Raw genomic sequence first — 63148 nt, forward strand, 5'->3', positions numbered from 1 at the left:
CCGGGGGCCCCAGTTCATCTCCAGATTCTGGAAAGAATTCTGCAAGCTCATCGGAGCTACCACCAGCCTCACCTCTGGGTATCACCCGGAATCGAACGGCCAAACAGAACGTTTAAACCAGGAGCTGGAGACATGCCTTCGATGCCTGGTGTCGCAGAACCCATCTTCCTGGAGCAAGAATCTGGTGTGGGTGGAATATGCCCACAATTCACTCCCTACCTCGGCCACCGGCATGTCACCATTCCAATGTGTCTTCGGCTACCAGCCCCCGGTCTTCTCTGCGGTGGAAAGGGAGATCACGGTCCCATCGGCCCATGCTATGGTCAGGCGCTGCCACCGCATCTGGGCAGCCGCCCGCAAGGTTCTCCTTCGCAGTGTGGACAGCATGAAGAGGGCTGCTGATCGGAGGCGCCGACCTGCCCCAGCATACGAGCCTGGCCAGAAGGTCTGGCTTTCTACGCGGGACTTGCCCCTCCATGTTGCCTCCAGGAAACTGGCTCCACGGTTCATCGGTCCATATCCAGTGTCCAAGGTCATCTGTCCCTCCTCGGTTCGTCTACGTCTGCCCCGGTCCCTGAGAGTCCACCCCACCTTCCACGTCAGCCGGGTGAAACCAGTCAAGGAGAGCTCCATGGTCCCTGCAGCGGTACCCCCTCCACCCCCCCGGATGGTCGACGGTGGTCCCGTCTACTCCGTCAAGGCCCTCCTGGCAGTGCGCAACAGGGGCCGGGGCAGGCAATTCCTGGTGGACTGGGAGGGCTATGGGCCGGAGGAACGATCGTGGGTCCCCGCGAGCTTCATTGTGGATCCTGACCTCATCAAGGACTTTTACAATCATCACCCTCAGTTGCCTGGTCCGTCAGGAGCCGTCCCTAGAGGGGGGGGTACTGTCATGTCCAAGAAATTGTGTTAAGTTATATGTTTTGTCCTGTGTCCATGTTGTCTAGTGGCTTCCTGTTTTATTTTGGAAATTAACTCTCCTCTCGTTTCAGGTCACTTGCCCTTCCTCGTGTGTCACCAGTCTGATTGTCTGCCCCGCCCTGATTGTTCCCACCTGTTCCCCATTACCTTGTGTGTGTATATATAGCCTGTGTTTCCCCTTGTCCTGTGCCAGTTCGTCTTGTCTTGTGAAACAGTAAGACCCACGCCAGCCATTTCCTTGTATCTTGTCCACGTCAGGTTTTGTATTTTTGGCACTTTGCTTCTTGTTATTTTGATACTTTGTAGCCTTCGTGTTTTTCCTCTCTTGAGTGATTTTTTGTTGTTGTTCCTCTCAGTGAGTGATCTTTGTTTTCTCGTGTAGTTTTTGATTTTCCTCAGCAAGAGTGATTTTTCTTTGTTACTTTTTCCTAAATAAAGGATAGTCTATTTTGTAAACTTTGTCTGAGTCGTGCATTTGGGTTCGGGTCCTCGTTCAGTTGTGACAAAGCCCTTCAAACCTGCTCTCCATCTTCTTGCTTCTTCCATGGCGCTCGATGTGATCTTCCCAGCGCACATTAAGATCAAACAGAAACATAGTCCAAGATCCCTGGTGCAGCATACTTACCATCCTGGTGGTACGTGCCTCATCAGCCCTGTTAGTTTGATTAAACTAAACTAAATATCATGACAATGAAAATGAAAATTTGAGCATTAGACTTGGCCAGAACTTGCCCTGCATTAGTGAAGCAAAACAGCTTTATATCATGTTGCCAGAGGGACATAAAGTACTGGGACACTAAGGAGCACACTGACCTTGGTATTTTTGTGGCCAAAGATGCATAACACAGAAGGTAAGAGGGTGGTATTAGCGGGGCTACATTAACAGTGGGTATGGTGGGGGCTGACATTAATCATGGCCAATAAAATGTAATGTTCTCATGGTCTTTAAAAGCAGTGCCCTCCTGACCGTGGTGGCCCATCAACGCATAACTAATGCTCTTGTGTGGAGGTACACAAACACAGCATGTTTCTGAGAGCCCGGTCGCTAAGGTTGCGATGATTATAAAACATAATGGAAAAATGACGCAGCATATAATAAAGTGTATTAGACTGCTTCTCTCTGCTGTTTCTCTTGCAGTTCCAGCATGCAGCACTCCAGTGAAGGTGGGTGGAGTTTTGGACCAAATCTCCATTAACATTGTATTGAAAACTTTTTATTCAAAATCATTAATAGTGCGCACCTTTACAGAACTCTTTAGCCTCATCTAACTCATTGTTTTTGGTTTTGTGGATCATAATTCAACGCTATTTTCATCAGAAGCTCCACTGTATTAGAAACTGAAGAGATGTTTGTCTGATTAGTTGGTGGAGCCCAATCCAGAGAGAAAACTAAGGCTAAATGTTTAAATACAGGACTTTGAGTACATTCATAATTGTACAGGTGTGGACAGAAACCGAAATGTTGCTCTGAGTCAGCTGGATGTGTAAACAGTCAAATACTTGTAAATACATAAGTCATAACAACCATGAACAACTGGCACTATGGCTGCCAGCTCACCATCCACACTGCAAAAAAGCCAACTTGTATTTTTTGGCCTAAAACAGTGATTTAAGTTGGTAAAACTTGGAAATATAAATTACTGACATTTAGGGCAATAATGTAAGTTAGCACAACAAAGGAAGCCAGTTGTCTGCTCAAAAACAAGTTGGTGAGTTGTTGTTACTTATATCTTTAAGTTGGGGTTCACAACAAGGGACAATAGTTCTGCTAACTCTTATTTCTTTGTTGTGAAATTTGGTCATTAGCGAAAGCTAGCGGCTAACTGATGCTAGCGGCGCTGCTTGTTACAGCTACAAGAGTAGCCATTAGCGTATCAATGCTAACTCAAAATTGTGGTCACATCATTAGCTGACATTTCATAGCGGCGTTACAATCGTGGCAGAGAAATTCAGAGTTGAGCAAACTCAAAAACAAAACTTAAAATATTTAGTTTAATTGTCCAACTTAAAATTTTATCGAAGTTTGTTGCCTTGAAATTTTGAGTTCACCCAACTTTTCTTTTTTTGCAGTGCATGTCTTTGCTCTGTCCTGCAGTGGACTGTCGTTGGCAGGAAGAGGCAGTGAAGAGAGCGAGTGAGAGCTATCATTGTGTTAATTGTTAATTGTGTTAATTCAGCCAGTGGGATTTCATGTCATCCACTGCATTGATTGCACCCTTTCACCACACGCACAAATGCCGTTGTGAGGAGGAGACCAAAAATTTTAATGAAGACCTTCATATAGCTAATGCAATAAATTAGGGTAGCTAAGTACATCTGACTTATTCTTAGATCGCATATTGACGAGCTTTAAAAAGAGTCGTGACTGTAAGGACTTGGACTTTTTAAAACATTGTTACTTAGATATATATTTTATTTATACAGTGTTGATAATGTTGTGTTTTGTTGTGTTTTGTGTTTTGTTTTAAGTATTTTTCTATTTTGATATAAATATCAATATTTTGTAGTGTGCAACTCGAGGAGGAGTGCTCCAACAAAATGTTGTTGTCTTGTACAATGACAATAAAAAATTCTATTCTATTCTATTCTATTGTAACATTAGCAAGCTTGGAGGATGCTTTTTTTGTCAAAAAATAGTGGGTTCATCAATATTGTCATAAAAAATGCAAAAATACACTCAACAGGGGTTTGAGCTCAGGAAAAAAGGACATGGTTAGGCATAGCAAAAGATTAAAATATTAAAAAGTTGTCTTTTGGTTTCTACAAACACTTCTCTCCTACGTAAATATACTGTGTTTATTTGACTTATTTACAAACAATAATGCCCACTGTAAGTGAAACTTGTCACTCTTTATACTCCCTATCAGGCTTCCACCTTTGCTTTTACACTTGATAGAGATTGGCACTAACGACAAACCAAAATATGTGTTGATTAAGCTGCTGTACAACATCTATAAAATGTGAAGAACATTATGTTACATCAACTGCTCTGAGCAACCACAGCATCAGTGTCACTACTCAGGTTAGGGCAAGTAGAAAAAAAAATAACCCAAGCAACAGAAAGCCTCATTTCTCTATATTGCATCCTTGTGGCCCGTGTTTCGAGTTAATGGTTTACAGTTAATCCTTAGCAAAGGAATAAAATGGCTAGATCCTGTTTCTAGTCCACAATCAACTCTAGATAAATGTATGGTTAGGCCATTTAGCAGATGGATGGATTGTTGTGTGCAGCAGCGTTGGATGACAGTGAACAGTGTCTGCACTTTTAGGGCAGACCATATTGATTATGTAATATACAACCAGCGGTGCTGCAATGACTTCTTCTTAATTCTCTGAGAGCTGTTTGCCATTATGCTGAGACAGACACTGTAATGGAGAGAAGGAGAGGGGGAGAGAGGGATGGGGATAAAGAAGAAGAGGAGGACAAAATGAGATTAATTCGACAGGGGAGGAGAAACCGGCTGCAAAACTGTGTGTGTGTGTGTGTGTGTGTGTGTGTGTGTGTGTGTGTGCATGCGTGTGTGTGTGTGTGTGTGTGTGTATACGTGTGTCTGTGTCTGTTTCTGTGTGTATCTGTGTTCACAATACCACATCTTCTCACTGTTGGCTCCCCTTTTAACAAAGCTTTTATCAGAGAGAAGCAGCTACACAGTGAAATCACTGGGTACTTATGTCCAGTGGGTAAAAGCCTCATTGTGTCCCTTTTTGGTAGATTCTGATGCACTTCAACGCCTACTGATCCACAGTTGTCATTGGCAACTTTCCAGATTTTAATGTGCGTGGCAGCCCCTCATTTAGTCAAGGTTATTAACTCAGTCATGGGCAGACGTCCTGTCCATGTTGCTGGACTGCAGGTAGTCACAGTGGAATTCTTATGACAACACAATGTTGCTCCCAACTCATCAAATACGACAACTTGGTTGTGGCCCCTCTGTATGAGATGCATTATACTTTCCATAAGCTCCAATGAAAACCTGTCTGCCTCTTAGGATAGAATAGAATAGAATAGAATTCTCATTCTCATTGCACAAAAATACAATGAAATTGGATGGCAGTCCTCTTGGTGCTTATAAATTAAAAATGAATAAATAAAGGCAAATAGAGTTCTAACATAATACAAAATAAAACATACTTGTCCAGCTATTCACAGACATTCACAGACAGTCCGCCTCTCTACCCTCCCATATTCCCACATACATTCACATACATTTTCTAGTGCATGTTGTGAATGAGAAAAGTGCATACAGTCCGACACTCAGAGGGGCTCAGTCTCTAAGTGACCGTGTGTGAGGGTGGCTGGAAGTGTTCAGTGTCCGTATTGCGGTGGGGTAAAAACTGTTTTTGAATCTGTTTGTGTGTGATTTGATGGACATGAAAGTTTTCCGGACGACAGCAGTACAAACATATGATGACCTGGGTGTGAAGGGTCTTTCACAAGGTTTGCAGATCTGGTGAGACAGCGGGAATTGAAAATATCCTGCAGGGAAGGCAGGGCACAGCCGGTGATTTTTTGGGCGGTATTGATGATCCTTTGTAAGGCCTTCTTGTCCGCTGCTGAGCAGCTGGTATACCAGGTGGAAATGCAGTAGGCCAGCACGCTTTCAATGGAGCGTGCTTCATTAGTTTCGAGCGATGAGTGTAATATAAACAGCATGAAGGTCTGTGAGGTAAACTAAAAGTCAATCAGTACATTTACATGCACAGTTTAATCAAGCTATGCTTAAAATTAGATTTTGGTGTCTAACTGGACTTCTGTCTTTGTCCCAGTTTACATGCAACTGAGAAAATCAAATAACTGACGGGAACGTGTCCTCCTCCTCAACACTAGGTGGAGATATGTGTCGTTTCAGCGGGTTAATAAGCCCCGCCCCCCCTTTCCGGTTGACCTATTACGTCATAATAAACAAGTGGAGAAAGGCGGGAAACCGGCATTTTCTAACAACAAAAACAACAAGATGGATGGTGATTTTGAGGGGCAGACGAGAAGGCCAGCTGATGTTGGAGTGCTACAGCAGTAGCCTGTTTTTGGTTCGACACTTTGTGCTGTCGCTATTGACCCGCTCCTGCGACCGGCTTTCTTGGATGTTTTTGTTCCGGGGTCATACGCCAGCGCGAGGGGTGGAGCATGTGGAGTATGTTGTCTTGTCATACATGCCGACATTATCTGGGTGTGAGAACTCCGATATTAGTTGGACTAACGCGTTTACATGCACTTCGGTTGTCCAGTTACAGTCGGATTAGGCAATGTAATAGCAGAAACTGACCCACCGTCCCTGACACGTCCAAAACAGAAAATAAAATGTCCCTTGTGCGTCTGTATCTGATGATTAGGAGCACTTACCTTTGGCATTGGCTTTTTTACAAGTTGGGAGTGAGAATGTGTTGCAATACGCTGTCTTTTCATAATAAATTTCCATGTTCCCACAAAATAACTTAGTTAGAGTTCATGCTTTGGGTGAATTACGTTGCTTACATAGTTACATACATTATATTCTGTATGCTTCCAAAGTAAAGTACATTACATAGCTAACTTATACGTAGTCGTACGAACAACATTGACTTTTGGTTTCACACAGGACACAATAAGTGATCTCCAGTCAGTTTTTCCTGACCCACCCAGACCTCTTCTGTATGTGGACTTTGTCGCTCTTTATATCATGTCACCTGATTTCCTACTTTGCTTGCTTGTTTTGGCCACAAGAGGAAAACAGAAATATTGATCATAATAAGCTGCATGTATAGCGATAAATATGGCCACATCGAGCATCACAGTTTAAAGCATAGGGCCGCTGATCAAGCTGACATATTTGACATCTTGGGAGAACATGCTGCAACTGACAGCCATGACATGAATTGGCATATCACCAGTCTTAACATAACTGCAAAGAGTTGTTGGTGCTTTTCATTTTATTATTTACTTCTCCACTTTTAGTTTGTATGAAAATGTAGAAACATAGTCAATGTTAATATGCAGTACAAATGTGTTAGTTTCACCTATTTTAATATGTGTGCATATGTGTGCGGATTCAATTAGATTCAGTGTTTATTCATGTGTGATGATATAATGTTAGTCTCCATAGCATTTCATTACAGTTTTTACAGTTTTTTTTGTTTGTTTGCTTTCTTAATACGACCTCACTACACTGTAAAAAATGTTTGTAGAAATAACAGCAAAACACTGTCAAATACATCAGAAATGGGGCGTAAAATTAAAAATTGTATATCACCGTATTAGACACTATTAATTACCGTAAATCAAAGAATAGCACAAAACTTTTACTTTTTCCGTCATAAACTGGAAGAAACACACAGTTTTGCTGTTAAAATACAACATGGAGAAACACCATGATGTGTGAATAAATGACACAATTACCCTAAAAATAACAGGATTATTCAGTCTAAATTAGTTTTTGCTGATATTTACATTTAAATTTAGAATAGACAATCCACTCACTGTATTTTTTACAGTGAAGTTCTGGCAACCACAGCTGCCGGTATTTTTCCGTAAATTAAACAGATTATGTTTTACAGTGTATATCAAATGACCTGTTGTGATAGATGGATGTGGCAGTGGAGGGTGTCACTCAGATATTATTTATATGGAATTATAGGGAGGAATTAATTTTATAACAATGAAAAATAGTGTGTGAGAACCAGAGAAGCAGCTCTGTTTTGAACAGACTGTGTGTGTGTGTGTGTGTGTGTGTGTGTGTGTGTGTGTGTGTGTGAGTTTTAATGTACCCTGAGGAGAGAAAAGAGGTGGGACAGGTCAGATTCAAGGCACTCAAATTGATTAAAATCTCTCTCTCTGCTGCAGTACCTCCTCTCCTCCATGTCGTATCTCCTTTCTTCCCCTCATCCACCCTTTCCTTCCCTCTACTCTCCTCTCGCGAATGCTGCATTACACCAATCTTGTTAACCAAAGGCAAAAGGAGAAGAGCCTGACTCCTTCAAGTTCACATATGAAGCTTGATTGAAACTGTATGCTGGAAAGTAACCACTCAGATGTTTTCATTGCAGCGCTCCTCCACCTCTCAGCTACTAAGCTTCCTAAACAACTGGCTTCAGTTTGCTAGTTTCAGTCTACAAGCTTTCTGTTGAGCGTTGACCAAACTAGCTATTCAGTTTTTGAGATTAATACGGGTCAGATGACTGTAATTTGAAACGTGTAACTCATAGTGATGAACTCATAGAGACTTAACCAACTGCAGTTCTCCTTACTGTACAATAACAAATAATAGTCTGGTTCATTACATACTTTCTATGCACTTTATGTGTTTTTTATGCACACTGTTCATTGCACCTTATTTGTTTCATAGCACCAACTTTTTATACTGTATATTCATATTTATTCTGCACTGGAATTCTATTCTACTCCTTTATACATACTCCTTCTTTCGACACTTTATTTTTTATTATATTTTATTGTATTTTTATATTTTATTGCTTGAAGTATGCCTAGGTTGTTCTTTTTATTTAATTGTGTTGTTATTGTCTCTGTGTGTAACGCTGCTGCTACACTGTAATTTCCCAGCTTGGGATAAATAAAGTCTGTCTGTCTATCTATCTATCTATCTATCTATCTATCTATCTATCTATCTATCTATCTATCTATCTATCTATCTATCTATCTATCTATCTATCTATCTATCTATCTATCTATCTATCTATCTATCTATCTATCTATCTATCTATCTATTACCTTTCAGCCTTAAATATACTTGCTTTTAACTACGTGTACACCATCACATGACATCAACGTTGAATACCTTGGGGTATTTGTATTGCATGACCTCAGAAATTAAGATGTGAGTTGCAATATGCGTATAATCGCTAAGACCAGTGTATTGTCTATTTGTTGCATAGGGAGGAACCTAGTCTCACAGGAATCTGTGAAATAGCCACAGATTCGCTGAAGTCAAAATCCGTGAAATAGCCACGGAATCACCCAAATTTCCGTGAAACTGACACGGATTTCGCTACAATGCAAGTTAATATTTTTTCCTACTGGTTTTTTTCCAAGTCACGTGACTTTTAAGGTCCCGGCAGTCAGAACAAAAAACATGGCGGACAGTTCTCTCATTTTTAGTGAAAAAATCTATATTTTGACTTAGTTTCTGCATAAAAATGGATTTTGATCACATTTCTAGCGAGAAATATATGTTTTATTTTCTAAATATTCACTCAGTGAATGTACATAATCACTTTGTATGTTGGAATAGCCACGGGATATGACTGTCAATAACTTGCATTGTAGCTAAATCCGTGTCAGTTTCTCAACATATTTTGTCCCACTCTAACCCTACCCCTAAACCTACCTTTGTTCATTTTGTTTCCTTTTTTGGTCATTTTGTGTCTTTTTTGGTCATTTTGTGTATTTTTTTGCTCATTTTGTTTCCTTTTTTGGTCATTTTGTGTCTTTTTTGGTCATTTCGTGTATTTTTTTGTTCATTTTGTTTCCTTTTTTGGTCATCTTGTGTCTTTTTTGGTCATTTTGTGTATTTTTTGGGTCGTTTTGTTTCCTTTTTTTTTGGTCATTTTGTGTCTTTTTAGTCATTTTGTGTCTTTTTGTGGTCATTTTGTTTGTTTTTTGGGTGATCTGAACTGTGCGTGTGAGATTCTGTTCAGTGAGCGGCGGTTGCGGACAACATGCATGTTAAATTGGGGGTCGCGACTCAAAAAGGTTGAGAACTACTGCTCTAAAGTATTATTTGGCCTGTCTGATTCATCATCTTAACATTCAGCAAAATATGTTTCACTAACCTTGGAGTTTTTTTTTTCAGATCTCAGCAATAACTAACTACAATGTCAACATTACCAAGAGGAACAAGAAGGAGAACAAGTGGACAAGCCAGAGGACCGACACACTGATAACCCTGAACTACCCTTTAAACTGCCCCTCCACCACCCAGCACCTCCACTCAGGCCCTATTAATGGCTCTCCAGAGGGGGACCACTGGAATAACTGGACTTTTATTGGGTCTTACTCCTTTAAAATTGATTTAATTTACACCAAAGACGTCATTGCAGCTCCTGTCCCTTTGTCTTTGTCTCCTGTCTCTGCTGTCTCCAGTTCACCTTCATATTGTGTTTGGGTGTGTTGGAGTCATTTCACGTTCACCTTTCCACTACTTACTCTCATGGAAAGTTGCCCAAAAATGTACTATTCTCAAATACTATGTCCCTGTTTTACACTGCAACAAAGCCGACTCGTATTTTTTGGCCTAAAACAGTGATTTAAGTTGGTACAACTTGGAAATAAAAATTTACTGACATTTAGGGCAATAATGTAAGTTAGCACAACAAAGGAAGCCAGTTGTCTGCTCAAAAACAAGTTTGTGAGTTGTTGTTACTTATATCTTTAAGTTGGGGTTCACAACAAGGGACAATAGTTCTGATAACTCTTATTTCTTTGTTGTGAAATTCGGTCATTAGCGAAAGCTAGCAGCTAACTGATGCCAGCAGCTAACTGATGCTAGCGGCTAACTGATGCCAGCAGCTAACTGATGCTAGCGGCTAACTGATGCTAGTGGCGCTGCTTGTTACAACTACAAGAGTAGCCATGAGCGTATCAATGCTAACTCAAAATTGTGGTCGCAACATTAGCTGACATTCATAGCGGCGTTACAATCGTGCCAGAGAAATTCGGAGTTGAGCAAACTCAAAAACAAAACTTAAAATATTTAGTTTAATTGTCCAACTTAAAATTTTGTCGAAGTTTGTTGCCTTGAAATTTTGAGTTCACCCAACTTTTCTTTTTTTGCAGTGTATTAGAATCAGTTAATAAATTGCTTAATCAAAATTACCAAAAAAAAAAGGCTTTTAAACGCCACTTTTTTGTCATTATATTTATTTATCTGCCTTCTCGTCATATTCAATCCTAAAATTATTATTTTTTTACAGTAAGATCAAATGTTATGTATCCAGAAGGAAATAGCTGTGCAGCAGTTGAAAAAAAGTGGAAATGGGAATAGTGGAAATATAAAGTATTATAAACTCACACTGTGGTCAATTTTTAGCAAAGAATAAACAAATTTAATTCAATTTAATTTAATTTAAATAAATTATTGGGTTTTTGGGTTTTTTGGTTGTTGTTTTTTTTCAATTTTTAAGTTATCTAATGGGAAAATGAAAGGAAACTAATGAAGGGGATAAAGGGGTTACCCTGTAGCACCTAATATTCATTTAAACTGTTGAATGTATTCAACGTTTTGGACATGTGATTAAGCAGTGGGGGTCCCTGAAAAATTTCAGGGTCAAGTCAAAATTTATTATAGCCCAAAGCATGCCTGAAAGGCCTGTAAATATGGTTAAAAAACTGGAGTAAGCAACATTAGCAAAACATATAGAAGTAAGATACACTGCATAAAACACATAACAAACTTAATATTTGACACATACCATACAAACAGTTAAACAGTAATGTGCAACATTACCAAAATATTCAATAAATGTACAAAATAGAGATCATATGAAAAAATAAACCAAAATATGTAACATACTGTACATAAGCATGCACACCTTTAGATTGATTTAATCTACATTATTGTGATATGAATGCTCATTTATGACTGTATGCAGAAGGACTTCTCATAGCTACGGTGATTCATCATTTTTAATAAACCTGTTTTATTGATTGTTTTTTATCATTGACTACTGACTCCTCTTCCTCAAGTGATCAATAATGGCTCCAGCTACATAAATAACAAAAACAAGCCTTTCCTTCCAACCTGGTCTCACAGGAATCCGTGAAATAGCCACGGATTTGCTTAACTCAAAATCCGTGGAGTAGCCACGGAATAACTCAAATTTCCGTGAAACTGACACGGATTTCGCTACAATGCAAGTTAATGACAGTCATATCCCGTGGCTATTCCAACATACAAAGTGATTATGTACATTCACTGAGTGAATATTTAGAAAATAAAACATATATTTCTCACTAGAAATGTTCATAATCCATTTTTATGCAGAAACTAAGTCAAAATATTGATTTTTTCACTAAAAATGAGAGAACTGTCTGCCATGTTTTTTGTTCTGACCGCCGGGACCTTGAAAGTCACGTGACTTGGACACAAACCAATAGGAAAAAGCATCCATTGAATAGCCACGGGATATGACTGTCATTAACTTGCATTGTAGCGAAATCCGTCAGTTTCACGGAAATTTGAGTGATTCCGTGGCAATTCCACGGATTTTGAGTTAAGCAAATCCGTGGCTATTTCACGGATTCCTGTGAGACCATGTTCTTTCCTTCGTATGTCACAGGACACATTTTGGCCCCTGCAACACATTGCATTCATGACAATCATCATAATTTCTGTCATCAACTGTGGCTTAAATAACTCCTACTGCTTCTTTTTACCTGTTATTGAAGTCCCGGATACATCAGAAAGCCAAACGCTGTCATGTCTGAATTAATTGGTATGAACTCATAACACACAGATTTAGATTTGGATTTAGATTTTGCTATTTCATTGTTATAAACAAATCAAAAGCATCCTGAAATAACTACAACATGATGCTGATGTGCAGAAAGTCTCACTTTATGCTTTATCTGGTCTGTCTGCAAGACAGCAAGCAAACAACTTTTAAAATGTTTGCTTTCTGAATGGAGTTTGGATCAATCAGAGATATGCTGTGCAGGAGATTCTCAATGCCTGACAGAGGCTTACTCTTTTTAGTTTGGCGTTTCATTATTTGATTAGAAGATTGCCTCTTTTCCTGTGACCTTTTTTCACCCCTGTAATCTATTCTACTCCTTAATACATACTCCTTCTTTAGACACTTTATTTTTTATTGTATTTTTATTGTATTTTTATTTTTTATTGCTTCAAGTATGCCTAGGTTGTTCTTTTTATTTAATTGTGTTGTCATTGTCTCTTTGTGTAATGCTGCTGCTACACTGTAATTTCCCAGCTTGGGATAAATAAAGTCTATCTATCTATCTATCTATCTATCTATCTATCTATCTATCTATCTATCTATCTATCTATCTATCTATCTATCTATCTATCTATCTATCTATCTATCTATCTATCTATCTATCTATCTATCTATCTATCTATCTATCTATCTATCTATCTATCTATCTATCTATCTATATTGTCTTTTTATCATTTGAAGTAAATATTAATTATGTGAGTTTTTCACAATGTAAAAAACAAAGACAATATCAAGACAATATCAAAAAAAGACAATATCAAAAAATATTATTTATTGTTGGTAATTGAAACACACCAACAGGGACAACCACATATACACAAAACATTCCCACAATTCTTAGCATGACATTGAAGCCTGTGGGAGGGTTTGCAGAACAGTTGTTGTCTCCAGTGCCAATAAAAGCCAACAGTTGTCCATTTACAAGCCGGGAGTAGGCAGTGTGTGTGTGTGTGTGTGTGTGTGTGTGTGTGTGTGTGTGTTTCCAAGGACAGCCAACCATTTTTAATTATTACAGTGAACAACCCCTCAAATATAACCTGTTTGGCCCTGCTTCAGTGGTAATATGTTATCTGAGGTAAACTTATGCACACCCAGAAATCATCCAGTAATCCAGTCCAGTAAACTCTAACAAACCAAAGCGTTATTTCTAGTGACAGGGTTCAGGGCCATGGTTGGAGTTAGGCTATAAAAACAGGTCGGCTATAAACAGAATTTGTGGGAAATAGTTGTGGGCTGTGAGCACGCGGAGAGACGTTTACGCTCAATATGTTGTTGTTGTTTTTTTGCAGTATTTTCCAGAACACCAGGGCATGTGCAAACAATGAATTCTATCAAGTAGAAGAAAATAATCTGAAAATGGAAGTAAAGACCAAATATTGCATTTGTGTACTTATTTGCTTATTAATGTTACCGTAAGAATAAATTACAGATTGCTTCTCGATATTTAAAGAACTAGGACAGCCATCCTCAAAAAGCAATCTTTAATGTTTTTACACACCCTCTTGTAAAATAATTTCCTTGGCTATGTTTTTCCACATCTTAAATGCCATTAGACTGAATGTATTCTCTATATGAAGAATCATACAGGTGTTTATACAGGCATATGCATGTTAAAATAGAAAGTGCAGGACGCGCCTTGTCACAAAACTTCAGATTTGCATGAACTTGGACTACATCATAGCCTGTATATAAATAATGGACGTAGTGACCGTGACGTCACCCATTGGTTTGTGGCCCATTGGAAGCATCGAGTTCAGCGTTACACTCATCGCCATCTTGTTTCCGATACGGGGAGCAGACCATATTTGGACTGTGGAGGAGCGAGAGGGATCTGATCACTGACTACAGCCTCTCTACACCTCAACCTGACTGAGAGAAGCCGCTGCTAATTCATGTTAGCATTAACTGGAGCATTAACTGGGTTGTTAGTTTTGGCTAGCAAAAAACAAAAACAAAATGTTTGTTACTGACCTCAGAAAAATGAACATCGACTCCTTGGAGTGTCTGTTAGTCCAACCAAACGCTGAACAAGATATTTAATGAACAAAACGTTCAAATGAACTGTCTTTAAGTAAAAAAACAGTGTGAAAGGATCAAAGTTATGAGACCAAACCACTAAATGTATTTTTTTATATCTATATAACGTTATATATAACTTTATTGACACGTTGCCGTGGATACGCTTTGTTCTGCTTCTCTCCTGATAACGGCTGGCCTTGTCAGTGACCTGTCAATCAAAGGTAGCCACGCCCCAAATCATGCGATTCTTTATCTTCTATTTTCTTCTAACTGGGGCCATTATTAGAACTATTAACATCTAATTATCTTGAAGAAGATTTTTCACTAGCGATTGAGACCATAGTGTTGTCCTAAAAAAAAATTCTGAGGTAATAAATCAAGTGAGAAGTTTTCTCATTTTGCATTGAAATGAATGGACAGAATTTTTTTTTGCAGCCACATGTAGCACCCCCTACTGGAACTTTCGGTAGAATGCAGCTGAAGACACTTCCTGGTTTGCCTCCCTGCTCAGACCTGGAGGTTGCCGCCTGGACTACATTAACTTTTGGAGCCTTCGCGATTGACGTGAAAGTCAAGATATCCCTTTTTGCAAGCTCACCATTGCACCTTAAACCATAAACATAGCTCCCTCTCTACTACACTGCTACCCTATGGTCGAATAAAGCCATCGGATTCCATCGGTTTCATCTGTGATTCATGCTCACAAATTCATGTTTGGCTAATGTTTTTATGCTTATATTTAATGGTTGGTTTTTTTTGGCAACCACTGAGGTCAGCCCTATACACGGGTCTGTATGTGACTTGCTGGCTGACTGACTGAGTGAGTGATCACACCTCAGGGGGCGGGGCTGTATGCGCCTGTTTTCAAACACGTTGTCATGGACAGTGCTCATAAGATCGTTGATTTTACTGCACTCATTTAATTTCAAAGGTAATTATTAGTGCCCAAGCAAAGTGGTGCAAAAGCACCACTGTTCCTCTAAGATTAATTATGTAATTAAGCATATTATTACTTATTTGTATTAAAGGGACAAAAGCATACTAACTACTAATATTCAAAATATTCACATCATACACTTTTCCTCCCATTAACTATTCCTGTAACATATTGCCCACAAAATCACCAAATCACATTGACCTAACGCGGTCAGACGGGTACTAGGTTTTGACCTTGTCTTGTTAATATTTCCATAGCTTATTATTATTGATGGCCTACATGTACATTCAAAGTTTAGGATACACAGACATTATTTTTAGGCAATGATACAGCTAAGCAGGGGGAAGAAAAGGTTGTTTACATATGAATCTTTTTAGCCAACATGCATATTATTATAAGATTTGGGTGCAGCGCCTAAATGAACAGAAAATGCGGGCAGTTTGCTGGTGCTACTGATATCTAACATACAGCTTATAAGAAAGAATAACAATATTATGAAGCTGTCAGGTAATCTGTCTCTATGATGGTGAATTATCATGTGTGGCTCAATTTTATTTTTCAGTCATGAAATGTGTAAACAGATTTTTTTTTCTTTCTTCCCAGTTTTATCATTACCATGAGTGGAATGAATAATAATGAAATTAAATTAAAATATATTGTTATTTTATATATTTTGTCAACAAAAGTCCTCACCATTAAGGAACTGCATTGGCGGTACATACTGCTAACAGTCCACAATGCCACAGACAATTTTAGTTTTAGTTTTGGTTGTGTGGTTTTGTTTTATTTATTTATAAGTATTTTTCACATTCCAATTTCATTGTCTGAATATTTTTAAGAATTAAAAGTGAATTGCTTTTTTGAAATGGTGTGCTTGCATTTTCATGTTATAATCATTATATCAGTGGCATTAATTGGTCTTAAAATTACAATAATATTGTTTATTGCAATTATTTCTGTATCGAAAAGATGTATCGTGACCTAATTGAGGATAAAAACAATATTTTACATTTTTTTTTTCATAAAAAAGATTTATAGTTTGACCTTTTAGGCTGTTTATTTCCCTGTCTTGCATTGTTTTATCAGTTCCTTGGCTGACTTTAATTCCACTCTTTCTGTTGTATTTGCTGAATTAAATTCCTTTTACCACTGAGCAGTGGCGGTTCTACACAGGGGCCTCCAGGGGCCACTGCCCCTGTGTAGAAGCCCTTGGCCCCTGCTGTGGCCCCTGTGTCAAATTAATAATAAAATGATCAATTTATAACGATGAACAACGGAACAATTCTTACCTATTTTCTGTTCAAACAATATCTTATTGTACACAAAATGAACCCAGAATGTATACATTGTATAATAGTTTATTGTGCAATAAAAGCTTTCAAAATAAAAGAAAGTGACTGTGCACAAAAATGACAAATGTCATTGTCGTACAAAAATAATTGTTATTGTTGGTAAGTCTCATTGTTTCAATCAATGTATTTGTATCTTTCCAAACATATTTAAATTACATTTTTAAATAACCTAAAATAAAGGGTTTGAATGCTTAAATATCATTTTGGGGTTTTTTTTATGTGCCCCTCTGATTAAACACTGGCCCCTCCTTGGCCCCCACAGTAAAACTGGTCTAGAACCGCCACTGCCACTGAGTGTTGGTAGCCAGTAGTATTTGTAATTAATCCCTTATAACAAGCAGTGGCGGTTCTACACAGGGGCCTCCAGGGGCCACTGCCCCTGTGAAGAAGCCCTTGGCCCCTGCTGTGGCCCCTGTGTCAAATTAATAGTAAAATGATCAATTTATAACGATGAACAACGGAACAATTCTTACCTATATTTGGTTCAAACAATACCTCATTGTACACAAAAGGAACCCAGCATGTGTACACTGTACACTAGTTTAATTGTGCAATAAAAGCTTGTGTATTAAGAAAAAAAGTCAAAAAACCATTCTCACTGGACTGCACTTTCAAAATAAAATAAAAAGTAATTGTGCACAAAACTGAGAAATTTCATTGTTGTACAAAAATAATTGTTGTTGTTGTTGGTAAGTCTTATTGTTTCAATCAGTGTATTTTTATCTTCCAAACATACTTAAATTGTATTTTTAAATAAGCTAAAATAAAGGTTTTGAATGCTTAAATATCATTTTGGGGTTTTTTTTATGTGCCCCTCTGATCAAACACTGGCCCCTCCTTGGCCCCCCACGGTAAAACTGGTCTAGAACCGCCACTGCCACTGAGCGTTGGTAGCCAGTAGTATTTATAATTAATCCCTTAAAACAAGTAAACTGGGGGACATAATGCAGTGCTTTTCTTTTTCTTCTTGTTGTCCACCATCAGTGGATTAGAGTAGAGGCTCTGTTTGACAGGAGAATCAAACATACCTGTGTTCTCGCGAGAAGTGCGTCAAGTACTCTGTTTACTAGCACTATTTATTAGCAGCAGTCTCCCCCTACCGCCACTGCTTTACGGTCCGGCCGAGCGGATGTTCAGTAAACACGCTGCTGCTGCTGCTGGGAGGAGGCATTACCGACATTTCGTCTTTGACAGCCGGCCGGAGACACCTCTCCGTCAGGGAACATTTCATACGCCCACAACCCGCAGTCCGAGAACAGCAGAGCGAGAAAAGGAAGAAATAAGTCGCAGGGGAAGCCAGGTAAGACACAAACACTGGTGCCGAACCTTTTATTATATTGCAACTATCGCTTTCTATTTGCTTTCATGCATCCTGCACACAGCGAAAGCTGCAGGTACAGCAAAACCTGCAGTTTTTTAAAAGATTTTATCTGGTGCATGACCGATGTGATGCCCTTTAATCTTTGCTACATCAATGGTTTCTCCGGCTCCACAGAACCAGCACCAGGTCACACTGTGTACGTGTGTACGGGTCCCTTATATGGGCAGGACGCCACGCCAAATCCCATTTAATAAACTGGTAATTTAAGGTTTCCTTGCATGTCAGCAAATCTAAACAGCTCGTGGAGTATAGCTGGATATCAGCTCTGAATCTACAGAAGTAGTGTGTGTTATCGGCATATAGACAGTCTCTAAAAAATAATTAATTCGAGTAAAATTGTAATATAACTTGATTGATGTTGCCCACAAGCTTGTAGGAACAGCAGGTGAACATCCTGTAAAAAATGCATTTAGTTACACACATATAGGTGCAGGCATATAGCCGACAAAGGGACATTAAAATTGATTAATTAATTTAATTGTGCAACTTAATGTTTCCTCTGAGGCTGGTAATTGAACACGGCAGGATATATGTGTTACTGCTGGAGGAGGCTGTTCGGGGGAATCGATGTGTGACGCGCCTCAATGGCGAGACGCATGTGGCTGCTTTGTGTTGTTGGTGGCTTCTTTGGTTACACACGTCCACTTTGTCTGTCTCCGTGTCTTTCACACACACAAACACACACAGTGTGCATAGGATTTGGTTTGCAGAAGGCTCAGGTTGAACCTTTCTTATACATTTCTAAATGGTTTATACTCAGTCACTCAACATCATAACCCAGTATTTTGCATAAGGCTATAAATGCACATTACATATTTGAATTGATACTATTTTTATTACCTGGTTGAACCGTTCTTATACATTTCTAAATGGTTTATACTCAGTCACTCAACATCATAACCCAGTATTTTGCATAAGGCTATAAATGCACATTACATATTTGAATTGATACTATTTTTATTACCTTATAGAGGCATTTGTATGCAGTAGGATCCAATTATCTCATTACTGAATCTGTGTTCTCTCAGATTGCATATTCTGTTTAATCTGTCAGACACTCCAACAGCTCTGTCTGCGGTGGCAGATCAGATCTCCACCTGTGTTGCATATTGCATAACAGGCAGGGCTTTCAGGGATGCTGCATGTTGGCTGAAGCCAGTGGATTGATAAGCTGAAGAGAAGCTGTTAGGGTTTCTGTTGTGTGGTTAAAACAAAGTGGTCCTCCTCTCCTCCCTCTCTGCTGCTGCAGTTGGCTGTGGTCTGAATTTATTGCTTCTGTAAGTCATAACAGTTAATGCAGTCTTGGCAGCTGGCAGTGCACATTCCTCATCTGCATTCTCAGCGGAGTGACTGCCAACGTGTAATCAATGCTGCAGGTTTTACTCATTTATTAAAAGTTGTATTTCTGCACAAGGGTTAATATCTGTAAGTGAATTCTGACTCTGCAGTTTTTTGCTCTCTGGGGAGTAGTTCCACTCCATGGTCCTCTGTTACACTGCTTTGCTAGTTTGACAAGCTTAGAAGATTAAAGGATGAGGCTGGTGTTATTCTATATTTTACTTGTTGTCAACAAATCCCATAAAAAGCCCAAAACCTGTCTGTGACACTCCACACCCAAGCCCATTGGTTCCTACTGAAGATTTTCATTTTTAAAAAGTCTCTGTCATTTCCTAAAACAGATGGACACTTAATATTTAGCAAATAATGCTTGAACGGGAGAAAAGCAGTGGATTTATCTAGGGCTGGGCGATATGGCCCTAAAAAAATATCACGATATTGCAGGCTATTTTTGCGATAACGATATTCTTGACGATATTAGGAAATACTTAAAAAGATAGAAAACATGATTTTTTTTGTAGTCTGTGTAAATAACTAAAAATCTAAAATGTAGTTTGAATTGCAAATTTCAACAGTTGCCAATTACAAAAAAATGTACTCTTGAGTATGAGCAAATAATAAAAATAATCATTTAGGGGTTCCGGGGGCATATTTTAATGACATTTTGTAAAGGAGAATAAAGGTTATTGAATGTTTTATTTAAGGCTCTTATTTTGACAGTCTTCTTGTAAATTCTGTGGTGGATTCTCTTAACACACTGTGCTCTTATTTTGAAAGCTGCATGTGTTTAGCGACGGGGAGTAAGTAGCTTTTTGTGATTAAAACAACTTTAACCACTACATCAAGAAGTAGGAACGTTGCCAATATCATGATATGCATTTTTTTTAACCATAAAAAAAAATATACCGATATTATCGTGAACGATACGATATGGCACACCCCTAGATTTATCCACATTAGATGCCCTGAAGTGAATATTTCTGGAAGCCGGACAGTGTATGGGTCCATTTATTCTCAAAGTTAGATACGAATGGAACCTTCTGTCATTCATTTGGTCCATATTTCTGCAATATTTCTGGAAGCTTACAGGCGCAGATGAAACGGAGCAGTACCACTGGAAGTCGTGGGGGGATATTAGCGAAAGAAATCTCAGTTTACATGTCACTATGTCTATATATAATGGCCTCACATTCCACCACTGTCTACCATGCCGCCTTCGCTTTTTCCAACAAGGAGAACATTAATTCAACCTCATGCCACGTCGCCATGTTTGCTGTTGTCAGAAACCTGACTCAAAGCTGAGCTGCCCTCTAGTGGTTAATCGTTCAACACCCAGCCAATGTAAAGGTGGCTACATCATTTGAAATTATTATTTCTATTTTTTTTTTTAAGATATTTTTTGGGCCATTTTCAAGGCTTTATTGAGAGTGACAGAGTGAAAGGGGGAGACAGAGGGGAAGACATGCGGAAAAGGGCTCCGAGTTGGATTCGAACCCGCGCCGCCTGCTCACGACGACAATGCTACCTACCAGGTGTGCCACCGGGGCGCCCCAATATTTCTATTTATATAAGTAACTGGAGCATAAATTAGGCTAAAATGGTCCATGTGGCAATGTGTTTAGTGTCGAGACGGGTATTAGAACAGTCTCTTATCACATGGTGCATCATCATCGTAGGGCTGGGCGATATGGCCCTAAAAGAATATCACGATATTTCAGGCTATTTTTGCGATAACAATATTCTTGACGATATTACGAAATACTTAAAAAGATATAGAAATTATGATTTTTTTTTGTCTGTATAAATAAATAAAAATCTAAAATGTAGTGTGAAGTGCAAATCTCAACAGTTGCCAAATACAAAAAATTTACTCTTGACTCTAGAGTATGAGCAAATAATAAAAATAACCATTTAGGGGTTTCGGGGGCATATTTTAATGACATTTTGTAAAGGAGAATAAAGGTTCTTGTATGTTTTATTTAAGGCATCTTATTTTGACAGTCTTCTTGTAAGTTCTGTGGTGGATTCTGTTAACACACTGTGCTCTTATTTTGAAAGCTGCATGTGTTTAGCGACAGAGAGTAAGTAGCTTTTTGTGATTAAAACAACTTTAATTGTTAGCTTATATTAATCTTACGCCACTACATCAAGAAGTAGGAATGTTGCCAATATCATGATATGCATTTTTTTAAACCATAAAAAAAATATATCGATATTATCGTGAACGATACGATATGGCACACCCCTACATCATCGTCAATGGTTTTGTGTTTTATTGGGGGGTTTTGGTGGCAAAAGGTATGAAAGGTATTTTCCATTAAAGCTGCTTTTATTGTTGGATCATTAAGCCACTGCCATTGTTGCTGATGAGTCTTTTGGGTCTTTTCAGATCTACCACAATTTGCAGCAGAATGTGTCTTGTGTGTGTGTGTGTGTGTGTGTGTGTGAGGGAGGGGGGGGGGGACTGACTTCCCGACTCGGGGAATGGGATCATCTAAGGACCACATGAATACTCCATTAGCCTTGGTGGAGGTAAACAAATATATTTTGAAATGAATATCAAATGTTGGGCCTGTGGAGACACGTATTGTCACATATCGTCATTTATCTGATGACATATTGAATTTCACACAGTGTAACAGTGCCCTGAACAAGATATCAAAGTTAAAGGGATAGTTCAAGATTTTGGACTTTAAATTGTATGAAATACTTGCCAGTAGTGTAGTAGATACAAAGCTATCAGCTTACTTTCAGAGCTCCGGTGTCAGAGTTCTAGCCGGTTCTGACAGTAGAATAGATAGTTCCAGGAAGCTGGCAGAGTCACAAAACTACAAGGTTTTACTCAACAAAACTACATGTACACTAAAAGGTCAACCATTCCACCACAAAACAATCAAACTGAAGACCAGTAAATACAATGACAGCTGGTAGTCTTGAGACGTCAGTGTGTTGACATTACTGAGCATGATGGTTGGACCATCATTATAACAATAGTCTTGCAGTTCTGAGCTCATAGAATATAAAAAACTTGGTATTAGCATTTTATAGTTTCCACACTCCACTGTGCTGCTACTGCAGGGGCTGTGTGTGATGTGCTGCTTGACTTGTAACCTGCACAGCCTGTGGGTGGGTTAAGTGTCAGGACAGAAAGCAGTGAACAGTTTCATGTTGGAGTGGGCAGAAAAAACACTGTTTATAGTGTAGCTGTATGGGCTGACTCTCCACATTAACATTCTGCCATGCTCTGCAGCCAGATGGCCTTTAAATTATAAAAGGGTGTTAGATTTTTGCTGTCAACTACAACACACACATAACGATTTTGAACTTAAAGCAACGGACTCATAAAGCGGACTGTATACTGTACTAGTTTTTGCCAGTGAAAAGGCAGTATCTGTGGTTAGTTATGGGATATCTGTTGTAACCATGAACTCACGCACTGCCCTTTATTCTGACTCACTCCCATGTACACCGGCCTGCTGCCACCTACAGCACCAAATGTAGATTCATCCACTGCTCAAAATAGTCCCCAACAAATGCATTATTTAATCCTGTTTGAGCAATGTTTGTTAAAAACTACAATGCCCACCTGTTTTATGAAGTATCTTGCTTTTTTTCTCCAAAAATGAAAATATAATTTTATGACTTGTGAAGTTTTACGTCTGGGTCTAACCAATTTATGGAATTTGTTTGTCCGACAATAAAAAAAACATATAGAATGCCAGACATATGTTACAGCTACTGTTTACTTATGATGAATAAGATAATTTAGTGTGGTCTCGCTGAAAAGTGCAACACATTTGTTGAAATGGAATTGGTTTAATAAGTCACCTACTCAAATACTGTCATTGACTGAGGCTATGTTTACACGAGGACGGTCTGAACAGAAGACACAAAAGTGGCGTCGCGTCTTCAGTTTTTATTCCTCGTTTAGACGAGCATTTTCGGGAGGAAATCTGCTGCATACGGTGACGCAAAAGTGTGTGAAGTTCGATTGTATGCAGCCAGGCGGCATCACTTAAAGCCATAAGAGCATCTTTGGGCATGCAGAAGTTTTCACGCCACACATTTTCATCAGCTACTCCTTCCACAAAGTTCTCCACCATCACTAGATCTCCCAGGTCTCGTTCACAGCCGTCTGGCTCGCCTCCGACGAATTGCTGCATCCAAAATGTGATAGAGGTAATTCCAGATCCTTCTCTGTTCACTAATACTATCTGTACATATCCTGTACATTTGGTGGAAAGACTCCTGTAAGTTTATTAGAGCTGCCAGAGCAGCTTGAAGGTCCGACGCATGGAAATAATCCCACGTTTGTTTATTTTCCTGTACTGGAGCATGTATGTGACGTTAACACATACGTGACGTGAGCAGATCAGAGCAGAGTTTTGCGTCTTGTCAGTGTAGACGACACGCTACGGCGGAGCGGATTTAACTTTTCCACTTTGGAAGGTGGTTTCAGATTTTTGCGTCTTTAAGCCCCCAAAACGCCGTCACCGTCTAAACGAAAGGCACTTCCGATAAAATATTTTGTCGTTTTTACCCGCAAGCGTCCTCGTGTAAACGGGGCCTATATCTGGATTTACATATCCCCTCAAACTAGAGGGCAAGTTGTTTGTGCACCGTTAGCATCTGACTGATGTATGTGTATGTTGGTAAGTGGCATAATTTATAAATTGCCTAATCAATAATTTAAGTAGTTAGCTTAGCTGTCATCATTTTTGCTAATGAACCCCCTGAATAAATGAAAGATGATTATCCTGGACCTATCGGTATAGAAATGGTTGGTGGGTTAATTATTGTAGCTGGTGAGCTGCGGCAGTCAGTCACAATAATTCCTCTATTATCTCTGTAGTTTTCTGTTCATTTCCCCTGGCATTTAATGCACTATTACACCATTATTTAAGTTAATTGAAAACTCATTGAAGAGAGAAAATAAAGCTCTCCTTGCTTAGCAAGCTAACTGGCTTTTTAGCTTGGTTGCTAATGGTAAAATAACACAGTTTACTAAAACAGACATATTTGTATCATCGACCCCTTCTCATAACTGTTGGCAAACCTTTGCTGACAGTTACTAACATTGGGTTTTTACCAAAAAAATCATGAATAAAAAAGAAGTTACAATCGCTTCCTCCATTTTGTACACTGGCTTTCCTACATGATACGCGCTGGATTTATTTTCAGGCTGTTTCTTAAAGCTGCATCAATTCATTGTTTCCATGAGAAGGCAGAACAACTGTAAGACATGCTAACAAACACGCAGCCAAGATTTATTGTGGAGCTGTAATGTTGTTATAGCTAACAGTAAAAATAATTTCCTGGGTTCAGACCTTCGAATACGCCCACTTCATTGACTTGACTGTTTCGTCTGGCATCAGGACAAGAAACAACCAAACAACAATGCATCAATGTTGACTTACAATGACATTAGACTTGAGGCTTTAAAGCCAGAGTCCACAAACCAATGGGTGGAGGCAATGTCAGGTAATATACATAAAGCAATGGTGGACTATATGATGCTGTGATAATAAATTATACAGCTTAATATACAGTGACAAGAAAAAGTATGTGAACCTTTTGAAATGACCTTGTTTTCTGCATTAATTTGTCATAAAATGTGATCTGATCTGTAGTCCCAAGTATAGACAAACACAGATGCCACAAAAACAAATATAATATTTAATGTCTTTATGAACACCTTCCTTAAACATTTGTAGTGCTGGTGGAAAATGTAAGGGAACCCTTAGGTTTAATAACTTATTGAACCTCCTTTGGCAGCAATAACCTCAACAATCGCTTCTGAACAGACCTGAACAACGTTCAGGAAAAGTTTTGGACCATTCTTCTTGACAGAACTGCTTCAGTTCAGCCATATTCTGAGGATGTCTGATGTGAACGGCTCTCTTGAGGTCATTCCACAGCATCTCTATTAGATGCAGGTCTGAGCTCTGATCGACTCCAAAAGAAGGATTTTCTTTTCTTGAAGTCATTCTTTAGTAGATTTACTTCAATGTTTGGGGTCGTTGTCCTGCTGCATCACCCAACTTCTGTTGAGCTTCAGCTGCTGGACAGCCACCCAGATATTATCCTGTAGTATAACTTAATAAACCTGGGAATTCATTTTCCCCTTGATGATGGCAACCTTATTTGCATTGGTCCACAAAACAACAATTCATGATTGTAGGTCTTCAGAGATCTCTTGGCATGGTTCACATCAGCCAATGCGTAAACTGTAAAAGTGTTTTTTTAGGTCAATGTAGCTCTATACTTCACTCAGATCTTGAAAAAAATTGATTGGACTCCAAGTTTGTTAACTCCTGGCTCCAATTATCTATTGGTGGAGTCATTGGCTGGAGGGTTTACTGTTTCCACCAGCACTATGAATGTATAACGGATATTCAATAAAGACATGAAATATTATAATTGATTGTGTGCTATTAGGTTATTGTGTTTTTCTATACTTGGGACTTGGATGCAAATCACATTTATGACAAATTAATGCAAAAAAGTAGGCAATTTCAAAGGGTCCACTTACTTTTTTTGGCACTGGAAGTTGCAAAGTATAAGATGAAGGAAGCCAGGGTGGAGCACAGTGTGTTCTAGTCAACATGATCTCACAGAAATCCGTGAAATAGCCACGGATTTCGCTTAACTCAAAATCCGTGGAATAGCCACGGATTCGCTCAAATTTCCGTGAAACTGACACGGATTTCGCTACAATGCAAGTTAATGACATAGTCATATCCCGTGGCTATTCCAACATACAATGTGATTATGTACATTCACTGACTGAATATTTAGAAAATAAAACATATATTTCTCGCTAGAAATGTGATCAAAATCCATTTTTATGCAGAAACTAAGTCAAAATATTGATTTTTCACTAAAAATGAGAGAACTGTCCGCCATGTTTTTTGTTCTGACCGCTGGGACCTTGAAAGTCACGTGACTTGGAACAAACCAATAGCCACGGGATATGACATTCATTAACTTGCATTCTAGCGAAATCCGTGTCAGTTTCACGGAAATTTGAGCGAATCCGTGGCTATTCCACGGATTTTGAGTTAAGCAAAATCCGTGGCTATTTCACGGATTTCTGTGAGACCAGGTTGGTTCTAGTGTAATGGTAACGCATTAACCTGCCATGATCTCATGAGAAAAAGCAGAATATTCCTTTATTGTAATTTAACAGATCATGTGGAAACATGAGGGGATTGTCAGTTAATCTGAACATGTTGTCCCCTATCTGACTTGACATTCAGAAAGGTTGGATTATTCCTCATGAAAACAGGGTCCAGGTCCATTTATGGAGATAAAGTTCCAGTTCAGTTCACGATGGAAGGACCGGTCTCTGACAGTGTTCCCACAGAGGAACATTTATGCACCATAGTGCTTTCAGAACCCAAGAATAGAAGAATTGTATTGAAAAGTGTTGAATGTGAGTGAAGGGGCTTTCAGACCTGATGATGGCTCATTTCAGACTTTTAGACATTTAGAGGTTTGTTTTGTTTGCTCTCTGGTCTATTCTAGTCGATCCTTTTCTAAGCCCACCTTCCTATCACTGCATGTCTGTGTGCATGTGTGTGTGAGTGTTTATGCCCTGTAATCGTGCTGTTGTGTGAAACGTTAGATGACCAAACTGCAAAATGGAAAATTCCAACGATTCCCCTGCTGCCAGACTGTCTGTCCGTCACAGAGCTGAGATACTTCACTGTACTCTATACTACAGATTGTGTTGCGTCTTTGAACAGTTTTCAATTAAATATACGACAAAAATTATATGCAAATTATTGAATTTTTTCAATTCAAGTTTTAATACGTTTTTAGAATCTTTTAGAATTGAACTTAGAATAACCTCATGTGACTTTTAAAAAACAGTATACACTGTAAAAAATGTTTGTAGAAATTACAGTAAAACAGAAATAGGTCGTAAAATTAAACATTGTACATCACCGTAGTGATACTTTTAATAACTGTAAATCAAAGAATAGTATAAAACTTTAAATTCTACCGCCATAAACTGTAGAAAACACACAGTTTTGCTGTAAAAATGTAAAATTTTCATGCAAAGTTAATGGAGAAATACCACGATGAAACAATTATCCTAAAAGTAATGGGATTATTCAGTATAACTTACAGTTTTTGCTGATATTTACATTTACATACGCTCACTGTATTTTTTACGGTGATGTTCTGGCAACCACAGCTGCCGGTATTTTACCGTAAATTAAACAGATTTTTTTTTTTTACAGTGTACATTGCCTTATTTTGGAAGATTTGCAGATCATTTAAGCACATAAGCATGGACAGTATGAATAATAAAATCTTCTACCAAAGTATGTTATTTTATATCGCAATGTTGATACATTGTGATATAGCACGTTTTCTGAAAAGGTAGTGTAGAAACAGTTTAAAGAGAATATGGAATAAGGGTCATGTTTTTTGCTGATCAATAAATTAAGTACCTGACAAATCAAGGTACTTCATCATGCTAATGCTACGGCTGGGCAATAATTCAATTTATTGCGACTAAATCACATATTGAGATATCGTGAAACACAATTGTTCCATCGAAACTGAAAACAACGCAGACATACTAACTTTGAAAAAATCTCATGTTAAATATTTTGAGGGAATATTATTTGAATATTGCAGTTTTGTTTAAATATAACACTTCACATCGCCACTCTAGTTTGAACTAAAATTCTTAAATAATGAGAACATACTGAGTACTTTACATTAGACATTTAGTATGTGGTCGTTTCATATAGACTGATTTACCGGAAACAATGCTAAATCTCGATATAAAATTGTAATCGACGTATAAAATTATGTATATCAGGATAGACGATCTTTAAAAACCTAACTGATGCAACATTAATGAAAATGCTAAAACACTGCCTGCCATAAAACATAAAAACAATCTTTCTCATTGATTTGCAACACTGCCCAAAATAATACAACCATGTATTACAGAAATGTATACCTCTGTATAAAAAGTGCAGCAAAATGTCAAACAGGCAGTCATTTGTTTTGTCTCACAGTATAAACTGTCATTGTTAGAGCCAGTTTGTACATTGTGGAGAAGCTGATAAATAATTCAGATTTGTATTTCATAGTTCATAGTTCTGTATTGAGGTTGTAGGAATGCCTATTGGTTCGTAGGAATTGCACTCTTCTTATTGGCTGAGATGTGTGTAACGCCATAATTGCTTACTTTGCTTTAATTAGGATTATGGAGACGAGGAGAGCACACTAGTTTTTGACCGTGCTCATAATTATTATTATATTTTGGATTGCTGCAGTTTATTGTTTGTAATGCTCAAACGAAAGGTTTTCAATAAACCATAAGAAAGAAACTGTGGGATTTTTTCAGCTTAAGACACGCGTCAACTACATCCTCACGCTCCATAATTGAAGTGTGCGTTTCAAGTAAAACTAGACGGAGCCACACTAACAGTCATGTAGCTCAACCCAAATAGTACATCAGCCGTAGTATTGTTCATGTAGTTGAGAGAAAGAGAGTGCAAGTAAGGACTTGCTAGAGCGTGTGTGTGTGTGTGTCTGTGCGTGTGCATGCATGTGTGTGTGTGTGTGTGTGTGTGTGTGTGTGCTTGTGCGTGACAGTACCATTGCACATCGTGTGTTGTGCAGTCGTGGCTCACTACAGATCTCTACAGCAGGAGTCATGCATACGTAAGGTTAATAAACTTGTACCTCCTCTGCATTACTAAAGCTCATCCCATTTTCCTTCAGTTATCAAATACATCAACTCCTGACTGAGTATGACCTGTTCACAGGGCTGCTTAATTACGGCAGAAATCCTTATCAAGATTATTTGGTCTATATTATTGGTATTTTTTATTTTTTATTTTTATAACTTTCTTTTTATTGTTTCTCCCTTAAAGCAGTGTAGAACATTATACATACAAGTAAAATAGAACAAAACAAAAAAAAAACAAAAAAACATCAAAAAAAGAACATGTTGGATCATTATATTTCTACAGTTAGATCCTGTATTAATGTCACTGTGATAGTCCTTGCCCTGTCGTTTTTATGTATTCTGTCCATTTCTCCCATTTCCGGCAGCATTGATCCTCTTGAATCCTTATTTTATGAGTCATTTGTTCCATAATGTGTATTTCGTCCATTATTTTCATCCAATCTTCTTGTGTTGGTGGGTCTGTCTTGTACCACCTTCTCGTGATTGCCTTTTTGCAGGCTACTAGCATCATTTTCATTATGTACCTGTCGTCTTTTAATACAACATTACCCGTCATGATACCAAGATATAACAATGTACAAGACATAGGTGCAACATAACCCAAAACTCTGCCTATAGCTAAATGAACATCTTCCCAGAATTTCGCGATCTTAGGGCAGAGCCAAAACACATGCGAATGGCCCACATTTATATCTCCACAGCTTCTCCAACATGGCTGTGTTAATGAAGTATGTTTGTTCCTAATTTTGGGTGTTATAAAGAATTATTGGTATTTTTTATTTAACCTTTATTTAACCAGGGAATATCCCATTGAGATTAAGAACCTCTTTTTCAAGGGAGCCCTGGCCAAGAGGCAGCAAACACAGAATACAGTTACATATTTACATAACATACAGACCTTAAACACATCATGAGAAACAAGTGCATGTTGTGGAATTGGCCTCAATAATTCTTAGTTTGGATTTAAAAGTGCTCCAAGAAACAAATTCAGTTAATTTCCATTCTTTCTGGCGCATATTCCAGCATAAGGTGCAGAGTAAACAAATGCCCTTTTACCCAACTCCGTACCAGCAGAAGGGACAGAAAGCAACAATTGATCTTGTGAACGAAGGTATCACCCTCATTTTAAATTACTTTAGAAACATTGTGCATTTTTTTAAACTTGAAAAACAAATACATGAATAAATGTAAAACGAATTGAAAAATAAATAAGAAAGATCCAATATTAGTGTAATTCGATTATTTACTGAAAACTAGAGTCTGATTGGTACTGGATTTTTGGGTCTGATCTGGATACCGATTTTAGAGTAGAGTAAAAAATTCCAATATTGATATATAAAGTACATGTAACAAAAGCCTTACACTCCAGTAGCAGTAGCACACCTAACTCAATTCATTTTATGTGTTCGATCTGTGTGTTCTTACTTGGCTAGAACAAAAATGAATCAATTTGACACCCCTGGTCTATATTATAATAGCAATAACTTATGAAGGTGTCTGAACTGAAACATTCTTGCCAATAAATCTCCTATAATTGCAAGTGTAACAAAAGTTCTGCTTCTTGAGAGCTGCAACCCAACCTGTACCTGTCATCAAATACACTGACAGCTGGCTGTCCGGCAATATAAACTTTATTCCAAGTTCATACAGTAGCATGATTTGGTATGTCATTTCTGCTGCTTTCAGTCAAAACAATACCAAAAAGACAGAGTTTGATGACATTGTGAATTTCTGTGGGCTTGTGTTGTCCCACATAAGAGACTCATAAGAGATGTCAGAAAACTAATTTTGTGAGCATGAGGAGGTCAACTGTATAGGGCAGGGGTCTCAAACTCAAACTACCTGGGGGCCGCTGGAGGCAGTATCAACATGACCAAAAACAGACACAAAATAACAGAAAAAAAGACACAAAATTATTTTAAAAAAGACACAAAATGACAGAGAAAAACTAAATTACTTAAAGAAGAAACAAAATGACCAAAAAGACACAGAACTACCAAAAAAGACACAAAATTACCAAAAAAGACACAAAATTACTAAAAATAAAAGACACAAAATTACAAAAAAAAGACACAAAATTACAAAAAAAAGACACAAAATGACCAAAAAGACACAAAATTATCAAAAAAAGAAAAAAAATTACCAAAAAAAGTAATTAAAGGGACCTTCCACACACAACACAGTAAAGTGGCATTCATATAAAACTCACATTAAACTTTCATATCAAGGTGGGGGCCACAAAATATCGTCACGAGGGCCACAATTGGCCCGCGGGCCGCCAGTTTGAGACCCCTGGTATAGGGGATATGACAAAATGAAACACAACGTTACCTTGAATAAAATTGCGGATTTTTCCAAGTTTTAACAGTTTTCTTTTAAATTTTAATGCGTTATAAATGTTACAATTTAAGGCCATATAAAGTATGTTTTAGTTTAATATTGACTATGAGAGATTTAAATTTAGACTAAATTTTCATCAATTAATCTACCAGTTCTTTAGATTAGATTAGATTAGATTTTATTTGTCATTGCACAGAAATACAACGAAATTCAATGCACTCAGGTACTGGACTCATAAAAAAATATATATATATAAAAAATAAAAAAAAGCATAATAAATAGTAAATAACAAGATACATCTCATCTCAATAAATGGTTAATAGAAAAGATACATTCTCATTCTCTCAGCACTTAGTATATTCATGACGTTCATTCACTGTACCATCAACTTAGTGCCATTGTATGCATTAAAACAATACTGTAATTTTATAAATATGTAAAGTACAGAGCATTGTGTTTAATTGTTTGCTTCATTAAATGTAAGTCAAGAGTAGTTTAGGGAGCCTCAACCATCCTCCTGCATCATGCAGTCTATCAGCGTCTCAGTCACTGATCACCTGAGCCTTTAAATCACACATTTTGTTGTTGGAGTTTTGCTTTGGATCTTCTTTTATGTTTTCCATGCGAGTTTCTATATATAGCTATTATTTGACCACGTGCACTTCAGTGGAACCGTAATGAAGCTCCACCTGGCTGATCAAAGATCTTTCAACTAACACATAGTCTGTTTCCAGAAAAGGGCTGATTGATGAATATATATCTCAATAGTGACTTCTCTGTCTAGTGTTTTACCCTGAGAGACACATGACTTACACCAGCACCCAGTGAAACCAATCCTCCTGTGAACTTCATACACAAATTCCTCAGTCTAATTTGAGAAGTGACACACTTTCTCCCACCCAGGCCTAGGCCCCTCCACTCAGTGTCTCCTCTGCCCTCCTCTCTTATTTCCTTACCCACTGCAACTCCTCCCCTTCCCACTCCTTCGCAGTCCAGTCCCTCCTCTTTCCTCAGGGATCACCTTCAGGAGTTATCACAAGTAAAAGTAGGGCTGCTGCACTACACTGTAAAAAAATATTCTGTTAAATTTACGGTAAATTACCGGCAGCTGTGGTTGCCAGAACTTCACCGTAAAAAATACAGTGAGGGGGTTTTCTACTGTAAATTTAAATATCAGCAAAAACTAATTTAGACCGAATATTCTCGTTATTTTTAAGGTAATTGTGTGATTCATTCACACATCATGGCAAATCTCCATTAACTTTACATGAAAATGTTTACAGCAAAACTGTGCGTTACCTACAGTTCATGACAGTAAAAGCAAAAATTGTGCTATTCCTTGATTTACGGTAATTAAAAGTGCCTACTACGGTGATACACAATTTTTAATTTTACGCCCCATTCCTGATGCAATTTGACAGTGTTTTACTGTAATTTCTACAATTATTTTTTACAGTGTAGTTAATTTAAAGGAACAGCTCAACATTTTGGAACATACCCTTAATGGCCTTTTTCACTGTTAAGTTCTGAGTTGTAATCAGGACGTTGTTAGCCTAGCTTAGCATAAAGATTAGCAGCAGGGGAAAACTGCTAGCCAAGCTCTAACCAAAGTTCAAAACTACGCCTTCCAACACCTCAAAAGCATATTAATTAACATTTATCTCACAAACAGAAATACAAACATAACAGTTCAAAGTATTCCCATGATTGGGTAATGTGATTTCCTATGAAAAGAAAAGGTATTCTATAAAATATCAACAGTCACTGTTTTAAAACTCAATGTTCACATTGTGAAACTAAGGTTTGGGCACAAACTACTTGGTTAAGGTTCAGGAAAGAGGATGGGGTCAGAGTCGTAAAAGTCATCATAATTTATAACCAACTGGACACAAACATATCACAAACACTAGTTTCCTGTTTGAGAGCTAGATAGTTTTAGTTTGTTTTGTATAGTTGGGTAACTCTAATTAGGGGTGTGCCATATCGTATCGTTTATAATTATACCGGTATATTTTTTCTATGAGTAAAAAAAATGCATATCATGATATTTGCAACATTCCTACTTCTTGACTCAGTGCTTACCTGTCTGTATGAGTCTTGTGCCGTTCGTTAGCCGCGAGCTAACATTAGCTAACAATTAAAGTTGTGTTAATCACAAAAAACTACTATTACTTCCTGTCTCTAAACACATGCAGCTTTCAAAATAAGAGCACAGAATTTACATGAAGACGGTTATTTTTTATTATTTGCTAATACTCAAGAGTCAAGAGTAATTTTTGTTGTATTTGGCGACTGTTGAGATTTGCACTTTACACTACATTTTAGATTTTTGCTTGATTTATGATTTGTTTAACGTTTTTTATTAATTTATACAGACTAAAAAATCATATTTTTTATATATTTTTCACTATTTTGTAATATCGTCAAGAATATCGTTATCGCCAAAAAATACCCTGAAATATCGTGATATTCTTTTAGGGCCATATCGCCCACCCCTAACTCTAATACCCAGCCCTAATTTTACCTCCCCTATTGTGACTTCTGTGTCCAGAAGTCACAACAGAAGTAATTTTTTTAACCCAAGCCCTTTTTTCCTCACCTTAACCAAGTAGTTTTATTGCCTCTACCTAACTGTATTATCCTGCTTATTAAGCCACCATACATATAACTTGCAGAAAATTACAACCCGTCTCTGACCGGTCCAAAACTCACAGTAAAGGCGTACCTAGAGTGTCGTATTTTGAAGCATAGGGCTAGTGACCGCGACTGAGCTATAGCATACTGTACATACACATATAAGCAAGCAGGCTTCACTACTCCCACAATCCACTGGCTCATCACCAGTCTCCTCTCCTCCTTCAGCATCCTTATTCTCTACTTCACCAACCTCCTAACTCTCCCTCCTCTCTTGTTCCCGCCACGCAGCTGTCACTGCTATAAATAATTGCGATGTGCCCCCCCCCCCCTCAAAAAAACATAGTTCCTTCCCCCTTCCCGCTCTCTAACATGAGGTGCTCTCCTGATTTGCATCAATGTGGCGCCAGTGTCTGTGATGTCACCCATTGCCTTTTAAAATTTATCTCTGCCATTATGGTTGGTGCTCGCTTTAAACCACAAATTCCTGACTAGAGAGTGCTGAATGACGTGAACACCCACAGCAATGTTTATAGACGACTAACAGGGGACAGCCTGTGCAGTCAGGAAACCAGGTTGGCTGAGACAGCAGGTGAATTTCCATCCACCTGTTTTACGCAAATTTTCATTTTTTGCGAATTAAAAAACCTGAATGGGAATGCTGAAAATGTCATATTTCGTTTTTTTAACATTTGAGGTTTGACTGCTGCTCTGTTAATTATATCATCTTCTTGCACCCTCTTCTTCTGAGGTGGTAAAATGGATTTCCAATTGGAGAATTTGCACCACCAACTGCTTACCTCAATAGGAACAACTACTTATAATCTTTTTTATTATTATTATTATTTCAGATAAAATGTGTAATACATTTGGATGGAAACCAGTGACATTGCTTCTGAAACACCTTTATCCAAAAGCCAATCCCGTTATTGTTATTAAAGCAATGAAATATTTTATTTTATATATATATATATATATATATATATATATATATATATATATATACCGGTATATATAATAAAATCTTTCATTACTTTTATTTGTTTTATCTTACCTAGAAGTGCCTTAAGCCTGCAATCTTTCAAAATTCCAACAGGGGTCGCCAGTGGCAGTTGCAAAAGAACTCACTTGATTTATTACTTCAGAGAAAATGATCATGGCAACATTATGGTCTCAATCGCTAGTTTCAAATATTCTTCAATACAATATGATTTTAACTGTGTAAATAAAACAATGCAAAACAATGCTTAACCACGGCACTGTGTACATCTAATTAGCTGTGAACTTGTTAGTCGTTCCCTGTCTGTTTTCAGTTCATGAAACTTTATTTGAACAATTTGGTCATATAAAAATATCTTGTTCAGCGTTAGGTTGTGCTAACAGAAACTCGAAGGTGTCAGCTGTTAATTTTTTCCTGTTTTAGCATTAACATATTCTTAGTCCGTCCTCAAACCGATAGGTGACGTCCTGGTGACTACGTCCGTTATTTATACAGTCTATGATTAAGACGGATATCATTATAGAACACTTGAACTAATCAGGGTTGAGGATTCATATTCGACAAGTGAATTTGATTCTGGATTCAGATTTGGTAAAATGCTTTTCCCCTTTTGCATACACTTTTCCCCCAAACACATGGTAGGATATAAGTGAACGTGACGATGAAATGACGGAACATTTGCTACCCATGTCATATGTCACGTTATTTCAACATTAGCATCAAGTAACTCCGTAGAAAATGTCACTAATGCTACTCAACTGGTAGTAAACTGTATTATCATATATTATAATGACTCCTTCTATTTTACAGCAGTGCAACAGGGCTTATTCCTGAAGGGAAACTAATGTTTTCATGTGGGACATACAGAAGTTTTAGATGGAAATACAGCAGCTTGTATATAAAGAGTAACTAAACTAAAGCATTTAACCTTCTGGTGATTTTCTAGTGAAAAGCTTTTAATGTGAAAGAGCAGCAGTTATAGTTATGTGTGAGGCTGCTGTCTATTAGATGAACACAGAAACAGGAGCATGTGATTGAAACAAAACTCCAAACCACAAATGTTACAGTTGTGCTCGGTGCCATGCGGGCCTGTAACACTGCTGCTTCCCCCCTGTAGTGAAATGCATACGATGACAGCACTCCATGTTGCCCAAAGCTAAAATGTAATACACTGAGCCAGTGTAAAAGGGCATTTGAGTCCACAGTCCCAGACCTTTAAGTTTGTCCAGCAGACACGTCTCCTTTACCACTGTTTGTTTCACAGTTTGGATCTGTAGCTGTATGTAATGATTATAATAATAATTTGGCATTGGTTTTTGATACTGTATTTCATTGCATACTAGGCAAGTCAAGGCAAGTTTATTTGTATAGCACAATTCAACACAAGGTAATTCAAAGTGCTTTACATACACATTAAAAACAGCTAGACACAATTGAAAACAGTAAAAACAGTCAATTAAAACAGGGAAATAGAAATAAAAATATAAATAGGATAAAATAAGATACAGCAGGATAAAAAAAGAGATAAAATAATAAAAAGCACAAGTCAAACATTGTGTAGTTAAAAAGTAAGGGCAGTAGAGTAGAGCAGATAATATAGTGTAGTATACATTATTGTAATTGTTTACTGCACATTTCCGCCACACATCTGAAAAGAATACACACAAAGCTTTTGTGTATGATCATGTACAGATCATGTAAACTTTTTTATTCAACTGAAACAGCATTTCTCATTGTCACAAACCTTCTGCTAATGTGCAGTGGTGCAGGAGAATGCTCTCTATTGGTTCTATAATACATCAGTGCTGCATTTATTACTGTTGATCACCATATCTTGTTTGAGAGGATCAAGAGAGAGGGTGAGACTTTCAGGATTAGCTCAGGAATTGTTCTCCTCTTACCTCTGAGACAGGAATTTTACAGTCACTGTTATTAATTTTGCCTCATTACCGTAACAGTGTTTTGTTGTGTTCCACAAGGTTCTGTTCTGGGTCCGTTATTGTTTGCTCCGCATATGCTTCCTTTCGGGCAGATAATAGGTAACTTTAAAAAAACATCTCATTCCATTGTTATGCAGACAATAGTCAGTAATACTTCCACCCCAAAATGTTGGAAAGCTGTTTTACAAAATTCCCTTAACTCTATCAAAATATGGATGGTGGATAACTTTCTACAGCTCAATACAAACAAAGCAGAAGTTCGTATTTCTGCTCCAGCTATTGTGCCAAAGGTGATAGAAAGTCTCTCTATCCTCTTCTGTTAAACCTGCCCATCTGTAATCTTGGTGTCTCTTTGGTTAGGCTTTTAGTCTTGACCAACATGTAAATGATTTGGTTCACACATCTGCTTTAGTAAGACTTCCCTGCATCACCTACAGCAGCAGGTCTCTGAGGTCCTCTTAACAGGATCTGTTGGTTGTTTTGCCCCAGGTTCAAAGAGACGGTGCTTTTGAGGTTATAGCCCTAAACTTTAGAACTATTTCTCTCATTGTACACTGTGAAAAATATTTGTAGAAATGACAGTAAAACACTATCAAATTACATCAGAAATAGGGTGTAAAATTGAAAATTGTATATCACCATAGTAGACACTTTTAATTACCGTAAATCAAAGAATAGTACAGAACTTTAACTTTTACTGTCATTAACTGTACGAAACACACACTTTTGCTGTAAAAATAAAACAAAATTCAGTCTAAATGATGTTTTTGCTGATATTTACATTTAAATTTATAGTAGAAATTACAGGAAAAACTGTCAAATTACCTCAGAAATAGGGCATAAAATTTAAAATTATATACCACCATAGTCAGACACTTAATTACCATAAATCAAACAATAGTACAAAACTCTAACTTTTACTGTCATAAACTGTAGGAAACACAAAGTTTTGCCATAAAAATATAACATTTTCATATAAAGTTAGTGGAGAAATACAATGATGTCAAAATTACACAATTATCCTAAAAATAACGGGTTTATTCAGTCTAAATTACAGATATTTACATTTAAATTTACAGTAGAAAACCCACTCACTGTAATTTTTACGGTGAAGTTCTGGCAACCACAGCTGCCGGTATTTTACCGTAAATTAAACAGATTCATTTTTACAGTGTACTTACTTAAGTTATTATCAGGCCTTAGTTTGTGTCTGTGGGTTCCAGGGTAAGTGACAGTTGCAGGGTTCTGCAGTGTTGTTGGTAATGTTCTGTATTCAGCAGTGGATACTCTGCTGCAGCGTTAGGTCTGGTGCAAAGCCATTGTTATCTTGTTATCCACAGAGCTGTATGTGCACAGGTCTTTGGAAATAAACAGACTGTCAGATTGGAGACTGGAGTTAGTTTCTTTCTAACCAATGTTAGTTAGAAGTTGGTTGTAAAGTGCTGCGGGATGTGTTGGTTTTTTTTTTGAGTACTGGAGCTGTGCTTCTCTCTGCTACTTTGTTGTTAATGGGGTTCAAAGATATCCACAAGATACTTTACCTTCATCTTGCAACGATAACTAATACGTTTTTTAATTTGAAATGCAAATTAACTACATGTACACTACTGGTAGTGTGTGTGCTCACTGTACAAAGTGCACTGTCTCGCACTGTGCTCTGGCGGTCAGGATCCTCCTTTTTCTTGCCATCAACAGCATGTTATTACAGAGGTATGAATATACAATTTTGGAATTTGTCAGAATCATAGAGTGTAAGGATTGCGATTGTTATGTAAGGATGTGATGCAGTTTTTATGCCTCCGCACCAGCGCCAGCCGTGGGCCGGAGGCATTATGTATTGGGGTTTCACATATCCATCCTTCATCCTACACATCTCTTTTCAGAGCATCCAGTTGCATTTTTGGGTTGATACCATTTGTTACACAGGTTTGGTACAAACGTTTGGCTTACTTATTCCCTTTGTCCTGACAAGATGTAATCACATGCATTCTTACCAATGGATTCCTTAGATTGTATTGCTTCACATGATACCAGTATGTTTACTCTGGCTTTTAAACTTGGCACACTACAACTTCTTAAAATTACTATTGTCGGCCTATATTGGAATAAGTCCCGCCTCTGACAGGACCAATCATAGCTCAGGATTATGGGGGGGTGGCCCCTTTAAATTCAGGCCAGTGCCCTGGCCCCTCCCTTATTTATACCCCTGCAATGCCCTTCTTAAAAGTGGGATGCTCATTAAAATAAACTGTAAAAATGTATATTGTTCAGTACTGTTGATGTGTTGTGTCCTTGTTTAGTCTCCACTACCACCACCAGCCAGCCACATTATTAAAGGGGCACAGCCATCTTCTGTAAGAACCTCATACACCTCCCCTCCAAAATATACAAACTCTCCCTTTGAGGGTATTTTTAAGGGCAACATTATCTCTAATGAGCACTTCATCAGGGTCTTGATTTAAATCCGTCCACCATACACCACCTTCTTGCAGTGACCTCCCACAAACACTTTGTCGTAGGTCATTTTATGTTTGCTTATAAATGCTCAACAATGCCTGGAGACAGTTGTCCCCCACCTGTCAGGTTGGAGGCTCCTGTTTATGTTTTGCAATGTATGGTTGTCATAGTGACAGGATTAGCTTGGAGGTGCTGTAAGGGATAGGGGGCAGCTGTGTTTGTGTGTGTGTGTGTGTCTGTGTCTATGCGTGTGTGAATCGATACTATTTCTGAACACACACACACCCTCTGAGTTGTATAGAGAATCTATTTTGGGGATGTCACCTTTCTCTGTCCCTCACACACACATTTAAACAAACAGGGTGAGAATATTATCAATGGACGTACACTGTAAAAAAGAAAAACCCCCCGTTGTTTTTACGGTAAAAAACTGGCAGCTGTGGTTGCCAGAACTTTACCGTAATAAATACGGTGCAACTTTTTTCTAATATTACGGTAAAAAGATATTGACACTGTTGATTTCACGTTTAAGATTGCATTTATTCAATTTTTTACCGTATAAATAAAAGGTTTTTCCATCAAAAGATTTGACATATAATTGACTTTATAAATGCTGCATAAATTAAAGATTTTACCATTAAATATTACAGTATATTTCTGTTAGATATATGGTGTTTAGTACATTTAACAGTGAGAAAAAGTATTTTTACAAAAAATAAATGCAAAAATGACAGTGATGCTTTTTGTTACAAACACGGTGCCAATGTATTTTACAGTAATAGAGTAATGTTTTTTTTTTTTTATTTAAAACCTGTAAAAATACTGTTCTGGCTGATATATACATTTACAGTATTTAATTGTTACTAAAACTGAATTAACCCATTTATCATTTTACGGTCTTTTACTGTCATGGTTTAATAGTTTTTCACCGTAAAATCTACAGACATTTTTTACAGTGTACAATGTGGATAGTGTGTGTCTTTCTCCTTGTCTTTTGCTGACTTACAAAGACCCCCCAAATGCTCATAGTAAGAACCAGGTTTCATCATATTATCTTACCTAAACAAACGTCTAGTATTAACAGTACTGGACATCCACAGCAAACATTATCCATCATATATATTCACTCCAGCATACAACTATGAGTCTGTGTGTTCATACTGTACTTACGTAGAGTCATTTGTTTGTGTTGCTATTACGGAGGCTACCACAAACGCACTGCATGTGTTTTTTCCACAGCTCAAATATTATTGACATTGACCCATAGATGGAATGTATGGGGGTAAGACCTCATAATACAGAACCAACCTGGTCTCACAGAAATCCGTGAAATAGCCACGGATTTCGCTTAACTCAAAATCCGTGGAATAGCCACGGAATCGCTCAAATTTCCGTGAAACTGACACGGATTTCGCTACAATGCAAGTTAAAGACAGTCATATCCCGTGGCTATTGGTTTGTTCCAAGTCACGTGACTTTGAAGGTCCCAGCGGTCAGAACAAAAAACATGGCGGACATTTCTCTCATTTTTAGTGAAAAATCAATATTTTGACTTAGTTTCTGCATAAAAATGGATTTTGATCACATTTCTAGCGAAGAAATATATGTTTTATTTTCTAAATATTCACTCAGTGAATGTACATAATCACTTTGTATGTTGGAATAGCCACGGGATATGACTGTCATTAACTTGCATTGTAGCGAAATCCGTGTCAGTTTCACGGAAATTTGAGCGAAATCCGTGGCTATTTCACGGATTTCTGTGAGACCATGTTGTACCAGAACCATTCCAGATGACTAACAATAACCGCTGCAGTATCCCAAACTGTTTTCTTAAACCAGGAATATGCATTCATCACAAAAGTCCAAGTCTTGTCTTTGAAGTCGAGTCTGATTCTGAGTGAAGTCTTCATAATGGTTCAGACTTAGTAACAATGTGGCTATTTGTAGAGATGTCACTGCCAATGAATTGTATCCTCTTGAGTAATTAATAAGGGCGTATAGAAACCGCAGTTAGGATTAGTTGAAAGCATAATACTCAACAGCATAGATGTCAGTCTGTAGTTGAGCCCAGGAGGAAACTGGAGCCCACGGCTGTTTCTTTAATTACTTTTTATTAGGTGCAAGGACAGCAGAGTGCTGCAGTTTCCTCCTGGGCTCAACAACCCACAGACTGACATCTACACTACATTGATTTGTCATTCTATCTGTCATTGCATGTGTCAACTGTCATTGTTAACTCAATATTCTTATTCACTTATTATTATATAACTGGAGAAAAGAATGTTTTGTTTTTGGTTCAAGTTCTTGATTCTCTTACTTTCTTTTTTCCACGTTCTATTCTTGATACACTTGTTGACTCTGATGTGAGTCACTGTTGTTCCTCTGACTAAATATAATAAAAATAGAAAAAGCTGGTGACAAAAATAAATATCCGTTGCCCCAGCAAACCTAAGTATAATTTCCATACAGCCTCTTAAGGCCTTTACACACCAGGATTATGACGAGTAACCAGACGAAGATGTAAAAATACTCCCCTGTAAAAAAAAAAATTCACATCTAAGCATTTCATACTGGCAGTGGGATTAAGGGGATTTCCCCATAGTGTATTTTTCTGAAAATAATGATGAAATCCACATCATTCTCTATTTGACTGTGTTTGGTCTGAGTGAATTTGAGCTCCTTCTTGTATTACATCACTTTCTGTTCACATTATATTTGTATTCTGTTTGAAAGCACTCATTTAAATAAAAGAAGTTCAAAAGTTTATATATATATATATATACAGTACAGGCCAAAAGTTTGGACACACCTTCTCATTCAATGCGTTTCCTTTATTTTCATGATTATTTACATTGTAGATTCATCAGAACTATTAATGAACACATGTGGAATTATGTACTTAACAAAAAAAGTGTGAAATAACTGAAAACATGTCTTATATTCTAGTAAGCAAAGGGTGGTTACTTTGAGGAATCTAAAATACAAGACATGTTTTCAGTTATTTCACACTTTTTTTGTTAAGTACATAATTCCATATGTGTTCATTAATAGTTTTGATGCCTTCAGTGACAATCTACAATGTAAATAGTCATGAAAATAAAGAAAACGCATTGAATGAGAAGGTGTGTGTCCAAACTTTTGGCCTGTACTGTGTATATATATATATATATATATATATATATATATATATATATATATATATATATATTGACGTGTAATGAAATACATACACAACAGAAAAATGCCTCTGGTGTGTAAAGGCCTTTAGAGTTATTAAGTTTCTTACTATCAGGAGATACATGTCTGGTGAGTGCCACATTAATCCATCAAATGGTGTGGCATTTACTAGGGTTTTACTCTGATGCCTTTTTATAGTCCCCTCATGACCACACACCTGTCTCAGGCCTTTGTTGTTGAGTACTGAGGGGCTTTTAACACGTCGGCATGCTGAAAGAAAATAACTTTCCCTCCTTCACAGTGGAAACTTGGTAGTAGAGATTTCAGCAATTGCGGTAGAGTTTCAGTACTACGTAGGGTGTTCCTCCTACAATATACATGAGCTAGTCACTAGGCAAAATTCTTATGTGATGTTTTAATATGCTAAGCATTTGTGTATAGAACATGGGCTCTTCTTCCAACAAATACATTAACAAACCCATAACCTTCACCTTGGAAATGTCGTCAATCGAAAATGTGTGTAAATATTTAGAAGCAAATAATTTAGCTTCTGTGCCCTCGCACCACAGTTCTGCCCGTAAAACAAGTTCAATGTAAAAAGTGCCATAGATACTCATTGCTACACCTCTATCCTGATTGACAGGTCACCATGGTAGCAACAAGTTAGCCGCACCCTAAAGCATCTCTGCTTTACCTTCTTTTTTATTCTATGAAATAACTTTTTATGTATAAATAGCAGCATTATTATAAGATGAACACATTGGTGTAGAAACCTATTTACTGAGGTAATAAATCAAATGAGGAGAGTAATTTTCTCTTCTACTTCTATACAATCTGACTTCTCTTTGCAACCAGTCCAACCACTCCACTCCAATGAGCAAACCGCATTAAGATACAGCATTCAAGGTACTATGTGAAACAACTTGCACATATTAATCGCTTTGTATTGCCAATGTGTTATGTGTGTGAACACATAACTTAACGGGGCGGCTGTGGCTCAGTTGGTAGAGTTGGTTGGCCCCCAACCGAAGGGTTGGTGGTTCGATCCCTGACCGTCACAGCCTACATGTCGAGGTATCCTTGAGCAAGATACTGAACCCCAAATTGCTCCCGATGCTGCGTTCATCGGTGTGTGAATGAATTCCCAATGGTGGCAGGTGGGACCGTTTAGGGTAGCCTCTGCCACCAGTATGAATGTGTGTGTGAAAGGGTGAATGAGCACAGTCTGTAGTGTAAAGCGCTTTGAGTGGTTGCAAAGCGACTAGAAAAGCGCTATATAAGTGCAGGTCCATTTACCATAACTTAAAAACTAAGAACATCCCCAACTTTCTCCGTTGTCTACAACAGCCTGTGGACTCTTCTTTGTAAAGGACTCAAGAATGTTTTGCTGGTAAAATCCAACTAGGTCAAGACCAGCAGGGAATTTAGTTCTTGAAGGGACCTTTGTTTCATTTTGGGGATAATCACGTCTAGTATCATGTATGCCACATCACTGTTTTGGCTGGTGCCCAGGATGCTCGCTCATGCAATTCATTCAACAACTGGTGCCATTAATAACCAAATATTTCTGAAAGTTGCACACCTTTGAGTGATATTGGCTGTTGGACTGGTATCCAGTCTGTGTATTGTGACAATAAAAAGCCTTTATAGCTTGAGAAAGCTATAAACTGGTTTGCATGAAGTGACAGGGGTTTGGCTTGTCGTCTGTATGATAGCTTAGTGGCTTTTACAGAACCTGGATCCATGTCATGTAATGGGATGTGATGGAACACTGTATCCTGCAGAGACTCCTAAGCATAAACAGAGGCTGTTTGATTCTCCTGTCGCACTGACATGTCCATCTGTGCTGTGGAGCAGCAGACTGCTGTTGTCTTGGTGTTGTGTTGAATATTTAATAAGTCTTTTCTGGGAAGCCACAGCCCGCCTACACAGCTACATTCACTGATAACCTGCATCAGGGTGTGTAGATATCCTGAAGAAGCCCTCACATGTGTTAAACTAGCTGCCTGAATCCAGGACATGAAAAATGCTGTTCAATCCAGCCTTAAGATATTTATTTACAAATTATTTAATAATAGCTTTCATTTCCAACTATATCTAGCATAGCAATCATTTGTGAGACCCAACTAAAGGAAACATCTTTTTCCTTTTCCCCACTCTGTAAATAGTGACACAAAATCGAGAACTTGTCAAATCAAACACACCATAGAGTTTGGTATTGGAAGCATTCTGGTTTACATTTGTCATCCCTTTGTAGCCCAAGTAGTCTTGACTAATTATGTTTGAGCAGGGTTTGATTCTATGCTGGTAAACAGTCCATATGGGGGGCAAAAGAGGCGGAACACATTGGCCAAAATACAGTCTCTGGACCTCAGCTATTGTTTGATGATGATTTACCTTTTTATTAGCTTTTTTATTTATTTATCTGCCTTCATATACAGAGAAACAATCTGGGGAAAGTCATTGTCTCTCAACTCCAACTACATTCTCATATTTGAAGTTCCTCATGAGACTTTCAACTTCCACTAGAAGAGGAAGTCTTGCCATATCTATTATTCAGATATCTGTACACTACTACAGAACTCCTGAAATATCTGCCCTTGCCCCATGAGGCTAAGTCATTGTCAAACCAATATCAGATGGGTTTCAAGATTAATGTAAGAACCCACAAGAAGGCACAATCAGACCCTAGCTCACCACCACTGTAATGACGTCTTCTGAGAGTGAACCTCTTTAAATGATCCAAAGACAAATTTTGAAGATGTGGAAGAAGACTTGATTCCATGTGGGTTAAAAGAGATGTGTGACAAATATTACACATGTGAAAAATAATCATTTGGATTTGAGTTGTCTGCTTGTCTTTGAATCTATCTTGATGCTACTTCCTACTTCCTCTGTCCTGTCATTTCTTTCCTCATCTGATTTCTGCCTCCCTCTGTTCTCCATCACTACTGTAATAACATTACTCTCTCTCTCTCTCTCTCTCTCTCTCTCTCTCTCTCTCTCTCTCTCTCTCTCTCTCTCTCTCTCTCTCTCTCTCTCTCTCTCTCTCTGTGTAGAGCTGAGGGGAAGCAGAGCTGCCTGCCCTCCCTGATCGGAGAGGGAATCACGACCACAGCTCCAGCCGCACGGACAGTCTTTGCCTCCATCATGCACACCTCCGTCCTTCTCCTCCTTTCCCCAATCCTCCTCCTGTCTCTCCTCGTCCCCACCTGCTCCTCCCAGAGCGAGGCGGACCTCGTTGTTCAGACGCGTACTGGTCGAGTCCGAGGCATGCGCATGCCTGTGCCGGACCGTAGCTACGTCACCGCTTTCCTGGGCATCCCCTTCGCCGAGCCGCCAGTTGGAAAGCGGCGATTCCGTCGTGCTGAGCCCAAGCGTCCATGGACTGGGGTGTATGAGGCCAACGGCTACCCCAACGCCTGCTACCAGTTTGTGGACACATCATTCCCCGGCTTCCAGGGCAGCGAGATGTGGAACCCCAACAGGGAGATGAGTGAGGACTGCCTGTACCTCAATGTCTGGGTGCCCTCTTCACCTAGACCACACAATCTCACCGTCATGGTATGGATCTACGGCGGAGGTACTTACTCACGACTTCTTTAGACAAAATATAAATTGGTTAGACATAACTCATTCTTTCAGTGAAAACAATGGATTAGTAGTGCCCCAGGTTTTGCCTTCACTCTATGCAAAGAAGGCATTGGAAGAACTCTTTGGCCCAAAATCATATCACAACACTTAAAATAGACAAGGCTGCCATCTGTAGCCACTAGTATTTGCCATTGTGATTGAGCCACTGGCCGGGGGGATTACCACTGAACTGCATGTAAAAGTAATAAGAGGTGTTACAGAGCACAAGGTTTTTTTTATGCAGACGACATGCTTCATTATACTATATATTCTAGCCAGCATCAGCTTGGCCAATGATTTTGCATCTGCTGGACAGATGAGACCAAATTTCAGGTTATAAAGTAAGCATAGAGACAAGAAAAATAATGCAACCCAGACTATAAGTCTATGTGTCTCTTTGTCTTACACCTTTTCAACTGTTTTATTTCGCATTTCAAGATATTGGACTATATATAACTTTTGACATTAAAAGGATAGTTCAGGTTTATTGAAGTGGGGTTGTATGAGGTTTGGCCCCCAGTTTGGAGAAGCAGGCAGGAGTACTAGTACCCAAGCTAAGCAATGTACTGTTGTGGATGGAGGCAGCAGCTGAAAGAATAGTAGATGCCTAAAATCAATTTGTTCAAATGAATGGTATACTTACAACATTTTCACCACCTAACCTTGCTGTCAGACAGCCCTTCCCAAAGGAGAGCTGAAGCTCTTATATCCACCTATGTTTCTTCAAAGCCACCAGACTCCTTTGACAAAACTAGTAATTTTACCTCTCAGAGCACAGGAGTTGCTGGTCTGGTTGTGTGTCATTTAATGTTTTTTAAGGGTTATTGCAAAGCTAAGTTCATTGCTTGGCTTCCATGCTGGTACTTATGCCTGCTTTAACCAAGCAAGGCACGTGCAGACTGCCATTTTCTGTAGGTAATACACTGACCGTGGATCAAGGTTATTATAGTTAACGAAAACTAACGAAATAACGAAAACTAGAATTGAAAAAACATTTTCGTTAACTGAAATAAAAATAAAAATGAGAGTTTTTAAAAAAAACGATAACTAACTGAAACTGTATTGTGTGGTTACAAAACTAACTAAAATTATAGTGAAAATGTCCTTAGTTTTCGTCTTTGTCCATTTTTTTCATACGTAAACCTTTTTGGTTGATATGAAATCTATTTCATCGATCTGGTTTTAGGAAATAAAAGCAAAATTTATCGTGACCTTTCTGAATCTAAAACCCACCACATACCCCATTACAAAAAGACTAAAACTAACACGAAAACTAATAAAAACTAAACTAAAACTAAGCATTTTCCAAAAAATAAAAACTAATTAAAACTAGCAAAATCACTCTGAAAACGAATTAAAATTAACTGAATTTAAAAACAAAAAATGACAACGAAATTATAACTAAAACTAATGAAAATTCCCAAACTATTATAACCTTGCCGTGGATAAGTACTTCATACAACCCCACTACAACCTCACCCTGGTGTTGTGGATATTTTTTATCAGAAAGGAAAGCTTATGTCTGTTTTTGGATATTGTGATACAATGTGTGAAAACAATACTATAATATTTAACATTTCCAGGGTTCTATAGTGGTTCTTCTTCTCTGGATGTGTACGATGGCCGCTACCTTGCTCACAGTGAGACAGTCATTGTGGTTTCCATGAACTACCGGATCGGTGCCTTTGGCTTCCTCGCTCTGCATGGCTCCTCTGAGGCTCCGGGCAACGTGGGTCTGCTGGACCAGAGGATGGCGCTGCAGTGGGTACAAGATAACATCCATTTCTTTGGTGGAAACCCCAAACAGGTTAGCTTCTCTCTTTTTTTATTGTCTATACTTCTCTTTCCACACAAAGAATTGATTCATTAATTGATTGAGAATTTTATTTCAAACATGTAAACGTCAACGAAAACACTAAAAATAAGATAAAATACAAATGAAATGAAAAGAAATATACAATGAGAGAGAAAAAACTGAAAAAAATGAGAACAGGTCAAACCTGTACATGCAACAGCTCAGTTGTTCATTTCTCTTAACAGATTTAATTAAGTCATACATGTTCAAAAGGGAGTAGGAAGAAGTGTACTCTTATAAATTCCTACCCCTTCTCCTTTGCGTATTATATTATTATTAATACTATTAGCGATATAATTACAATTTATAGATATCTATTATATATATCTTTTGTATTTAAATATCTTTACATATACATCATTTCTCATTTATTCATGTTCATATACATAAAAACATACATACATATATACATACATACATGCCTAATCTACATACCCAAATGAACAAATTATACATATTTCTGATCATCATCCTAAATCTAAAGCAAATTTAAATCACCGTGCTTCCTCATTGTTATACCTCCGGAAAATGTTGTTTTCGTATATCTTCTTGAATTGAAGAATATTAGTAATCTGTTTATGTTCAGTGTCCAAATTATTCCACAGTTTAACCCCACATATTGAATCAAGTGTGAGCTCATTTTGATCCTCCATCCATCCATCTATTATGTTTAACTGCTTATCTGAATTCTGGGGGGCTGGAGCCGATCCCAGCTGACATTGGGTGAGGGACCGGGTACACCTTGGACAGGTCGCCAGACTATCACAGGGCTGACACATAGAGACAGACAACCATTCACGCTCTCATTCACTCCTACGGGCAATTTTGAATCACCAATTAAACATCAAATGCATGTTTTTGGGACTGTGGGAGGAAGCTGGAGGACCCAGAGAGAACCCACGCTGACACGGGGTGAACATGCGAACACACCAAATAAGAGCCTCAAGTCGGACTCGAACCAGCGACCCTCTCGCTTATTTTGATCCCGATCTCTCTTTTTGCTCTCTTTACCAAACAGGTGACTATATTTGGTGAGAGTGCTGGTGGTGCATCAGTAGGATTCCACCTCTTGTCTCCAGACAGCCGGCCTACTTTCACCAGGGCCATCCTCCAGAGCGGGGTCCCCAACTGTCCCTGGGCCTCCGTCAGCCCCGCCGAGGCCCGCAGACGGGCCACGCTGCTGGGCAAACTGGTTGGCTGTAATGGAGGCAACGACACCGAGCTGGTAGACTGTCTGCGTGGTAAAACTCCACAGGAGCTCATTGACCATGAGTGGCAGGTAATGGAGACTTCCTCAGTGAAGATCACTTTATCCTCATTTAGGCCTTAACACAGGCACATATTAAGTTTTAAAAAAAAAACTACAGCACCAAATCTGGATTTATCTACCATTTGAAATGGTCCCCAACAATGGACCCAACTGATGACAGAGACTGCATCTTTTGAATATATGATTGCCAGGAAAAACAATGGTAAAGGGAATTTCCATTTAGTATGGGATTATTTCATTCGATACATTAAGGACTTGTCACAGTAAGCATATGTTGTTGTCCTCGTTTTGGGTTGACTTCCTGGGTTTTTTTTAATTTTTTATTATTTTTTATTTTATTTTATTTTATTTTATTTTATTTTATTTCTTTCTGTCTGTTTTTGGTGTCTGTCTCGGCTGTTTGTAAGTGTTTGTATTATATGTTGAAAAATTTAAAATTAAATAAATACTTTAATAATAATAAAAAAATAGTCCCCCACAAAAGCACTATTTACTCATACTCATCACGATTACAAACAGACTCGGTAGTTAACAACACACCAGCTTGCCAACAGATTCAGTTTGTGTTTGTAGCTGAGAGAATATTATATATATATTATTAATATATATGAGAATATTCAAATAAACACATCAGTGATAATGTTCTGCCTTTCAGTGAAGCTTGCTGTCAGTGATGTAATGTTGCCCTGGTGCATTTTATGTAGTGAGCACTGCACTCTACTTTTTAAACACTACATAGCAAACAATAATAAGGTTACTTTGGAGACTATTTGTCCTTGAGGGCTTTGATTAATTTGGCATGCAGTTAACACAACATGAAAACTCTCCTGGTGTTTTTGAAACAGGGAATAACGGGAATATCGATCCAGCTTTATAAGCGACACATTTTCTTATTTAATAAGTGTTGTGCTGTGGATCTAATTTATGGCTAATTTATTTTTTAAGTAAAATGTGATTAATTTGGAAAAGTAACTGATAAATATTTAGAAAATGTATTGTTAAAGAAACTTCAGAGTGCAAGTGTTGAATTGTGTTTCTTAAAACAGCATAAAATAGACATTTGAAGCTTCATTTGGTGATTAATTGGGTAGATTAATGCAAATTTTGAGATAATTAGCATAATACAGAGACATCTGCAGGGAGCCTTATCATCGTTAATGCTGTAGAACAAAGTTAGCCAACATCAGTGGAGGCCACTACACTAAGATTGTTCATTACTTTTTTATTCATGAAAGTTTACAAATCTCTCAGAAACAAGGAGATACTGATTAAAAATATCTATTTATTCTCCTTTTTTCCCCCAAAAGTTTAGTGTTTCTGATAATCTGTGGACATTTATTTATAATTGAAGTGCACTGCAGACGGAGCGCTGATCTACTTACATAATATAAACATTAAATGTATTATACAGTTGTATTTTATCAGAGGCAAAAAATATAGACAGTATATCAGCACGGCTCTCTAAGCATGAACTAGTGATTTGACATGATTTAAGACTTACGGCACTGGCCAAATGTGCTGTGTTGTAGCATGTGTGCCAGACCACACAGCATAGTGTAAGTGAATTGTAAAGCTGGTCTGGATCATGGTCTGGATGCCTGGGCTGTAATTTCACTACATCAGTCATGTGACATTTGGTCGTATTTGTGTGCACGTCATTTCTCCACCACTCAGTTCCACTCAATACCTTTTGTCTTCCTGTTGTGAACAGGTCCTGCCCTGGTCCGCCCTCTTTCGCTTCTCATTTGTCCCTGTTGTGGATGGCGAGGTTCTGCCAGACACTCCTGAAGCAATGCTTAACTCAGGCAACTTTAAAGACACCCAGATCCTGCTCGGGGTCAACCAGGACGAGGGCTCCTACTTCCTGCTGTACGGAGCGCCAGGGTTCAGCAAAGACAACGACAGCCTCATCTCCAGAGAGGACTTCCTGGAAGGTGAATGTTAGAGCCATTTATATGTATTGGGGTCCTTTCCCAATTGTCACAGTAGGTGGCGTATTGGACAACGGCAACGTGTGAATGCATAAGTAGAGGAAGAGGTAATTACTCCTCAGGTGTGTTGCTTACCGGGAGAAGCACACAGTTTTTGACCGTCGTTTAACTACCGGCTAACCTTTAAGCCCTTTTGTTTGTTTTATGCCAGTTACTGATGTAAATGTGTGTATAGCAAAGCTGTAGTGATACATGTAAATAAATACGTCTTAAGCACAAGATCACAGATGTTTGAATTACGTATCCCGGTACCAGCCCCTCATTGTGGCTTAGGTTTTGTTAATGTCGAAATCAAGTCACAACAGTGAAGCTCACTCAGCTGGAAAGAATGAATAGAGACGGACATTAAGAATTCTGTTGATGTGATTGTAGTTTTCAATAATCATTCTGTTCATGGGACAAGTGTTAGAAAAATTGCATGAGGAAACCTTGAAAATTGATAATCTGTCACCAACAGAAAAAACCTCACCATTTTTCTGCGCAGATCGTTGATGGGGAAATGAAGAGCTGGAGACGTCCAAGTTCTCAGTTTAACAAAAGTTTATTACAATACGTCAAAAAATGTGCACTTTCCAGAGATTCTCCGGCTTCAAAAACTCATGTCCCTGATACACACAGACAGGTTTCAGTTTGTGAAGTCTGAACCTCGTCTCTCTCCCTGAACCCATTAAAATACTAACATTTGTTTACAAAACATGCTGGTCCATTTCATCCAGGAAGTCCCGCCTTCTTGATCTGCTGATTCGCCAGTTTTAATTAATACAAACCGGCACGTCATGCCACCTGGTTGCTTGCTCCCCCGGACAAGGCCGTCCTGACCAGGCCTCTTCTCCAGAACATTCAACAAAAACCTCCTGCCTTGTTATGCCTTACAAAGATATTATGTCTTGCAGAGCCAGAGGATTTTCACTGTCTCACATGGATTCTAAAAGTCTAAAAAATATGAAACAGACAATGAAATATATGTAATCAAAGTAAATAAACTCAAACCTCTCCAAGGTTTAGTGAATTATGCATACATAGTGACCTTTGATAGTGACCTGCGTTACGCACAGAGACAGAGAACAGAGACAGACAACAGAGAAGCAGAAATCAAGCATAAAATCATTTACCAATATAGAAAATAATCAATTATTTTAACACAAGTCAGAGAGAATTCTATACAATCACAATAAAACATGCATTTAAAACCTTTGCCCTTCTGTGTTCCAGGTGTCAAGCTGGGCGTTCCACATTCGAATGATATTGGCCTGGAAGCGGTGGTGCTGCAGTACACTGACTGGATGGATGAGAACAACGGGGTGAAGAACCGCGACGCCATGGACGACATTGTAGGCGACCATAACGTCATCTGCCCGCTGGCCCACTTTGCTCGCTCCTACGCCCAGCACAACGCCCTCAAGGCTAACATGGGAGGAGGGATGAACAGTGGAGGGAACTCTCAAGGTAAGATGCACAAGTGTGTTTGTGTGTTCCAGCTCACACTGGTGTCACACAGTAGAGCAGTGTGGTTCTGGTGCATCAGCTGGGACCACCTAATCCAGTTTGGCACCATTTTCCTCATGAAGCCAGACCACATCAAGCAGACTAGTATTTTTTATTTTTTACAATAGCCGCGTTTCCATTAGGGTAAAGAGTGGCCGCTGGGAACGTCACTAACTATGCACAGCGTCCGCTGCTTATTGTAAACAAACGGGCATGCTAACTGTACATTAAGTGTCCGCCGCTGATCGTAAATTAAGCGGCATCGCTAACTGTGCACAGAGTGTCCGGTGCTTGTTGTAAACAAACAGAGATCGCTAAGTGAACACATCCTGCTGCAGCACATACAGTACAGGCCAAAAGTTTGGACACACCTTCTCATTCAATGCGTTTCCTTTATTTTCATGACTATTTACATTGTAAATTCATCAAAACTATTAATGAACACATGTGGAATTATGTACTTAACAAAAAAAGTGTGAAATAACTGAAAACATGTCTTATATTCTAGTAAGCAAAGGGTGGTTACTTTGAGGAATCAAAAATACAAGACATGTTTTCAGTTATTTCACACTTTTTTGTTAAGTACATAATTCCATATGTGTTCATTCATAGTTTTGATGCCTTCAGTGAGAATCTACAATGTAAATAGTCATGAAAATAAAGAAAAACGCATTGAATGAGAAGGTGTGTCCAAACTTTTGGCCTGTACTGTACATACTCTATTGCTACAGAGCTAACTGTTAGCCTATTAGCACTGTGCTGCTGTGCTACTGTGCTACTGTGCTACTGCGCAACTCCGGACTGCAATATGAAAGGGCAGAATATCATGCCTTCACAGGATCACTATGAACGCCCTAAGGCGAAAAACCGGCACAGATCTTTCCAGCAATATAGACGAACATTTGCGGGACCGCACTATGAAAGGGGCTAATGTTTCTTGTTGCCTGTGACTGCTCGCTACTTTACTGGCTTTTAACTGGACTAAGATCACACTGTAGGTATATATAAATGTGATTAAAGATATGTGACTGGCAAAATTGATTGTTTGTCTTCATCTCTGAAGCTGTCAATGGCTCTTACAGTTTGACAGCACTGTGGGGGCTGGGAGTCTGTAAGGATGACACACTGATAAGTGTGAACAAAAAGGATACATTACATTAATTGAGGTTCATTGTGATGCTAATGTTTTTGGGCTTTGTTACCTGCCAAGATAAACAACAGTTGCTTGTGAACAAACTGTCTGTTTCAGCTGATTTTACCATTTAAAGGAAAAATGCATTACACATACAGCTTTGTGAGTTGTTGAGTTAAGAGAAATTTTCTAGTGAAATGCCATCCATAACAAATTTTTAATTAGTCGTGCTTCTTGTAAGTTGTTATAGATATAATTGGCATTTCTTACTGTAAAGCATTCATTTTACCACATGTCATTAGTACCATGACCTATCTGTGGTTAAAGTACAGCAGTAAATGGTGGTCAATCAATCAATCAATATCCTTTATTTAACCAGGTAAAATTAATTAAGATTAAAAATCTCTTTTTAAAGAATGACCTGGCCAAGAAGGCAGCACCATGATAAAATAAGAACAATCAACCACAATTCTCATACACCACATTCAACATCAATTAAAGTACATACAAGATCAGGGACAAGACTATGTGAAGATTGAAATGAGTACAGTTAAAAATGAAATAAAGCTCACCATTAGCTTCCATTACTGTGCTCCTGCTGGTGGATAGATGAGGCATTGCAGCTGGTATGTACACATGGTGTTTACGAGGTGTGGATGTATTCGCTACATCATCAAAAGTGCTTTTCACACAGCACTTAGCCCTAGGCTCACAGCTCCCTGAGCCAGGGCCTAAGAAGCTTTCACACTGGCACAATTCAAAGTGGGCTAACTCAGACTTCAGCCTAGGGGCTTGCTGGCCATGCTCTTAGCATCAACTTTGCGGGGTTATCCCCTCAAAATTGATTGAACACGGGGTTAAACGTTGCCGAGTTGCCTAGGGCTAAAGGTTGACACTGGGAGAGCCCATTTTCACACACAATAGTTAAACCACGGTTGTCCTAAGCCAAAGGGCTATACGATCCACATCACACTTCTGCAAACCCTGGGTTAAATATCCATTGTTTACTCATCTCCGGTTCACACAGGCAACTTTTAACCCCAGATTCAGTTAACAGATGTAAACAGTCACAAACTGACATTAAACCCAGGACAAGTAAGAGTGCAGTGTGAATCGTATAGCCCTGGGGTCAGGTTAACCTTGGTTTAACCCACTGAGGCCTTAAACGCCTGTAAAACCTCTGGGCGATTTTAAAATAAGTCCCTAAAACCTGAAGATTTTCTGGAAATTCAACAGAAGTGTCAACGCTTCTACTAAATAATAGATTTTTCAGCCTCTGTAGCAGATAGAAATGAAATTCAAAAAGTATTTGAGAGCTTATACAAATACTACAAAACAATGTTTCTGCTTTCCAGGCTTCAATGGGTTAACAATGTATGTGTTTGTGAAAAGGGGCTAAGTTATCCCAGGGTTAACTCTTCGAAAAGGCTGTCCTTAGGAAGCAGTGTGAAAAGCCCTAAAGAGGGGTCTGTTCCAGCCAACAACCCATCGGGGTATCAACCAATCAAAGCATTCAACCACAACAACCGGGTGTTTTCATAAATTATAAATTATTCATGTATTTGTTTATGTAATCTATTTCTTTTCAAAAAAAAAAAAAATTGTATTTTTTTTTTTTTGTTAATATGTATTTTTTAAATATGTGTTTAGGGGAAAAAAAAAAAAAAAGTGTTAATTGAGTAGTGGAGAAGGGGTAGGTTTAAATAAGCATATGCTTCATCCTACTCCTTTTCGGACATGTTGCGTTCACATTACAGCGTTTGTTTTGACTATTGCTATTTTTTGTTTTGTTTTGATTATTCTCATTGGATGTATTTGTTTTTGTGTTTACTTTGTTGTGTTACTCGCACATGTTCGAAATAAAAAGCTGAACTGAACTGAACTGAACTGAAAACCAGCACCTGCAGAGGGTGGTGTTGACTGCTTGTCCTTTTCTCTTTCTGCTTATTAAGGCGGTGTTTACCTCTACCTGTTCGACCACCGGGCGTCCAACCTGGCGTGGCCCGAGTGGATGGGTGTGATCCACGGCTACGAGATCGAGTTTGTCTTTGGCCTGCCGCTGGAGAAGAGACTAAACTACACTCTGGAGGAGGAGAAACTGAGCCAGCGCATGATGAAATACTGGGCCAACTTTGCACGAACTGGGTGAGGCTTCACATACTGGGAAGAATGAATTTGCTGTGTACTTATGAACTTTAACGAGCAGCAGAGAGAGACAAGTACACCAGAGGACAGACCAGTCCATTTTGATTAGGTTGCTTAGCTACAGAGTGGATGAGGTGGTCAGTTACAGGCCAGAAGCTACAGTCTGGTTACTGCAAAGCAAAACCTCCATCCAGGCAAACGTTTTCACTGCTTGCTTGAAGCAGCACCCTTTTTCATGTAGTACAGATGATAATCAAATATCAAAAACTATTGGATGGATTTTTTTTCTGAAAGTTGGCACACATGTTCAAGGTGCCCAGACGATTCATTGTAATGACTTTGCTGGCCCCCTTGCTTTTCTTTTAGCACCACCAGCTGGTAAAAGTTTTCATTTGTTCACTTGTTTTCACTGGATGGATTGGCACAAACTTTGCTAAAGACATTCATGGTCCCCAGAGGATGAAGGCAACCTCTGACTTTTCATCTAGAACCATCATCAGGTCTAAATTTTAATTTGTCCAATATTGTATTATTACTTTATTATGTAAAAACATGCCAAACATTAACCCTAGTGAGGTACACGGTGGGATTGGTCAGATTAGGGCTGGGCGATAAGGAGAAAATCAAATATCACAATCATTTTTGTCCAAATACTTAGCTATTAATAATGCGACAATATTGTAGAGTTGACTGTTGGCGCTTTAAGAAAATCATTTACGCAATGAGATTTTTGATGAATTATCATCATGATGTGGATATGACTGAGGGGGAAAAGGCAAATTACAATAGTTGTCTGGTAAGTTCAGAAAATGACATCACTTGACTGTAATTTAGCCTTAAAAAGCAGTAAATGACAACTCCTATATTATATCACCATAATATGATCTCCAATATCTGACATTTAGTCGTCATGATTTGATCATAATATGGACATATTGCCCTGCCCTATTTTGGATTATGCTAACATTAGTGATGCTATTGACTAATTTAGACAGATTTTATTGGCTAACCTTTTTGTACGATGAGTAATGTCGTGTGTTGTTTTTGTAAAATGTCGTTTAAAAAATTCAACTTTAGCATAATTTTAAAGGTTGAGAGTACTGACTACATGCACCAAAAACAAAAAGGCTTCAGTATTTCTTAATTAGAAATTTAGGCGTAAACTAAAGCTGCTAACTGCTCTTTAGCTAACGGTGTAGCTGCCTGTACTTGTTCATCCTCTCTAAGAGCAAACTGGACGCTACACCCACTCACTACATCATAAATTACAGTACAGGCCAAAAGTTTGGACACACCTTCTCATTCAATGCGTTTCCTTTATTTTCATGACTATTTACATTGTAAATTCATCAAAACTATGAATGAACACATGTGGAATTATGTACTTAACAAAAAAGTGTGAAATAACTGAAAACATGTCTTTTTATTCTAGTAAGCAAAGGGTGGTTACTTTGAGGAATCTAAAATACAAGACATGTTTTCAGTTATTTCACACTTTTTTTGTTAAGTACATAATTCCATATGTGTTCATTAATAGTTTTGATGAATCTACAATGTAAATAGTCATGAAAATAAAGAAAACGCATTGAATGAGAAGGTGTGTGTCCAAACTTTTGGCCTGTACTGTACATTACAACACAATACGCAGACACCTTAGACATAATGTCAACACAGTCACTTCTTGACATTAAAGTCATAAGATAGTTAATTTTTAAAAATCTGGCCACATTTTACAAATTGCCCCTTTCAACAGCATTTATTAACTTGTCGATTGTCTTTCTATTTCAAATGGTCTCTTTTACTCTTCACGCTAACCTTTTTCTTCTTTTTATTATTATTATTATTATTATTATTATTATTATTATTATTCTGTCCTGTTTGAGTTGTAACATCCCTCCTTATTCTTACTACGGTTCTTGTCCTCCCTCGCCCTCCATCATCCTCTCTGTCAGAAATCCCAATGTGAACCATGATGGGATGGTGGAGACTCGGAGGCGCTGGCCCGTGTTCACTGTCAGCGAGCAGAAACATGTTGGACTTAACACTGAAGCACTGAAGGTCCACAAAGGTCTGAGGAACCAGATGTGCGCTTTCTGGAACCGTTTCCTGCCACGCCTCCTTAACATCACCGGTAAACACTTCAATCAATATGTGCTGTGTGTGAGTCTGAGTGTGTGTTTGTGTGCTTGCATGACTAAATGCGTGTGTGTGTGTGCATGTTTGTGTATGTATACTTACAAATGTGTATGTGGGGGGAGGGAGGGGTGGGTTTTGTCATTTTTATTGTTTGTTTTTATTCTTCTTTTTTTTTTGTAAAGCACTTTGTGTTGCATTTGGTAACACTTTATAATAACCAACTAAATAATGTTTATAGATGGTTTATAAACCAATTGTTAACCATTTTCAAAGTGCTATATACATATTTAATCTTTAAATATTTTCAGCCAATTTCTTAAAGGTATATAAATAATTTTTAAAATCATTAACATGCTTAATATGGTGTTAAAAATGTTAAAATGAGTGCAACTAAAACTATTAATGAACTATTAATTATAATTAAATTGTTTTTTAATGGGAAAGTAACTTTAAACTTACATTAATAAACCATCTATTAGCCATTTATAAATTATTTAGTTAGTTAAACATTAATAAATGATGTATTTACTATTCTAAATGGTCTATATATGGTTTATAAATGATGATTAAACATTAATAAACGATCTGTATACCATTTATAAATGATGGCTATTGTAAAGTGTTACCTTGCATTTTTATGTATGAAAAGTGCTATATAAATAAAGTTTGATTTGATTTCAACACTACTTGTAAACACTACTTGGGCTCAACACATGATATCTGTGCTGCATGCAGGTCTTCGCTAATCATTATATAAGTAATAATATCATTTCATTACTATTTACAAAAAGCAAAATTTAAGATTAGATATCTTGTCTTTGTACTACATTCAACTGAATGTTGGTCGCAAGAAATTTGCAAATTGCATTACATGTTTTTATTGTGTTTTTCACAGCATCCCAACATTTAGAACCAGGTGCATGATGTGCTGATATTCATTAAAACAACATGTTCATTCCAAGTTAGTCACACAGACCGAGATTTTCTTTTGTAGGCTACTATTGTAGGCTATGTATCGCAAATTTTATCTGAATTTTGAGAAAATCAGCAAAACAAAATGCAAATAAATGCTCCTTTCTATGCACTGTTGTTATGAGATTATTAGGAGTGTGTTCATCTCAATAAGCAATAGGTGGCACCTACGGAAATATGACAAATCTGTTTAAATTTAACTCACCAACTTGTCTACCTCAGCCAAGTGTAAAAACCTTTTTGCAATATTTTTGGACTTTTCCACTGGTATTCATTTTAAAAGAAAAGAAAAACTAATAACAATAAAAGAAAGCAATATTTACAATCATTGAATTAGTTCAGTTCAGTTCAGCTTTTATTTCGAACATGTGCGAGTAGCACAAAAAAGTAAACACAAAAACAAATACATCCAATGAGAATAATCAAAACAAAACAAAAAATAGCAATAGTCAAAACAAAAGCTGTAATGTGAACGCAACATGTCCGAAAAGGAGTAGGATGAAGCATATGCTTATTTAAACCTACCCCTTCTCCACTACTCAATAACACTTTTTTTTTTTTTTGAAAAGAAATAGATTACATAAGCAAATACATGAATAATTTATAATTTATGAAAACAATTACAATCAACATATCATTTATACAATCTAACTGTCCCAGCAAAAAAGAAGAAAAAATAAAATACGTTTTCTTTGGCCGAGAGGTTGCCGTAGAGCCATACAACAAGTCCAATATGGCTTCAAAGCTCAACTGTTAACCGTGTCTCTGTGTCTCTTCTCTCAGACAACATTGACGAGGCGGAGCGCCAGTGGAAGGTGGAGTTCCACCGCTGGTCCTCCTACATGATGCACTGGAAGAGCCAGTTTGACCACTACAGCAAGCAGGAGCGCTGCACTGACCTCTAAGAGCCTCAGCAGAGAGATGAGAGAATGACGGGAAGGGGGGAGGCAGAGAGAACAAGATACGGCTATTTTCCTCCATAGCCCCTCAGTGAAGTCTAACTTCATTCAAACTTTTTTTTTGTTTTTTTGTTTTCTGTTTCACTCCACACACAGACACAGGCACTGTTGATCTTTATTTGTATTATTTATACTATTTATTTATGCGTTGTTTTTCTGAATTTGTGTGTGTCTCCGTGGAAATTTGCGGGCTATGGAGGGAAGTCGTCATCATTATGGAGAAATTTAAGAAATGTCAAAGATGTGTCATTACCTCGAGTGTGTGTGCGTGCGTGCATATGTGTGTGTGTGGCTTGAAAGCCCCCAGTTTAACTCAAATTGACAGGCCCATGACACTGCACCACTGCTGGTTTACTGTTGACTCACTTGTCTTTGTGTTTATCTCATAAACTCGTTTTTTTTTTCTGAGGATTCCTTCTTTCAACATATCAGGGTTTTTGTTTTTTGGACTCAACAACACTGTTTATTTCTGTCGAGGCCTTTTTAGTCTTCTTCTTGTTCATTACTACTATTATGACCACTACCTGTCGTGTTCTGCTTCACTTTGTCTGTGTATTTCTCATGTGGTAAAGCCATAAGCTGGGTTACATCCAAGTGTTTTTTGTGTAAAACAGATACATGGAAACATTGGACCCCCTACACTTTCCTCTGTATTGGGAAAACCACTTTATGCTAGTTCCATGTGACATGTAGGTTTGTAAGTTAGATCCTTCCCTTTGTAATGTAGATGGTGTTTGACAGTCAGCCCAACTGATCGGTGCCCAAGTTGCATTTCAGAAGTTCACTTTAAATCAGCTTGACAGTTGAACAGAAACAAGTCATGTTAGTGTATCTGGCCCTCCTCAGCTTTGCCTCTGTCAGCAACGTAGTGCCATACATGTCACTGTCTTATTTGTATATCAGCATAGATAAACAGAAAGGGGTGGAGAGGGCGAGTAGAGGAACTGAAGATGTCTACTGATAATGTAAAAAAACTGTCAAAATGTGCTTTAACCCATTGACGCCTAAAACTTCCTGTAAAACCTCTGGGCGATTTTAAAATAAGCCCCTAAAACCTGAAGTTTTTCTGGAAATTCAACAGAAGTGTCAACGCTTCTACTAAATAATAGATTTTTCAGCCTCTGTAGCAGATAGAAATGAAATTCAAAAAGTATTTGAGAGCTTATACAATTACTACAAAAAGACGTATCCGCTTTCCAGGCTTCAATGGGTTAACATCCCTGCAAATTAATCACTAATGCTCCACCCTCGAGTTAAAGTAAGGCTTTGTAATTTGCTGAACAGCGACCACTGTGGTCACAAGGGATAACTGCAGGATAATGATAAATGAAGTGACTTTGATGAGCGGGAGTGTGAATCCGCACAGTGCAATATAGTCGGCGCAAAGACACTAATAGATGTGAATTCCTGCCCAGCAACCTGAGTATTTGACATTGCGTGAATTCTTTAACGCAAGATGGAAATTTGCTTGCCATTCGGTGTGAACACAGCATTAGATAAAACAATAAACACATTATCAAAATAGTTGCCAATTAATTCTCATACAATTAACAACTCAAATTGCCATTGCAGCTTTATGATTAAATTTGCTAATGTTAGCTACCATAAGCTAGTGGTCGAGCCAGACCAAGTAAAGAGGTGATCACGTTGAGACAACGTGAAGACGTGAAAATTTTACAAATGTGCAAAATTCCTGTATTTTTATTTTGGTTTGAACGCAGCAAAAAAAACATTGTTATTGCCAATTTAATCATTAAATTAACATATGAAGTAATCGTTGCAGCTTTTCTCGTAAATCTGCGAACATTAGCTACCATAAGCTAGAGCAGGGGAAGGCAACCTGCGTCTCCGGAGCCACATGTGACTCTTAAAGCCGTCTGAAGTGGCTCCTTGTGGTTGTGACAAAAAAAATATATGAAATGAAACATTATTTACATTTAAATTTTGTATGTAGGCCCAAAGCAATTTGTAGTTTTCAATTGTAAAATAGTGAAGCTTATGTACAGCAATAAAACATTTTTTTTTTTTACATGTTAGTCAACTAAACTGTACATCATAGCTTATGAAAATCTTAAAAAGCCTTAACTATACATTTTGCCAACTTCAAGTCTAGTTTTGAGTTTCCCTAGCTAGGCTAGCTTTCGATTCTAAACCTTAAAGTCCTATTAATAAATGCACATTTTGACCAATTAGTCATGTTGGTAGACTAAATTATTTTCATTCAAAATAAGATTTGCTGCTCGTTTCTGACCATTTTCACTCTTATTTTGGCCAACAATGGCTCTTTTGTTACTAAAGGTTGCCGACCCCTGAGCTAGAGGCGAGCCAGACCAAGTGAGGAGCTGGAGGAGGCGCGTTGCTAGAAACATGTCGCCAGCAAAAACATTGTATGTGCTCCTCTCTGGTGTCATGTTTTTTCTAGTTTTAAACCTGCACTTAAAACGTATTTTAAAACCACACTTGGACCAAATGGCTGAGTGTGTTGAAATGAACAAACTTAAATGAAACGTTTCATTTATAAGATGTTATATCAAAAGTTCGTCTCACTTTAATGCTCCTATATATAGGATTTTAAAAATATCTGGTGCAGTTGGGTGGTAGCATTCAGAGACCACAGTACTCTGCACCATAAATCCAACACATTTGAATATGCCCATTACAATGTGAAAATATCCACACGGAAAACTGTTTCTTTGTTCGATCAGTACGGAGATGGATCCATTTTGACAGATTGTTACATTACAGTGAGAGTGAATCAGCTGTGAGAGGGAGGGATGGTAGATTAAAGGGACACCTTGAATTCTAGCAACCTTCGCTTCAGACTCAGTCATCCTTTCGAAAAGTTAACCCTTTAAATATACAGTATAATATGTGTGTCGGTACATGTTTCTTGTGTTTGAGTGTG

At 38.0% G+C, this 63148-nt stretch overlaps 1 protein-coding gene across 1 annotated transcript; it reads left to right on the forward strand.

Moving 5' to 3' along the window:
• Positions 1–17825: 17825 nt before the first annotated feature.
• ache (acetylcholinesterase) lies at positions 17826–60646 on the forward strand. The gene is made up of 9 exons (XM_059354573.1): positions 17826–17974; positions 45725–46248; positions 47882–48105; positions 49172–49432; positions 51135–51357; positions 52627–52860; positions 55984–56176; positions 58129–58307; positions 60068–60646. Exons 2-9 carry the CDS (start codon positions 45816–45818, stop codon positions 60187–60189), a joined length of 1869 nt encoding a protein of 622 aa, XP_059210556.1. The 5' UTR covers positions 17826–17974; positions 45725–45815; the 3' UTR covers positions 60190–60646.
• The last annotated feature ends 2502 nt before the right edge of the window (positions 60647–63148 follow it).

The sequence above is a fragment of the Centropristis striata genome, chromosome 17 (assembly GCF_030273125.1).
Source record: "Centropristis striata isolate RG_2023a ecotype Rhode Island chromosome 17, C.striata_1.0, whole genome shotgun sequence".
NCBI lineage: Eukaryota > Metazoa > Chordata > Actinopteri > Perciformes > Serranidae > Centropristis > Centropristis striata.

What these genes read in the sequence shown, in the direction of transcription:
- ache (XM_059354573.1), top strand. Translation starts at nt 45,816, where the DNA reads ATGCACACCTCCGTCCTTCTCCTCCTTTCCCCAATCCTCCTCCTGTCT. An exon ending in TCATTGACCATGAGTGGCAG is followed by an intron (nt 49,433 to 51,134) that starts GTAATGGAGACT and finishes TGTTGTGAACAG; the next exon opens with GTCCTGCCCTGGTCCGCCCT. An exon ending in CAGAGAGGACTTCCTGGAAG is followed by an intron (nt 51,358 to 52,626) that starts GTGAATGTTAGA and finishes TCTGTGTTCCAG; the next exon opens with GTGTCAAGCTGGGCGTTCCA.